The sequence below is a fragment of the Choloepus didactylus genome, chromosome 7 (assembly GCF_015220235.1).
Source record: "Choloepus didactylus isolate mChoDid1 chromosome 7, mChoDid1.pri, whole genome shotgun sequence".
Lineage (NCBI taxonomy): Eukaryota > Metazoa > Chordata > Mammalia > Pilosa > Megalonychidae > Choloepus > Choloepus didactylus.
Genome location: NC_051313.1, coordinates 126,374,692 through 126,446,780, shown reverse-complemented (window position 1 = coordinate 126,446,780; position 72,089 = coordinate 126,374,692). Strand labels below are relative to the sequence as shown.

The following is a 72,089-nucleotide window of genomic DNA, read 5'->3' as shown; positions in this document are numbered from 1 at the left end:
CCAGAAACACGCCCCACATACAGGGCAGGCAACACCAACTACACACGCAAGCTTGGTACACCAATTGGGCCCCACAAGACTCACTCCCCCACTCACCAAAAAGGCTAAGCAGGGGAGAACTGGCTTGTGGAGAACAGGTGGCTCGTGGACGCCACCTGCTGGTTAGTTAGAGAAAGTGTACTCCACGAAGCTGTAGATCTGATAAATTAGAGATAAGGACTTCAATAGGTCTACAAACCCTAAAAGAACCCTATCAAGTTCAGCAAATGCCACGAGGCCAAAAACAACAGAAAATTATAAAGCATATGAAAAAACCAGACGATATGGATAACCCAAGCCCAAGCACCCAAATCAAAAGACCAGAAGAGACACAGCACCTAGAGCAGCTACTCAAAGAACTAAAGATGAACAATGACACCACAGTACGGGATATGAAGGAAATCAAGAAGACTCTAGAAGAGCATAAAGAAGACATTGCAAGACTAAATAAAAAAATGGATGATCTTATGGAAATTAAAGAAACTGTTGACCAAATTAAAAAGATTCTGGACACTCATAGTACAAGACTAGAGGAAGTTGAACAATGAATCAGTGACCTGGAAGATGACAGAATGGAAAATGAAAGCATAAAAGAAAGAATGGGGAAAAAATTTGAAAAAATCGAAATGGACCTCAGGGATATGATACATAATATGAAACGTCCAAATATAAGACTCATTGGTGTCCCAGAAGGGGAAGAAAAGGGTAAAGGTCTAGGAAGAGTATTCAAAGAAATTGTTGGGGAAAACTTCCCAAATCTTCTAAACAACATACATACACAAATCATAAATGCTCAGCGAACTCCAAATAGAATAAATCCAAATAAACCCACTCCAAGACATATACTGATCACACTGTCAAACACAGAAGAGAAGGAGCAAGTTCTGAAAGCAGCAAGACAAAAGCAATTCACCACATACAAAGGAAACAGCATAAGACTAAGTAGTGACTACTCAGCAGCCACCATGGAGGCAAGAAGACAGTGGCACGATAGATTTAAAATTCTGAGTGAGAAAAATTTCCAGCCAAGAATACTTTATCCAGCAAAACTCTCCTTCAAATTTGAGGGAGAGCTTAAATTTTTCACAGACAAACAAATGCTGAGAAGAATTTGCTAACAAGAGACCTGCCCTACTGGAGATACTAAAGGGAGCCCTACAGACAGAGAAACAAAGAGAGGACAGAGAGACTTGGAGAAAGGTTCAGTACTAAAGAGATTCGGTATGGGTACAATAAAGGATATTAATAGAGAGAGGGAAAAATATGACAAACATAAACCAAAGGATAAGATGGCCGATTCAAGAAATGCCTTCACGGTTTTAACGTTGAATGTAAATGGATTAAACTCCCCAATTAAAAGATATAGATTCGCAGAATGGATCAAAAAAAATGAACCATCAATATGTTGCATACAAGAGACTCATCTTAGACACAGGGACACAAAGAAACTGAAAGTGAAAGGATGGAAAAAAATATTTCATGCAAGCTACAGCCAAAAGAAAGCAGGTGTAGCAATATTAATCTCAGATAAAATAGACTTCAAATGCAGGGATGTTTTGAGAGACAAAGAAGGCCACTACGTACTAATAAAAGGGGCAATTCAGCAAGAAGAAATAACAATCGTAAATGTCTATGCACCCAATCAAGGTGCCACAAAATACATGAGAGAAACACTGGCAAAACTAAAGGAAGCAATTGATGTTTCCACAATAATTGTGGGAGACTTCAACACATCACTCTCTCCTATAGATAGATCAACCAGACAGAAGACCAATAAGGAAATTGAAAACCTAAACAATCTGATAAATGAATTAGATTTAACAGACATATACAGGACATTACATCCCAAATCACCAGGATACACATACTTTTCTAGTGCTCACGGAACTTTCTCCAGAATAGATCATATGCTGGGACATAAAACAAGCCTCAATAAATTTAAAAAGATTGAAAGTATTCAAAGCACATAATCTGACCACAATGGAATACAATTAGAAGTCAATAACCATCAGAGACTTAGAAAATTCACAAATACCTGGAGGTTAAACAACACACTCCTAAACAATCAGTGGGTTAAAGAAGAAATAGCAAGAGAAATTGCTAAATATATAGAGACGAACGAAAATGAGAACACAACATACCAAAACCTATGGGATGCAGCAAAAGCAGTGCTAAGGGGGAAATTTATAGCACTAAACGTATATATTAAAAAGGAAGAAAGAGCCAAAATCAAAGAACTAATGGATCAACTGAAGAAGCTAGAAAATGAACAGCAAACCAATCCTAAACCAAGTAGAAGAAAAGAAATAACAAGGATTAAAGCAGAAATAAATGACATAGAGAACAAAAAAACAATAGAGAGGATAAATATCACCAAAAGTTGGTTCTTTGAGAAGATCAACAAGATTGACAAGCCCCTAGCTACACTGACAAAATCAAAAAGAGAGAAGACCCATATAAACAAAATAATGAATGAAAAAGGTGACATAACTGCAGATCCTGAAGAAATTAAAAAAATTATAAGAGGATATTATGAACAACTGTATGGCAATAAACTGGACAATGTAGAAGAAATGGACAATTTCCTGGAAACATATGAACAACCTAGACTGACCAGAGAAGAAATAGAAGAACTCAACCAACCCATCACAAGCAAAGAGATCCAATCAGTCATCAAAAATCTTCCCACAAATAAATGCCCAGGGCCAGATGGCTTCACAGGGGAATTCTACCAAACTTTCCAGAAAGAACTGACACCAATCTTACTCAAACTCTTTCAAAACATTGAAGAAAATGGAACACTACCTAACTCATTTTATGAAGCTAACATCAATCTAATACCAAAACCAGGCAAAGATGCTACAAAAAAGGAAAACTACTGGCCAATCTCCCTAATGAATATAGATGCAAAAATCCTCAACAAAATACTTGCAATTCGAATCCAAAGACACATTAAAAAAATCATACACCATGACCAAGTGGGGTTCATTCCAGGCATGCAAGGATGGTTCAACATAAGAAAAACAATCAATGTATTACAATACATTAAAAACTCAAAAGGGAAAAATCAATTGATCATCTCAATAGATGCTGAAAAAGCATTTGACAAAATCCAACATCCCTTTTTGATAAAAACACTTCAAAAGGTAGGAATTGAAGGAAACTTCCTCAACATGATAAAGAGCATATATGAAAAACCCACAGCCAGCATAGTACTCAATGGTGAGAGACTGAAAGCCTTCCCTCTAAGATCAGGAACAAGACAAGGATGCCCGCTGTCACCACTGTTATTCAACATTGTGCTGGAAGTGCTAGCCAGGGCAATCCGGCAAGACAAAGAAATAAAAGGCATCCAAATTGGAAAAGAAGAAGTAAAACTGTCATTGTTTGCAGACGATATGATCTTATATCTAGAAAACCCTGAGAAATCGACGATACAGCTACTAGAGCTAATAAACAAATTTAGCAAAGTAGCGGGATACAAGGTTAATGCACATAAGTCAGTAATGTTTCTATATGCTAGAAATGAACAAACTGAAGAGACACTCAAGAAAAAGATACCATTTTCAATAGCAACTAAAAAAATCAAGTACCTAGGAATAAACTTAACCAAGATGTAAAAGACCTATACAAAGAAAACTACATAACTCTACTAAAAGAAATAGAAGGGGACCTTAAAAGATGGAAAAATATTCCATGTTCATGGATAGGAAGGCTAAATGTCATTAAGATGTCAATTCTACCCAAACTCATCTACAGATTCAATGCAATCCCAATCAAAATTCCAACAACCTACTTTGCAGACTTGGAAAAGCTAGTTATCAAATTTATTTGGAAAGGGAAGATGCCTCGAATTGCTAAAGACACTCTAAAAAAGAAAAACGAAGTGGGAGGACTTACACTCCCTGACTTTGAAGCTTATTATAAAGCCACAGTTGCCAAAACAGCATGGTACTGGCACAAAGATAGACATATAGATCAATGGAATCGAATTGAGAATTCGGAGACAGACCCTCAGATCTATGGCCGACTGATCTTTGATAAGGCCCCCAAAGTCACCGAACTGAGCCATAATGGTCTTTTCAACAAATGGGGCTGGGAGAGTTGGATATCCATATCCAAAAGAATGAAAGAGGACCCCTACCTCACCCCCTACACAAAAATTAACTCAAAATGGACCAAAGATCTCAATATAAAAGAAAGTACCATAAAACTCCTAGAAGATAATGTAGGAAAACATCTTCAAGACCTTGTATTAGGCGGCCACTTCCTAGACTTTACACCCAAAGCACAAGCAACAAAAGAGAAAATAGATAAATGGGAACTCCTCAAGCTTAGAAGTTTCTGCACCTCAAAGGAATTTCTCAAAAAGGTAAAGAGGCAGCCAACTCAATGGGAAAAAATTTTTGGAAACCATGTATCTGACAAAAGACTGATATCTTGCATATACAAAGAAATCCTACAACTCAATGACAATAGTATAGACAGCCCAATTATAAAATGGGCAAAAGATATGAAAAGACAGTTCTCTGAAGAGGAAATACAAATGGCCAAGAAACACATGAAAAAATGTTCAGCTTCACTAGCTATTAGAGAGATGCAAATTAAAACCACAATGAGATACCATCTAACACCGGTTAGAATGGCTGCCATTAAACAAACAGGAAACTACAAATGCTGGAAGGGATGTGGAGAAATTGGAACTCTTATTCACTGTTGGTGGGACTGTATAATGGTTCAGCCACTCTGGAAGTCAGTCTGGCAGTTCCTTAGAAAACTAGATATAGAGCTACCATTCGATCCGGCGATTGCACTTCTCGGTATATACCCAGAAGATCGGAAAGCAGTGACACGAACAGATATCTGCACGCCAATGTTTATAGCAGCATTATTCACAATTGCCAAGAGATGGAAACAACCCAAATGTCCTTCAACAGATGAGTGGATAAATAAAATGTGGTATATACACACCATGGAATACTACGCGGCAGTAAGAAGGAACGATCTCGTGAAACATATGACAACATGGATGAACCTTGAAGACATAATGCTGAGTGAAATAAGCCAGGCACAAAAAGAGAAATATTATATGCTACCACTAATGTGAACTTTCAAAAATGTAAAACAAATGGTTTATAATGTAGAATGTAAGGGAACTAGCAGTAGAGAGTAATTAAGGAAGGGGGAACAATAATCCAAGAAGAACAGATAAACTTTTTAACGTTCTGGGGATGCCCAGAAATGACTATGTTCTGTTAATTTCTGATGGATATAGTAGGAACAAGTTCACAGAAAGGTTGCTATATTATGTAACTTTCTTGGGGTAAAGTAGGAACATGTTGGAAGTTAAGCAGTTATCTTAGGTTAGTTGTCTTTTTCTTACTCCCTCGTTATGGTCTCTTTGAAATGTTCTTTTATTGTATGTTTGTTTTCTTTTTAACTTTTTTTTTCATACAGTTGATTTAAAAAAGAAGGGAAAGTTAAAAAAAAAAAAAGAAAGAAAGAAAAACAAGGAAAAAAAAAATGATGTAGTGCCCCCTTGAGGAGCCTGTGGAGAATGCAGGGGTATTCGCCTACCCCACCTCCATGGTTGCTAACATGACCACAGACATAGGGGACTGGTGGTTTGATGGGTTGAGCCCTCTACCATAAGTTTTACCCTTGGGAAGACGGTTGCTGCAAAGGAGAGGCTAGACCTCCCTATATTTGTGCCTAAGAGTCTCCTCCTGAATGCCTCTTTGTTGCTCAGATGTGGCCCTCTCTCTCTGGCTAAGCCAACTTGAAAGGTGAAATCACTGCCCTCCCCCCTACGTGGGATCAGACACCCAGGGGAGTGAATCTCCCTGGCAACGTGGAATATGACTCCCGGGGAGGAATGTAGACCCGGCATCGTGGGACGGAGAACATCTTCTTGACCAAAAGGGGGATGTGAAAGGAAATGAAATAAGCTTCAGTGGCAGAGAGATTCCAAAACGAGCCGAGAGGTCACTCTGGTGGGCACTCTTACGCACACTTTAGACAACCCTTTTTAGGTTCTAAAGAATTGGGGTAACTGGTGGTGGATACCTGAAACTATCAAACTACAACCCAGAACCCATGAATCTCGAAGACAGATGTATAAAAATGTAGCTTATGAGGGGTGACAATGGTATTGGGAAAGCCATAAGGACCACACTCCACTTTGTCTAGTTTATGGATGGATGAGTAGAAAAATAGGGGAAGGAAACAAACAGACAAAGGTACCCAGTGTTCTTTTTTACTTCAATTGCTCTTTTTCACTCTAATTATTATTCTTGTTATTTTTGTGTGTGTGTGCTAATGAAGGTGTCAGGGATTGATTTAGGTGATGAATGTACAACTATGTAATGGTACTGTAAACAATCGAAAGTACGATTTGTTTTGTATGACTGCATGGTATGTGAATATATCTCAATAAAATGATTAAAAAAAAAAAAAAAAAGACTGTAACTGTGTAACCAAATAAATTCCCTTTTATAAAAGCCAATCCATCTCTGGTGTTTTGCATTCCAGCAGCATTAGCAAACTAGAACACCCCCTTTAAGCAAGAATAAAATCCTAAACAAAAAAGAAATCTTAGCTATTAGAAATGGTAACTTCACACAAACTACACTTTCATCACAAAGAGTATTACTTCAAGGCATTTGTAATGACATGCACTTATTTATGTTCTAATCTCACCACAGTACCTGTAGAAGTACCTAATATGGGAGTGTTGACAATGCCTCTAAGGGCACAGATACCCCTATGCTCTAGGAAATATCTCCAGCTTCCATTTTTCCTGCATTCACCGTCTCATCATTGGACAGACAAGCCTGGGCCTAGGAAATCAGGCCCTCTGTGAAGCCAGAAGACACCTGGGGTTTTGAACACCACATTTGTCCAGGGAAGAGTTGTTAGGTCTGGGGACTGGAAGCCTTGGTTTACTGAGAACACCTGTGCACCCCAGGTAACTGGGGCTCTAGACCTTTCTCTAAAAGGCAGAGAAAGCTTAAGATCCTAACCCTTCCCGCTAGAACAGCACAGATACCACAGCTGTTTTCACTTCTTCTCATGATGCCATCTTCTTATAGAATGCTCAGTAATTTTTCCCACTTCAGTAGCCCAGGGAAATATTAAGGAAAATGTCCTCAAATACTCTTTTTTAGGTTCAAGAGTTGGCCCTTCAATCAATGACTAGTTTTAAAAGAGGGGATGAGATACTGTCTTCTCAACTTGCACCTGAACGACATCACAAGATGTAAGTGTAATCAAGTGCAGGCCTAGGGAGAGAATGCAAAGTCATAAGAATTAATTATCTAGTTTACAAAAACTGCCTATTCTACAGCACTCTTTTTGGCAGGGAACAATAACCCTTTAATTTATTAACGAATTACTAATATTTTGCCTCACCATTTTAGTCATCCATCCTCTAGTTATCCTGAGGAACCCAGGAAAAGTGTGATCTTTGCAGAGATGTTTCAAAACTCCTGCTGCTTTGTGAGTAAGTAACCTTGGGGTTAGAAAATAGTGTGTAGCTTCAACTAAAAGTACAGTGCTAAAAAAAAAAAAAAAGCATTCTCTTCCTTGGAATATCCCTTCCAATAAATGTCCTCAAGTCAGTCAATCATATTCTTCTTTCTAAATATACCATATTTGAATAATTCTGTTGGCAGTTTCTACAGGAACCATGTAAAAACCAAAAAAAAAAAAAAAGAAAGAAATGGTAATTTCACAATACTTGCCCTAAGTATTCAATGCAAATGAATCAGTAAAATATCACACTTAGCTAATCCTTCTCCACAAGGCCCTCCTAATCTTCTTAAGCCTACAATGATTCTCAAAGACCTTACTACTCAAAATGTGGTCCATAAATCAGCAAGCACTGGCAGCTCCGGGGAGCTTGTTAGAAATGCAGAATCCCAGGTTCCACCTCAGACCTGTTACATCAGAATCTGCCCTTTAACAAGATCCCCAGGTGATCCGTATGCACATTAAAGTTTGAGGACTTCTCCAAGAGAAGAACTAGGGAAAAGGTGGAGATAATTTTCCTGACTGGAAAAGCACAGTCATGGAAAAATTATATGCTTTTTTTTACAGAGGAGAAAATTGAAGTCCAGAGATGTTAAGGGACTTTCTTCAAAGTCATCTGGTTTTATTATGGCGGACCCAGATTTAGAATTCCAATCTTTTAACCTACTTGTAATTTATTTCTGCACTTAGTGTGGTAGGGATCTGATTTATTTTTTCCAAGCTTTTACCCTACTGACCTAACACCATTTACTGAGCAAAGCATCCTTTTACCACTGATTTAAAATAAAACCTTTGAAATATATTAAATTCCTGGATAAAGTACCGGTCTTTATGTCTATTGTTTCTGAAGGAGAAATAACCCTTGATCTCTTGGGTGTATGGCAGTGAACACTTTTCCAGTGTTTTTTCCTTTATCTGTACACTGCTACACACAAAAAATGCAAAAGTTTTCAAAGACACATATCATATGAACATACAATTACGTAAAAACATATGACATTTTATATATGTAAATAATTGAACCATTCTCCATCTCGTGGGTTCTCATCAGAAGCAGAGCTCAGCTCAGGGCCGGCTCCAGAGACACTCATCCTCAAGAACACACATTCAAATGCAAACACAAACAGGAACTCACACCGACGTAACGCAGCCCAACGAGCGGACCCCGGCGGGATCTGGAGGGGTAGGGGTGCGGGGAGCGCGGGGATGGAAAAGGGAGAGGGGAGAGAGAGCCAAACTAGAAGCCCTGGTTTGCTGTGGCAGCAGAAAGCCTGTAACTCACTCTCTAGAGGAAGACCTGGACGAGTCGGCGCTCTCTTCTTTCAGGTCCCAGAGCGAATCCAGCCACTCGGTGCCGGGTGCCGTGAGCCGGAGCTCCGGGGCGCACTACCGACGGGGGCGCATGATCTGGGGAACGGATGACCCCGAGGGCGTAGGGCAGCGAACTAGATGCAGTGGGTGGGAGGCAGGAGAGGGAAGGAGTCAGAGAAATAAGGGGTCAGAGAAATGAGAGCTGACCCAGGCAGACAGGACTCTAGGAGCGAGGAGCGCGGGAGCGAAGCATGGAGGGTGCTGGGCGGGGCGCGGAAGGCCTAGACCTCCTCCAGCTGCTATTCGGCAAGTTAATGCCTACGCCAGAACCTGGCCTTTCCTCCGAGAGCGAGTTTCAGATAAGAATAATCAACGTACCACCACCGTCTAGTTAGGAAAAAGCTGTATTTGCACGAAGCTGAAAGGGTTAGGACCAGTTTTAGTCTTCGAGTTTTACAGATACAAAAAATTCACTTTTCTGAACTATGGTGCCCAGAATTTCAAGTTGGCCCCTTGCTGAGCTCCAACGAGGACAGGCGCGTGGCGGGAAGGGGTCGGCGGCTCTAGGGTGCGCCCTCCCAGCGCTAGGTAGCCTCAGTTGTTGGTCTTAATCGCTACAAAGCTGAACTGGATGGCCTCGCGGCCCGTCGCACCTTTCTCCAGCCTTTCACCCCTCGCACAGTTTGCTTTATTATGTGGTCGTGGTAGTTGTGCGTATTTTTTGTCTCTGTAAGTCTAAGACCTTCCTTCCCCAATAGAGTGGCACTGAGCAAACCTGAATCACAAAGGTGGAGGTGGGATATGGGAAGACGGCATAGTCCTTTTGAGGTTATAGCCTGCATTATCTGCTTCCTCTACCCACTCACCACCCCCCCCCCGCCGTCCTCCTTGTCCTCCCCGTCCTACCTGCGCGCGCAGAGAACTTCCTTGATTCCTGTGCCTAGGGATCCCCCTTCACTCCTCACCACAATCGGGGTTGGGGTGGGGGTCAGCATGTTAATGTATATGGTGTTTATTGTCGCCTTAAAATTGCTATTATTGTCAATAAAAAATACTTATAGTATAAATTTAACTATATCTTAACTATATGTAAATATATTTGACATAATAGACAGTTTTCCAGCATTCAAATAGTTAGGTGCATATCCTGTTTCCTATCAATTCTCCTGTGACATATCCATCTTTTGTGGTTTGAACCTGAATGTACCCCAGAAAAACATGTTGTTAAATATAATCCATTCCTGTGGGTGTCAACCCATTGTAAGTAGGACCTTTTGATGAGACTACTTCAGTTAAGATGTGCCCCACCTCATTCAGGATGGGTCTTTTTTTTTTTTTCAATTCAGTTGTATTGAGATATGTTAACATATCCTACAGTCATCCACAGTGTACAATCAGTTGTTCACAGTACCATCATATATTTGTGCATTCATCACCAAAATTTTTGAACATTTTCATTACTCAAAAATAAATATAAGAACAAAAATATAAGTAAAGAACAATGAAAACCTCCCATCCCCCCCCAAGCCCCTATTAGTCATTTAATTTTTGTTTCCAGTTTTCTACCCAACTGTCCATACGATGGATAAAGGGAGTATGAGCCACAAGGTTTTCACAATCACACAGTCACACCAGGTAAGCTACATAGTTATACAATCATCTTCAAAAATCAAGGCTACTGTGTTGCAGTTCAACAGTTTCATGTATTTCCTTCTAGCTATTCCAATACACTAAAAACTAAAAAGGGATCTTTATATAGCACATAAGAAAAACCTCCAGAATGACCTCTCCACCTCATTTGAAATCTCTCAGCCACTAAAACTTTATTTAATTTCATTTTTCTTCCCCCTTTTGGTCAAGAAGTCTTTCTCAATCCCGCAATGCTGGGTCCAGGCCCAATCTCCACATTGCCAGGGAGATTTACACCTCTGGGAGTCATTTCCCACGTAAAGGGGAAGGCAGTGAGTTTACCTGGTCAAGTGGGCTTAGAGAGAGAGAGAGAAGGGCCATATCTGAGCAACAAAGAGGTTCTCTGGGGGAGACTCTTAGGCACAATTATAAGTAGGTTTAGCCTCTCCTTTACAGTAACAAGCTTCATAAGGGCAAGCCCCAAGATCAAGGGCTCAGCCTTCTAAATTGGTAGTTCCCAGTGCTTGTGAGAATGTCAGTAATTCCCCAGGTGAGGAAATTTAATACTTCCACATTTTCCCACAGTCCCTCAGGGGGCTTTGCAAATACATTTTTATTGTCTGCCCATATTACTTTGGAATGTATCAGGGTTTCACGCTAACCTGTACAAACCAAGCAGATCTCACTCCCTTTTCAAAGTTCCATGTAATTATGGTATTTAAATAAACTGTCTGTACAAGATAAATTATTTAGTTTGCTAAAGAAAATATAGATTTTACACCAAATAAACATCTCTTCCCTTGGTCTCACACAGAAGTTGAAGTTTTAAAACAGTCAGTATCATCCTTTACCTTTTAGTATGATTTGCCTTAGTCCTAACCAGATCAGTTTCATTCATATCTCTTATTGAAGTCTAAACTCTTTTTAAGCTTTTTTTTAACAGTTGCAGTATGGGGTAATACTAACATTCACAGCTGCCATACTCTGGCTCTGAGACTCAGGTGTCACATAGATACCCAGAAGTTACAGGGGCCAACCAGGTTATACACAAACAGCTCAGCAACTCAGAATTTAGAGATAACCCTTACAACTTGGGAAGAGATGTGACTGCTGTAAGAGCTTATAATCTAGGGTCCTTTACAATTAGCATTCCCCTGATAACCTAGGCTCTCAGATTCAATTCTCTGAGTTTGCACATTATATTTAGTCTGTATTAGTGAGGCATTAGAACATTTGTCTTTTCGTTTCTGGCTTGTTTCACTCAAAATGCTGTCCTCAAGATCCATTCAACTAGTTGCATGCCTCACAACCTCATTCCTTCTTGCAGCCACTCAGTATTCTACTGTATAAACACGCCACAGTTCACCATTCTGTTCATCAGTCGATGTACCCTTAGGCCACCTCCATCAAGATGGGTCTTAATCCTATTATTGGAATCTTTATAAACAGAATGAAATTCAGACAAAGAGAGAAAGGCACAAAAGCAAGAAACTGAAATCAATGTAACCCAGAAGAGAAGGGAGGGACCAGCAGAGGCCACCATGTACCTTGCCATGTGTACAGGAGCCAAGGATGCTGGCAGTCAGAGCATTGCCTTGATGATGCCTTGATTTGGAAGTTTTCCCAAACTCTAACCATAAGCGAATAAATTCCCATTGTTTAAGCCAAACCCATTTCATGGTATTGTTTTGAGCAGACTAGGAAACTAAAACACCATCCTAGAAAAATATTTGCACTTGTATAGACAAACATATTTTAAGAATTTCCTTACAGTGTTAGTAGTAATAATTTTTAAGAACAGAATAATCTAAATGCACATCAGTAGGAGACCAGTTAGATACACTGATACATTTACACTCTGAAATATTATGTAGCTGTTTGGAGATCTTTCAAGACAAGGAAAGATCTCCAAGACATATTTTTACCTAGAAAAAGTCATTCTATAAACATTCCTATTTTATGGTCAAAGAGGAAAAAACCTTATATGTTTCTGTATTTGCATGCAGAAAAATCAGTAGAAAAAGGCACAGAATACACTGAAAGTGAATTTTTATCCTCTCCACAGGGAGGCTTGGGAATTTGGAGGTCCTTGCGAAAGGGGAACTTTTTCTTTATTCATGCAAATGAAATATAGCCACTTATTTGTAATTCAAAAAATACATTATAAAGTCATCCTTATACAAAAATACAAAAGACAGAAATACATACAAGAAAATTAATAAAACCACACATATTTCAACCACACAGAGCAATCAGTGATAATATTATGGTGTATTTCCTTCCAGACTTCTCTCCATGTAAATATTTTTCCACAAACTAATTCAAGATATAAACGTAATATAGTATATCCTTTTTTAAATTTAGCATTGCATATTTATACCTGAACATGTTCCCAGATCATTAAAATGTTATTCTTTACAAAAGTTTCTTATTGAATAATATTCCTTTGAATAAATATATCATTCAAAGGAATTGTTTACAACTTGGCTAATTACAAAATAATATTGTAAGATTTTAATATTTACATACATTACAAAATGTTACTGCAATATTTTAATAATACATACATTGCAATTGTTGTAATATTTTAATGTTATATATTGTGCTGGTTTGAATGTATTATGTCTGCCAAAATGCCATTATCTTTAATGTAAACTTGTGTGGGCAGATGTATTAGTGTTATTAGGTTGCAATTTTTTGAGTGTTTCCATGGAGATGCAACCCACCCAACTGTGGGTAATAACTCTGATTGGATAGATTCCAGTGGGCCTTGATTAGTTTACTGGGGCACTATATAAGCTCAGACAGAAGCAGCAAGCTTGCTATAGCCAAGAGGGGCACTTTGAGGAATGTACAGGAGCTGAAAGAGGAGCTGTAGATGAGAGACAGTTTGAAGACGGCAGTTGAAAGCAGACTTTTGCTCTGGAGAAGCTAAGAGAGGACAAACGCCCCAAGAGCAACTGAGAGTGACATTTTGGAGAGAAGCTGAAGCCTAGAGAGGAACATCCCAGGAGAAAGCCATTTTGAAACCAGAACTCCGGATCAGATGCCAGCCATGTGCCTTCCCTGCTAACAGAGGTTTTCTAGACACCACTGGCCATCCTCCAGTGAAGCATTAGCAAACTGGAACATGTATTTTTAAAATACCGCTGTAATATTTTTAATATTACAAAATAAGCTTACAATGAAATAGATGTTTGTCCCCTTTGGTTTATTTCCTTAAACTAGATTCCTAGAAATTGAATTATTCAAAACTATATAAACTGTTTTAAGACTCTTGATATGCAGTAAAAATTAGTTTCAAGAATGGGTAAGTCAGTTTCTAATAACATAGCCTAAATGTACAGCGATGATAGAGTAATTGATACCAGACTAGTCCTTCTGCCATAAACAACTAAAAAGGATGGACAAAGTATGTGAGGCAAATATTTTCAGATATTGGATAATAAGCAGAGCAGGATATTATCCCTATGTAAAGGACATTTGGGGAGGTAAGCCTCACAACTTCCCTGGCTCTGAGCCTGGAGAAAATTTCCCAACTGCAATACAAGGAGATGGATCCCAAGCAGAGCATGGAGGTCCTGCTGAATTGAGGCAGCAGAAATCACAGTTTAGAGTTACTGAGGTAGCTGTAATCTTTCAAACGGCATCAGAAAGGAGTGAGCTGCACAGAGAGGGTCTCCAGATATCTGAGTTGGGGTTGTGTACAATCCTAGGCTGAAGGTTGGGTTCCTAGTCCATGAAGTTTACCACAGAGTGACTGCTATGAAGTTGAGAATGGATCAGAAATATCAGAGGTCAAAAAGTACTCAGAGATGGTGGAAATCAGGTCCAAGCAAAATAGAGAAACCTTATTAACACTCTGCACATCCAGCTGATACACAAGAAGGGCTAAGCATTAACAGTAAGAGTCATGCGCTATAGTAAGCCCTTCTCAAGATCTGCCATAGCAAAGCCTAAAACAAGATCTGTATAGGAGACAGAGTTTGGAGGTTAAGTCCTACCAAGTAAGAGGGCCTTGAGAAACACCTTGACCTTTCCCCAGATTCTCTGTAACAGAGAGTAGAACCAAGTTTACATCAATTTAAGGTGATAGGCAGTAATTAAACTGCAAAAAAAAAGAAGAAAATGAACCCAAAACCTTTATCACATTGTTCCAGTTTGCTAAATCTGCCATTATACAAAAAAACAGAAATGGATTGACTTTTTTAAAGGGGATTTATTAGGTTACAAATTTATAGTTCTAAGGACATAAAAATGACCAAATTAAGGCATCAACAAGAGGATACCTTCACTGAAGAAACACCAATGGCATCCAGAACACCTCTGTCAGCTGGGAAGACACATGGCTGGTGTCTGCTTGTCCTTTGCTCCTGGGTTCTGGTTTCAAAATGGCTTTCTCCAAAATGTCTTTAGGCTTCTGTCTGTCTTAGCTTCTCTCTCTCAGCTCCTGTGCATCCTTGCTTGTTCACCCAGGGCATTTCTAAGCACCCAGGGGTCCTCTCTTGGCTTCTCTGAGGCAAACTCTGGGTTTCATCTTTTAGCTTAGCATCTCCAAAGGTCTTTCTGTCTGCATCTCCAAGCATCTGGGTCTGTGTCAGCCTGTGAGCTCTCTTAAGGACTCCAGTAAACTAATCAAGACCATCCTTGAATGGACAGGGTCACACCTCCATGGAAATAATCTAATCAAAAGGGCTCACTGACAGTTGGATGGGTCACATCTCCATGGGAAAAACTTAATCAAAAGATCTTACCCATAATAAGTCTGTGTCCACAAGATTGGATGAAAAAAAAACATGGCTTTTGAGAGTGAAGAGCAAAATGGCAACACAGAGAGGTGTGGAATTTAGTTAGTCCTCTAGAGCAAATAATAAACAACCAGAAACAACTGGTAAATAGTCTGGAACAACTGCTGGGGGACAACTGCGACTGTCCACACATTGTACACCAGCCTGGATGGGGTGGAATAGCTAAGATCGCAGCATAAAAACTGTAAGTAAAAACTGTGGAAATGTGCTGGGAGCCCCCTCTCCCCATGGCAGGCTGAGCTGCAAGATCTCACAGTGGGAGAAAGCAGCAGTCCCGGAGCAAGCAAATATAGCTCAGCCTGTCTCCAACTGGGGTTTTAATTAACAAATGTGGACTGCTGAATACAAGATATAAACATAGAAAAAAAACCCTAACAAGCAGAAAAATACCCTGAGGTCACTCCTAGGGGAGAGGAAGTGGGGCTGACAGAAAAAAAAAAAAAATACAGAAGCTTTGGGATACCATTGACCTTAGAGAGCCAGAAGGTGCTGTGTCCTGGAAAGGGAGCCCAGGAGACTGGTTGCTGTCTCTGGCTGATGGGCAAAACTGGGGGGCTGGGGACTGGCTCTGAAAAGGGGATTTCTTTCCCTTTTTTCTTCCCTCTCAATGTGAGTGGCTTGGTGGAGATAGCCCCAGCCATTTTCAGTTTGCAGTGCCCTGACCCAGACAGGGGTGGAGTTAACAGAGTCAGAGAGACAAAAGAGTAATTTAAATGCAGAAGATAAATCCGTAGAGGGTGTATCTTCCCTAAAAGGAGGGAGGTGGAGCCCAGCTTAAGTGCCTACCTTCCCTTCAGAACTCAGACCCCAGGGCCTGAGGGGAAACAATCAAACTAGGAACAACCTAAGCTGAGAACTAAAGGGAACACACCTCTCTGCACCAGTGGGGAGTGAAAGGCTGACAGGCACCACCTGTTGGGCAGGTTAGGAAAAGCACAGTGGCTAGAGGCCTCACAGGAAAGTCTGTCAATCTTCTAAGACACACCCTCAGGGAAACCTGAAATGGAATATAGCCCCATTTTGAGACCTGAGCCCGTTCTGGCCTAGGAAAATCAGATTGGGGTAATCAAAGAAACCAGATGCCTAGACAACAGAGAACCACAAATCACACAAGGAAAAATGAAGATATGGCCCAGTCAAAGGAACAAACTTACACATCAACTGAGATACAGGAATTGAAACAACTAATGCTAAATCAATTCAACAGGTTTAGGGAAGATATGGCAAAAGAGATGAAGGATATAAGGAAAACACTGGGCAAATAAAAGAAAGAAATTGAAAGTTTGAAAAAACAACTGGCAGAATCAATGGAAATGACAGGAACAACACAAGGGATGAGGAACACAATGGAGGCATACAACAGCAGATCTCAAGAGGCAGAAGAAAACATTCAGGAACTGGATAAAAAGACACTTGAAATCCTACACACAAAGAAACAAATAGGGAAAAGAATGGAAAAATATGAGCAACATCTCAGGGACTTGAATGACAACATGAAGCTCATGAATGTATGTGTCATGGGGGTCCTGGAAGGAGAAGAGAAGGGAAAAGGGGCAGAAGTAATAATGGAGGAAATAATCAGGGAAAATTTCCCATCTCTTATGAAAGACGTAGAATTACAGATCCAAGAAGTGCAGCATACCCCAAATACAATAGATCTGAATAGACCTACACCAAAACACTTAATAATCAGATTATCAAACATCAAAGACAAAGAGAATCCTGAAAGCAGCAAGAGAAAAGCAATCCATCGAATACAAGGTGTTCTAGTTTACTAATGCTACCGGAATGCAAAACACCAGAAATGGACTGGCTTTTATAAAAGGGGGTTTATTTGGTTACACAGTTACAGTCTTAAGGCCATAAAATGTCCAAGATAATGCATCAATAATTGGGTACCTTCACTGGAGGATGGCCAATGGCATCCAGAAAACCTCTGTTAGCTGGGAAGGCAGATGGCTGGCATCTGCTCCAAGTTCTGGTTTCCAAATGGCTTTCTCCCAGGATGTTCCTCTCTAGGCTGCAGCTCCTCTTTAAAATGTCACTCTCAGTTGCTCTTGGGGTGTTTGTTCTCTTTTAGCTTCTCCGGAGCAAGAGTCTGCCTTCAACGGCCATCTTCAAACTGTCTTTCATCGCAGCTCCTCTCTCAGCTCCTGGGTATTCTTCAGAGTGTCCCTCTAGGCTGTAGCAAACTTGCTCCTTCTGTCTGAGCTTATATAGTGCTCCAGTAAACTAATCAAGGCCCATGATGAATGGGTGGGCCCAGACCTCCATGTAAATTATCCAATGAAATATCTCACCCTCAATTGAGTGATCACATCTCCATGGAAACATCCAATCAAAAGTCTCCAACCCAATCAACACCAATATGTTTCCTGCCCATACAAGACTTCATCAAACATAATGGCATTTTGGGGGACATAACACATCCAAACCAGCACACAAGGGAAACTTGATAAGACTATGTTCAAATTTCTCAGTAAAAACCATGCAGGCAAGAAGACAGTGGTGTGATACATTTAAGATACTGAAAGAGAAAAACTGCCAACCAAGAATTTTATATCCAGCAAATCTGTCCTTCAGGTATGAGGGAGAATTTAAAATATTCTCTGACAAACAGACAATGAGAGTGTGAACAAGATACCTGCTCTACAGGAAAGACTAAATGGAGCACTACAGACAGATAGGAAAAGACAGTAGTGAGAGGTTTGGAGCACAATTTTGGGTGATGGTAGCACAATAATGTAAGTACACTGAGCAAAGATGACTGTGAGTGTGGTTGAAAGAGGAAGGTTAGGGGCATGTGAGACAACAGAAGGAAAGGGGAAAATAAAGACTGGGACTGTATAACTTAGTGAAACCTAGAGTGCTCAGCAATTGTGATAAAATGTACAAATATTCTGAGGGAGAACAAATGAATGTCAACCTTGCAAGGTGTTAAAAATGGCGTGGTACTGGGGAAAAAATACAATCAATGCAAACTAGAGACTATAGTTAACAGAAATATTGTATTATGCTTCCTTTAAGGTAACAAAGGCAGTATACCAAAGCTAAGTGCCTATAAGAGGGGGATATAAGAGAGGAGTATGGAACTTTTGGCATTGGTGATGTTGCCTGACTCTTTTATTGTACTTCATTTTAATTTTATCTTTCCTTTTGTTGCTTCCCAGCTGTCATTTTTTTCTCTTTCTTTTTTCTTTTTCTTTTGTCTCTCTACCTTCTTTGACTCTTCTTCCTCCTTTGTGGAAGAAATGGAGATGTCCTTATATAGATAGTGGTGATGGTAGTGAATACATAAATATGTGACTATACAGGGAACCATCAATTGTTTACTAAGGATGGAATTATGATGTGTGAACAAAACTGTCTTTAAAAAATGGGTTGATGAAGAAACCTTGAGGGCACTATACTGATTGAAATAAGTCAGACACAAAAGGACAAATATTACAGGGTCTCACTGATATGAACTAATTACAATATGTAAACTTATAGACATGAAATATGTTACCAGGGTATAGAACGAGGCTAAAGAATGAGGAGTGATTGCTTATTATGAGCAGAATGTTTAACTAGGTTGAACTTAAATGTTTGGAAATGAACAGAGGGACAGTAGCACATTGTTAGAATAACTTAAGTGCTGAATTGTGTGTGAATGTGGTGGAAAGGGATAGCTCAGAGTCATGTATGTCACCAGAAGGAAAGTTGGAGGTTAAAAGATGGGAATATATAAAACAGTGAACCTTGTGGTGGGCAATGTCCATGATTAACTGTACAAATATTAGAGATCCCTTTCATGAACCAGAACAAATGTATGACACTATAACTAGAAGTTAATAATAGAGGGTCATATAGGGAAAAATATGTACCTATTGCAAACTATTTACTACAGACAGTATTTTAATGTTGTTTCAACAGTAACAAATGTACTATATCAAAACTATGAGTCAACAATGGAGGGGGGGTGGTTAGGGGTATGGGAGGATTTGAGTTTCCTTTTTTGCCTTTATTTCTTTTCTGGAGTAATGAAAATGTTCTAAAAAAATTAATTGTGGTGATGGATGCACAGATCTATGATGGTACCAGGGGCAACTGATTGTACACTTTGGAACTTTGGATAATTGTATGGTATGTGAACAATCTCAATTTTTAAACTAAGGGAATTGGATCCATTTTTAGGCAGAGAGACAGAGATGTCAAAGGCCTTTTGTAGCATACCTAAGCAGAGAACTGTAGTGTCATGGGTTGAATAGTGACCCCAAAAAAGGTATGTCCAAGTGCTAACTCCCAGTACCTGTGAATGTAGCCTTATTTGGGAAAAAGGTCTTTGCAGATGTAATTAAATGAAGGATATTGAGATAAGATCATGTTGGATTAACCAGTGACAAGTGTTCTTAGGAGAAACAGAGAGACACAGAGCAGAAGGCCATGTGAAGACACAGGCAGAGGTTGGAGTTATGCTGCTACAAGCTAAGGAATGCTTAGGGCCACCAGGTAGCTGGAAGAGGCAAGGAAAGATTCTCTAAAACCTTTGGAGGGAGTGTGGCCCTGCTGACACCTTAATTTCAGACTTCTGGCCTCCAGAAATGTAAGAGAATAAATTTCTCTAGTTTTAAGCAATCCAGTTGTGGAAATTTGTTATGGCAGCTCTAGGAAACTAATACACATGAATAACCATAAAACCTAGTGCTAGGATAGCAATGAAACAGGAAATAGGCACTGTCTCCAAGTCCTTGTCCCTGCTACCAAAGCTTTATGAAAGATAAACATTCAATCCTCAGCCAAATGAACATCTATATTCACAGAACATGTTAGCTATCACTTCTGTCAGTGCTCAATGACTTGCAGAGACTATCAAAAGGACACAGGAACTGGACAGTAGGAAGGATCCCTACTTACCATGTTTGGCACAATAGTAGTATCAAAAAGAACAATAATGGTCATGGTTTATAACACACCAAAATAAGAATCCATAAATCCATAGTGATACTCAAAACAAAATGGGGACGGTATTATAAGTTGTTTTGTTTTTTTTTTTACAGAAGACTAATAAATATACAAGAAATGGTAGATATAGGAAATATCCATTTTGCAACTACCAAAATAGTAATCAATTCAAGCAAGGATTATTATGAATACTAAAAACATTCACACATTCTTAAAGTATAATACCACATATCATGTATTAATTACAAAGGTGAAAAGTTATCTTTACCATGGAAATACCTGGTGTACACCCCGTAAGCAAGTGCTTAAACTTAGCATTATAAATAATGGGTCAAACTGGCATTATGTGTCTTCTGATGTGATCCTATAGGAAGTGCACAACATTCCCTACCTTAGATGCAGTGATGTGAAGTACCCTATTTCTTAGGAGATATATGTTGAAGTATTTAAGGATGAACTGTTTTGATGACTGCAAACTGCTTCTAATAATTCATAGATAAAGCAAATGTGAAAAAATATTTATAATTAGCGGTCTAAGTGAAGGATATGTAGGCATTATACTATACCTTCAACTTCTGTGTATGTTCGAAAATTTTTAAATAAAAAAATTGGGGAAAGATAAAAAAATAAAACTAAGTGAATGAATGAAGGAGTGAATGAGTAGTATAGAGATATGTCACTTTCTCTTCTAGGTGTCCTGACATACTTAAGGAGAAGACAGGAAATTTTGGGGCATTCTATTCCCATGAGGGAAGCAGCAAAAACACAGAGGAGTTTTTGTTCATTCTGTCAATGTGCTTTCTATTGCTGCATAACAAATTACCACAAATTTAACTGCTCAAAACAAATGTATCATCTCAGTTTCCCTGGGTCAGAAGTCTGAGTTATTTGGGTCCTCTGCTCTGTGTCTAACCAGGCTGAAGTCCAGGTGTCCTCTGAGGCTGCGATCTCATCTGTGGCTTTGAAACTTTTTCCAAACTCACTGGTTGTTAATACAGTTCAGTGCCTCCTGACCATGGCATTGAAGGTCCCATTTTTTTGCAGGCTGTTGACCCAAAACTGCTCTCAGCAACTAGAGGTTGCCTTCAGGTCCTTTCCACATGGGCCCCTCTATATGTCCTTTCACAACAGCATGGAAGCTTTCATCTTCAAGGCCAGGAGAAATCTCTCCCGGCCTACCAGGGTGGGGTCTTATAATGGAATCATGGGAGTGACTATTCCAGCAACTTTTCATATAATGTAACCTAGTCAAGGGACTGAATATCCTGTCATAGTCACTGGTCCTTCCCACACTCAAGGGAAGGGGATTACCCAGGGTATGTATACCAGTGGATGAGAATCTTGTGGGCCATCTTAGAATTCTGCCTATCACAGTCAATAAATGTACAGTAGGTGCCTACTGTGTTCCAGCCACTATCCTAGGTGCTGGGGATGAGCTCCACCCTCATGGAATATAAATTTTAGAGGTGGTGGAAGAAAATAAATGTAAAATATATAAGCTGGTAATAAGTAAGCACTATGAAAAGAAGTAAAGTTGTGTAATGTGGTAGAGATTAAACAATTATTTTAAATGTCTGGAAAGGTCTCTCCAAGAAGGTTTAAGTTGAGACCCAAATATAAGAGAACATTCTAGGCAGTGGCAACAATTAGTGTAAAGGCAAAAACAATCTTACTTGAGTGTTAGAAGGAATAGAAAGGCCAGTGTGACCAAAGCATGGTAGAAAGCAGGGAATAGTACAAGTGGTAGCAGAGGGCAGCAGGAATCAAATTATGTAGGACAGTATACACCAGGGTTGGACTCTGGATTGTATTCTACAACATTGGGATGTCCCCCAGAAGACAAGAAACTTGTTATTCTTAACCATGTCTAGATTTTTCCATTTATTCAAACATATAGGTCCAATGATTTTTAAAACTTTGTGAACCCATTACAAATTTTCAGGCCACAAAATCCAGGTATACAAGGAACATAACTTAATTTCTTTTCATTTACATTAATCTCTTCTGCATTCATTGGTTGAAATACTTTCATGTAGATATGGTTTCTCTTCTCAACTATTTTGATTCTTAGTGGTACAATGGTATAGAAAAGGTAGGATAAATGCTTGACTGTTTCCTCTATTTACTGATTTTCAAAATAATGTTTTGGTTTCCTAACATCCACCAAATGTCCCCAATTAGTTTGATTGTTTCTCATTATGAACACATGATTTTAAACATGTTTAATGTGTGTATTAGTTAGGGTTCTCTAGGGAACAGAATCAACAAGAGATATCTATAAATATAAGATTTTATAAAAGTGTCTCATGTAAATGCGGGTATGCAAAAGTACAAATTTTGTAGAGCAGGCAGCAAACTGGCAACTCCAATGAAGATGTTTGATGAACTCCTCAGGCAGTGAGCTGGCAACTTCAATGAACTCCTCAGGGAAATGCTTTGCTGGTCAACTGAAGAAGTGAAGAGCCTCTATCTGGCTCGCTTAAAAGTCAACTGATTGGATTAAGTCCAGCTGATTGCATTCTCTCATTGTGAGAGACATGCCCTTTGTTGATGTAATCAGTCACAGCTGCAGCCAATTGACTGATGACTTAATAAATCAACCATCTGGTTTATTAACCAGCCACGAATATCCTTGCAGTAACAGTTAGGCCAGTGCTTGCTTGACCAGACACCGGGGTACTATCACCTCGCCAAGTTGACACATGAACTTAACCATCACAGTCCACCCTTTATCAACTTGACAGTTATACATATTGCCTTAAACCATACTTTATCTCTAAGTGGAGAACAATAACAGATATATATTTCACCTGACAATACTCTGCTGTCCTGCGTACAACTGGAAATGCACTAAATTTTTCCAGAATAGGGTGCAGTTCCTTGGGTGATATTAACTCTTAAAATTGATTTCCTTTAACTTAAATATCATAACAAAACAAGGAGGAAATATTCATGCTATCATAGTCTTCATTTCTGTAACTGGTCACATGGTTGTAGTTCATATTTATCACTACCTTCTTCCACTACCCATTCCATGTTCCCTTTACCATTAGCAAGCACTTCAGCTGGCCATGGTTTTTTGCCTGGTGGGGTGACCCAAACCTTCATTCCTGAAGTTTCTTGGCCATTGGTAGTCCTGCCTGCATTGGGTTGTTGCAGTTTTCCATTGACTTTAACCACAGGGCATGGTAGTACAGAGATGCCCTAGGGGATCTCCTGTATGCCAGGAATACTCTTCTTTACCTCCATTGTGTAATTGCAGTGCTACTTCCCTTTGATAGTCAGGATAAATCACCCTAGCCAGTACAGTAATCCCCTTCCTTGCCTGTTGATTCAGAAACATAAGAAGCCCAAGTGGCCAGGTGGCAGTATTAGGTTCCAGTTCAAAGGAATTATTGTTGCGTTTCCTGGTGGAAGCACTCCTCCTTTTGGAACTAAGACTTGTAGACCAGCAGAACTTAAGCTTGCAGGGAGAGGAAGGAAAAATTTTCCTAGTGGATCACTAGGAGTGATAGTGAGTGCCACTACTCTTGTTTCCACCCCTTGATTCCAGGACCCAGGAATCCTGGCTATGGGAGAAACAGCACCATAGAGTGGATGCTGATTCAGAGCATACACAGCCTCCTGGAGAACACTGCCCCAGCACTGCATGGTATTGCCACCTAGTTTGCACCACAATTGAGTCTTAAACAGACCATTCCACAATTCTATCAACCCAACTGCCTCTGGATGATGAGGAACATGGTAAGACCAGAGAATTCCATGAGCATGTGCACATTCCCTCACTTCGTTTGCTGTGAAGTGGGTTCCTTGGTCAGAAGCAATGCTGTGTGGAATACCATGACAGTGAATAAGGCATTCAGTAAGTTCATGGATGGTAGTTTTGGCAGAAGCATGTCATGCAGGGAAGGCAAGCCCATATCTGGAGGATGTGTCTATTCCAGTAAGAACAAATCGCTGCCCCTTCCATGATGGAAGTCGTCCAATGTAATCAACCTGCCACCAAGTAGCAGGCTGATCACCTTGGGGAATGGTGCCATATCAGGGACTGAGTGTGGGTCTCTGCTGCTGGCAGATTGGGCATGCAGCAGTGGCTGTGGCAAGGTCAGCCTTGGTGAGTGGAAGTCCATGTTGCTGAGCCCATGCATAACCTCCTTGCCTACCATCATGACCACTTTGTTCATGAGCCCATTGAGCAATGACAAGAGTTGCTGGGGAAAGAGGCTGATTGGCATCCACCAAACAGGTCATATTGTCCACTTGTTTATTAAAATCTTTTTCTGCTGAAGTCACTCTCTGGTGAACATTCACTTGGGACACAAATATCTTCATGTTTTTTGCCCATTCAGAAAGGTCTATCCACATACCTCTTCCCCAGACTTCTTTGTCACCAATTTTCCAATCATGTTCCTTCCAAGTCCCTGACCATTCAGCCAAACCATTAGCAACAGCCCATGAATCAGTATACGAATGCACCTCTGGCCAGTTCTCCTTCCAAGCAAAGTGAACAATCAGGTGCACTGCTCAAAGTTCTGCCCACTGGGAAGATTTCCCCTCACCACTGTCCTTCAGGGACATCCCAGAAGGAGCTGCAGTGCTGCAGCTGTCCACTTTCAGTTGGTGCCTGCATATTGTGCAGAACCATCTGTAAACCTGGCCCGAGTTTTCTCTTCCTCAGTCAACTGATTGTAAGGAACTCCCCAAGATGCCATAGCTGTGGGCTGGGAAAGAGAAGGTAAGGTGGGAGGATGGGAGCCATGGGCATTTGGGCCACTTCCTCATGTAACTTGCTTGTACCTTCGGGACCTGCTCGAGCTCTATCTCATATATACCATTTCCATTTTATGATGGAGTGCTGCTGTGCAAGCCCAATTTTATGGCTTGATGGGTCAGACAACACCCAGCTCATGATAGGTAACTCCATGGTTAAGTGTTCTGTCTCTACTAAGGCCCAACAGTGGGCCAAAAGTTGTTTCTCAAATGGAGAGTAGATATCTGCAGAGGATGATAAGACTTTACTCCAAAATCTTAAGGGCCTGCATTGTGATTCTCCTATAGGAGCCTGCCAAAGGCTCCAAATAGCATCTCTATTTGCCACTGACACTTCCAGCACCATTGGATCAGCTGGATCATATGGTCCAAGTGGCAGAGCAGCTTGCACAGCAGACGGAACCTGTTGCAGAGCCTCATCTTGTTCTGGTCCCCACTCAAAACTAGAAGCTTTTCTGGTCACTCAGTAAATGGGCCAGAATAGCCCAGCCAAATGAGGGATATGTTGTCTTCAAAATCCAAAAAGGCCAACTAAATGTTGTACCTCTTTTTTTGGTCATAGGAGGGACCAGATGCAACAGCTTTTCCTTCACCTTAGAAGGGATATCTCAACATACCCCACACCACTGGACACCTAGAAGTTTTACTAAGGTGGAAGGCCCTGTATTTTTGTTGGATTTATCTCCCATCCTCTGCCATGCAAATACCTTACCAACAAATCTAGAGTAGTTGCTACTTCTTGCTCACTAGGTCCAATCAACATGATATCATCAATATAATGGACCAGTGTGATGTCTTGTGGGAGGGAGAAATGATCAAGTACCTTGCAGATAATGTTATGACATATGACTGGAGAGTTGATATACCCCTGAGTTAGCACAGTGAATGTATACTGCTGGCCTTGCCAGCTGAATGCAAACTGTTCTGGTGGTCCTTACTAACAGCTATTGAGAAAAAAGCATTTGCCAGATCAATAGCTGCATAGCAGGTATCAGGGGGTGTGTTGATTTGCTCAAGCAATAATGCCACACCTGGAACAGCAGCTGCAATTGGAGTCACCACCTGGTTAAGCTTACAATAATCCACTGTCATCCTCCAAGACCCATCTGTTTTCTGCACAGGCCAAATAGGAGAGTTGAATGGGGATGTGGTGGGAATCACCATCCCTGCATTCTTCAAGTCCTTAAGAGTGGCATTAATCTCTGCAATCCCTCTAGGAATCTGGTATTGCTTCTGGTTTATATTTTGCAAAGCAGAGGCAATTCTAGCAGCTTCCACTTGGCCTTTTCCACCATAATAGCCCTCACTCCATGAGTCCTCCAATGTGAGGATTCTGCCAGTTGTGGAGTATGTGTATTCCAATCATGCATTCCGGAACTGGGGAAATAACCATAGAATGGGCCCAGGGCCCACTGGGCACACTGTGAGATGGACCTGAGCTAAGACTCCATCAATCATCTGACCACCATAAGCCCCAACTCTGACTGGTGAACCAGAGTGACATTTAGGGTCTCCTGGAATTAATGTCACTTCTGAACCAGTGTCTAATAATCACTGAAATATCTGATCATTTCCTTTTCCCCAATGCACAGTTTCCCTGGTAAAAGACTGTAGATCCCCCTGGGGAAAGCTGGGAGGAAGATTAACAGTATAAATTTTTGGCAGTGTAACAGGGTGCTTCTCCAAGTGTACCTGGCCTTCCCCTCATTCAAGGGGCTCTGGATCTGTAAACTGTCTCAAGTCTGAGAATTAAGGGGCCATGACTCTGTTTTTGTAATTCAAAGTAGACTTTTGTTCACTTGACCTAGAATTCCTCTGCTTATACAGCTCAAACAAGAATTTGGTAGACTGCCCATCTAATTTACTGCTAGGTACTCCATGGTTTACTAGCCAATGCCATAAATCTCTGTGAGTCAGATTATTTTGACTGCCACTTTGAGCCTGTTTTCCATTATGGTAGCCACGCCCACCTTGTCTTTTATAATTAACTGCTGCCACATGGCTTCTGCTGACTCAGGATCTGATTATCCCCATTGTGTTTAAGGATTCCAGCTCAGTGACAGCAGTTCCCATAATAATATCTGACCTACAGAGAAGGGCAACTACAAAGCTCTCAGGATGATGAAGCTAGTCTCACAAATTTATTCCTCACAGTCCTGGTAAAAGGTGTGTCCTCTGGACATTTCTGGGGTGTGCGGGCATGTCTTCCATGATAAAAGCACTCTAACATTCCAATCTCTCTGAGCCCTTGAATCCCCTCCTATACATTATACCAGAGCAGTTCTGGCATTTCAACCTCTGGTAATGTCGGCCACCTTTTGATCCATGTTTCAGCCAACCATCCAAACTGTTAATGCCCTTTCCAGCCCCTCAAGCTACAACATTGAAGGCAGAATCTCTGCTTAGTGGGCCCATATCAGTAAATTCAGCTTGATCCAACTTTATATTCCTTCCACCATTATTCCACACCCTTAATATCCATTCCCATACATATTCCCCTGATTTCTTTCTGTATAAGTTGGAAAACTCATACACTTCTTTTGGAGTATAGCGTACTTCCTCATGGGTCATGCTTTGTACCTCACCCTTCAGAGCCTGTTGGGACTTTAGTTATAGGTCTTGAAGCAAAGACTGGTGGTTGGGGTGGGTCATGAAAAGAATTAGAAGTATTGATACCCTCAAGCCATTTACCTCCAGACATTCTGTTGCAGTTTCATCCCCTGAAACAGGATTAATCTCTCCAGACAGAGGAGTGATGGCTGTTTCATCAGGGGAGGTGATTACAGGTTTAGCAGGCACTGAAGGGTTAATCTGTTTAGGTGGAGGTTGGGTAGCTATCTCCTCAGAGCAGACTGGAGCAGGGGGTGGGGGGGGCTGTTTTCTCAGGACAAACCACTACAGGTATATTTAACAGACTCAGCAGAATCCAGGGTTCCAATGTCCTCACTGCCATTATTATCAATCCATATGTCCCCATCCCAAGTTTCAGGATCCCATTCTTTTCCAATCAATACATTTACTTTAACAGCAGACACCTTGCAGGGTTGAGATTTTAGTTTGTGTTGCAAATCTGCTACTTGCACAATGAGACTCTGGGTCTGGTTTTCAGAAATCTCAACTCTGCAGCCACAGGAAATAAGATTTTCTGTCAGGGCACACATAGTAACTTTTACATCTGTCATATTGTGCTTAAGTTTCAAATCTGAAAACTTCAGCTCATCCCTTTCTCTTATACTTCATCCAGCATATCTAAGAGCAACCAGCTAACATCATTATGCCTCTTAACTCCGCAAAACTCTGTGAAGGTGTCAAAAACACAGAGCCTTGCTTCATACAAGAGTATGATCAGGAGACTCAAGTGGTGATATTTTGCATATCTCCATTGCCAACTCATGCCATGGAATGTCAGTGCCATTTTGATTATTGGAAATGGAGTCATTAGTGCCTTTGAATCTAAACAGAGTAGAAAACCAATTGTAAAAGCCCATTTTAAGATTCCATTTCTCAAGAACCACTCCCGGTACCAAGGTGTATTATTTAGGTTTCTCTAGGGAAAAAGAATCAACAAGAAATATCTATAAATATAATTTTATAAAAGTGTCTCATGTAACTGTGGGTATGCATGAATTGAAATTCTGTAGGACAGGCAGCAGGCTGGCAACTCCTCAGGCAGCGAACTGGCAACTTTGATGAACTCCTCAGGGAGGAGTTCAGCTGGTTAGCTGAAGAAGTGAAGGTCCTTTATCTGTGTCACTTAAAAGTCTTCAACTGATTGGATTAAGTCCAGCTGATTGCATTCTCTTATTGTGAGAGACATGCCCTTTGTTAATGTAATCAGTCACAGCTGCAGCAAACTGATTGATGATTTAATAAATCAGCCTTCTGATTTATTAACCAGCCACAAATGTCCTTGCAGTAACAGTTAGGCCAGTGCTTGCTTGACCAGACACCTGGGTACTATCACCTGGCCAAGTTGACACATGAATCTAACCATCACAATGTGTTTCAATCCATTGTAGTTACTATCCTTGTAGGTGCATAAACTATTTCCTCTGGCCAGTGGGATCCTCTTCACGTTAGCTTCTGAGTACTTTTAACACATCCTAAAATTTTGATAGCTTTCTGGTTACCTGTATAATAAGATGTTCCCGAATTTTCAGTTTGCTAAGACTGCCAAAATGCAATATACCTGAAATGGATTGGCTTTTTCAAAGGGAATTTATTAGGTTGGAAATTTACAATTCTAAGGCCATGAAAATGTCCAAATTAAGGCATCAAGAGGTAGATACAATCTCTGAGGAAATGCCGATGGCAATTGGGTTTCTTCTGTCACATGGAAAGGCACATGGCTGGCTCTCCTGAACCTTCTCTCCCAGGTTTAGCTTCTTGTTTCAGTGGTTTTCTCCAAAATGTCTCTGGGTTTCTGTCTCAGCTCCTGTAGGTCCTTGCTTGCTTCTCCTGGGGGCAAACTCTGGATTACGTATCTTAGCTTCTCTCCAAAATGTATGTCTCTCAGCTTCTCCAGGCGCCTGGGTCTGCATCAGTTCTGAGCTCTCTCCCTCAGCTCTCTTAAGGATTCCAATAAACTAATTAAGACCCACTTTGAATGAACAGGGTCACATCTTCATGGAAATAATCTAATCAAAAGTTCCCACCCACAATTGGATGGGACACATCTCCATGGAAACAACCGAATCAAAAGATCCTGCCCACAATAAGACTGCACTCACAAAATTAAAAGAACATAGTCTTTCATGGGGTACACAACAGATTCAACCAGCACACAGACTCATTTTGAACAGTTCCTGTTCCAAATTTGTACCAGTCATTTCTCCAAAGAGCTCTGGTTCCTTTAGTGGGAGATGCGTTTCAGTATCAAATGTTACTGCAATGGGATTTTTTGCTCCTGGGTTGGTCATTTTAGGTCATTTCAGTGGATAAATATATGTTAAGAAAATTATAGAACAGTCCAAAGGAGACTTTTTTAGAGGATCTTCAACTTGAAATGGGATTTAAAGTAGTACATCTTAATCTTTAGGGGGCCAGTCCAGCTCTTTGGGAGTCTGGTAAAGCTGTGGAACTTCTTCCTACAAAAACCGTGGCATAGAATCTCAGGCAATTCATTGACCAACCATGTGTGCATTTGCCACACAAATTTATTTTCTATTATATTTATATCAGATATTTATATTTGAATAGTGGGAAGCAAAATTAAGCACAATCCAGTACTGAAAGCAGAATAAGCAAAAAACACATATGTATAGAGGGTAGCAAAGAAAACTGCCTGGCTAGATAAGAAATGAATTTTGAAGATACGTCAGATGTTTTCAGTTACAAGTAATAGAAACCCAATTCAAGAAGGTACAAATAAAAAGGAATTTTATTGGCTCATTTAACTAGAAGGCTCAATTCAGGCATGCTTCTTGACCCATCTCTTGGCAATTCTTTCATCTCTGTCTTCTTTCACTCCAAATAACTGGGGATTTTATACAAGATTTTCCTTCAGTCTAATTTTGCCAATTTAGTTCACTGGTCCACCCCTAAGCCAACGCTAGTCAGGGTAATGGTATGTGCTAAATTAGCTTAAGCCTGGGCCCCCAAACCATCCTTAACAAGGGAAATATTTCATGCTTGGAGCTATGCTTAAATTCACCAAACCACACTCCTGACACACAATAGGTAAGGGTGAAATGTCCACTCTAGAGTAATTATGGGAAATGCAGCTAAAGGAGGATCCAACTTAAGCCCCTTAAACACTGAGTTAGAAAACATTGAGGACTGATGGTTTGATGTACTGAGCCCTCTATCATGGGACTTGCCCTTATGAGGCTCATTACTGCAAAGGAGAGGCTAAATCTGCTTATAATTGTGCCTAAGACTCTCCCCCTGAGTACTTCTTTGTTGCTCAGATGTGGCCCTCTCTAGCTAAGCCAACTCAGTGGGTGAACTCACTGCCCTCCCCCCCTACATGGGATCTGACTCCCAGGGGTGTAAATCTACCTGTCAATGTGGGATACGACTCCAAGGGATGAATCTGGACCCGCCATTGTGGAATTGAGAACATCTTCTTAACCAAAAGGGGGATGAGAAATGAAACAAAGTTTCAGCGGCTGAGACATTCCAAATGGAGCTGAGAGGTCACTCTGGTGGGCATACTTACGCACTATATAGATAACCCTTTTTAGGTTTTAATGCATTGGAATAGCTAGAAGTAAATACCTGAAACTATCAAACTGCAACCCAGTAGACTTGACTTTTGAAGATGATTGTATAGCAATGTAGCATACAAAAGGTGACTGGGTGATTGTGAAAGCCTTATGGATCACACTCCCTTTATCCAGTGTATGAATGGATGAGTAGAAAAATGGTGACAAAAAACTAAGTGAAAAATAGGGTGAGGGGTGTTTCAGGTGTTCGTTAATTTTTTATTCTTCTTTTCACTTTTTCTAGTACAAGGAAAATGTTCAAAAAATAGATTGGGGTGATGAATGCACAACTATATGATAGTACTGAGAACAACTGACTGTACACTTTGGATGATTGTATGGTATGTGAATATATCTCATTAAAATGATTTTTTTTAAAAAAAAAGCTGGGTTAGAAAACTTATAACTGGTGCTATAAACAATGGAAATAAATTTATTTAAGGTTGAGTGAGGCTGTGGTAAAAGGTGGTAAATCTGAATTGAATGGGATTGAGAGAAAAAAAATAAGAGAAAATTGAGATTATTGCAAAAATCATGGCAAATTATCAAGGTTCTGGACCAGAGTGGTTATGAGAATGAAAATGAAGGTACATGTGTGAGACACATAAAGAAAATTTTGTCCTGGTGACAGTACATGGGAGAGAAAGGGAGGAGTCAAAGGTGATTCTTGGTTCAGCAAAGGTAGTGCTATCAATCCTAAAGGAGAAATTGGAACATGAGCCAGTGGTTGGCAGGGGCCAGAGAAAATAGAAATAGAGTTGGATTTTTACATAGTTTGAGCCTCTAGGTGAAGTTTCAAGAGTATGATGTAAAATTAATACTAGTACTTTAGGGAGCCGGTGTTTGGGGGTTATTTAGATTTGAGTAGAAGAAATAAAATACAGATGGGTGAGTTTTCTGAGGAAGAGAACACAAGTATCATGTCCTATGTTTTATGAGATAAGAAAAGAGGAACCAATATAGGAGTTAAGGAAAAGAGATTTCAGAAAGACAAGGAGAATCAGTACCATATTATGTCATTAAGGACAAAAAAAGAAAAAAGGAAAAAAGAAGCAGGCAGATGTACAACACTGGAGAGCTTATTTTCCACTTTTGCTCAAAGGTCAGCGGTTATCCTTGAGACGGCAGCTAGGTTAAGAATTAAGTAGAGAAACCAGACTGCAGCATGATAGGAAATGAATGGAGGCAGAAAATATATTAAGCTGGTGAATTCTGGAAGAGGAAGAAGGATGAGAAACACTAGCATATTAAGGGCAATCTGAAATTTTAAGTATTTTGTTATTGTTCTTAAAAGGGAATGAAAGGGGAGGAGGGCAAGATGGCTGCATAGAGAGGAGTGGAAGCTAAGTAGTCCCCCTGGAACAACTACAAAAAAACAGAAACAACTAGTAAATAATCCAGAATAACTAAAGGGGGACAAACGAGACCATCCACTCATCATACACAAACCTGAATTGGGAGGAATGCCCGAGATCACAGCATAAAATCTGTAAGTAAAACCTGCGGAACCAAGTCGTGAGATCCCCTCCCCCATAGCCCGAGCTGCAAAGCCTCATGGTGCCAGAGAGAAGCTCTCTCCCAGCAAGCGAATATAGCTCAGCTGAGCTCCAACTGGGGTTTTAAGTAGTGAGTGTGAACTGCTCACTACAGGTACGAATCCCCAAAAAACAGACAGAGGTTTTGGGTGATGACTGACCTGGGAGAGCCGGAGGGTCACCTTGGACTGGGTCTGAAGGGGACTATCTGTTTGTTTTTTGGCTCAGTGGAGAAAGCCCCAGTCATTTCCAGTTCCCAGGACTGTGACTTAGAGAAGGGTGGGGCTAGCACAAGCAGAGAGAAAGAGAGAGACCATTGAAATGCTAATAACCTCCCCCAGGGGGTCTACCTTCTCTAAGAGGAAAGGGGTAGGGCCCTTTCCATTCAGAACCAGACCCCAGAGCCTGGGGGAACATGGCCATACCTCCTCACACCAGTCAAGAATTATAGGCTAACAGGCGTCACCTGCTGGGCAGAAAAGCACAGTGACCTGAGGCATCAAAGGTGGAGCAATTTTCTAAGGCACACCCGCAGGGAAACCAGATCCTGAATATTTCTTCCCTCTGGGACCTGAGCCTGTTCTGGTCTGGGAAAACCTGAGTTGGATAACCAAGGAAACCATGCCTAGACAACAGAAAATTACAACCTACACTAAGAAAAACAAAGTTATGGCCCAGTCAAAGGAACAAAAGTACACTTCAACTGAGATACAGGAATTTAAACAACTAATGCTAAATCAATTCAAAAAGTTTAGAGAAGATATTGCAAAAGAGATAGAGGCTGTAAAGGAAGCACTGGGCATGTATATGGCAGAAATCAAAAGTTCAAAAAAACTACTAGTAGAATCTATGGAAATGAAAGGCACAACACAGGAGATGAAAGACACAATGGAAACATACAACAGCAGATCTCAAGAGGCAGAAGAAAACACTCAGGAACTGGAGAACAAAACACCTGAAAGCCTACACGCAAAGGAACAGATGGAGAAAAGAATGAAAAAATATGAGCAACGTCTCCGGGAACTCAAGGATGAAATAAAGTACAATAATGTATGTATGATTGGTGCCCCAGAAGAAGAAGAGAAGGGAAAGGGGGCAGAAGCAATAATAGAGGCAATAATTAATGAAAATTTCCCATCTCTTATGAAAGACATAAAATTACAGATCCAAGAAGCGCAGCGTACTCCAAACAGAAGAGATATGAATAGGCCTACACCAAGACACTTAATAATCAGATTATCAAATGTCAAAGACAAAGAGAGAATCCTGAAAGCAGCAAGAGAAAAGCGATCCATTACATACAAAGGAAGCTTAATAAGACTATGTGCAGATCTCTCCGCAGAAACCATGGAGGCAAGAAGGAAGTGGTGTGATATATTTAAGATACTGAAAGAGAAAAACCGCCAACCAAGAATCCTGTATCCAGCAAAGCTGTCCTTCAAATATGAGGGAGAGCTCAAAATATTTTCTGACAAACAGACAATGAGAGACTTTGTGAACAAGACACCTGTCCTACAGGAAATACTAAAGGGAGCACTACAGGGTGATAGAAGACAGGAGTGCGTGGTTTGGAACACAACTTTGGGAGATGGTAGCACAACAATGTAAGTACACTGAACAAAGGTAACTATGAATACAGTTGAGAGAGGAAGGTGGGGAGCATGTGAGATACCAGAAGAAAGGAGGAAAGATAAAGACTGGGACTGTGTAACTTGGTGAAATCTAGAGTATTCAACAATTGTGATAAAATGTACAAATAAGGTCTTTTACGAGGGAGAACAAGCAAATGTCAACCTTGCAAGGTGTTAAAAATGGGGAGGCATTGGGGGAGGGATGCAATCAGCATAAACTAGAGACTGTAACTAATAGAATCATTGTATTATGCTTCCTTTAATGTAACAAAGGTGATATACCAAGGTGAATGCAGATAAGAGGGGGGGGATAGGGGAGGCATGTTAGACACTTGACATTGGTGGTATTGTCTGATTCTTTATTCTACTTTGACTGAAGGTTATTTTCCTTTGGCTTTTTCCTAGCTGTCATTTTTTTTTCCCTCTTTCTTTTGCCTCTCTACCTTCTTTGACTCTCCCTCCTGCCTTGTGGAAGAAATGTAGATGCTCTTATATAGATAATGGTGAAGGTGGTGAACACATAAATGTATGACCATGCAGAGAACCATCGATTATTTACTTGGGATGGAATGTATGGTGAGTGAACAAAACCATATTACAAAAAAAAATGGGTTGATGACAAAACCTCGAGGGCAATATACTGAGTGAAATAAGCCAGACACATTAGGACAATTATTGCAGGGTCTCACTGATAGGAACTAATTATAATATGTAAACTCATAGGCATGAAATATAAGGTACCAAGATATAGGACGAGGCTTAAGAATGGGGAGTGGTTGCTTAGTATGAGCAGAATGTTCAATTAGGATGAACTTAAATGTTTGGAAATGAACAGGGGTTTTGGTAGCAAGATGTGAGAATAACTAACAGTGCCGAATGGTGTGTGAATGAGGTGGAAAGGGGAAGCTCAGAGTCATATATGAAACCAGAAGGAAAGTTGGAGGTCAAAAGATGGGAATATATAAAACTGAATCCTATGGTGGGCAATGTCCATGATCAACTGCACAAATACTAGAAATCACTTCCATGAACCAGAACAAATGTATGACAATACAATTAGAAGTTAGTAATAGAGGGGCGTGTAGGGAAGAACTATATACCTATTACAAACTATATACTACAGTTAGTAGTATTTCAATATTTTTTCATAAACAGTAACAAATGTATTATATCAATACTAAGAGTCAACAATTGAGGGGGGTTGGTTAGGGATGGGGAGGATTAGAGTTTCCTTTTCTTTTTTTCTTTTTTCATCTTTCACTTTATTTCTTGTCTGGAGTAATGAAAAGTTTCTAAAAATTGAACAAAAATTAAGTGTGATGGATGCACAGTTGTATGAGGGTACCCAGGGGCAAGTGATTGTACACTTTGGATCTTTGGATAATTGTATGGTATCTGAACAATCTCAATAAAAATGAAAAAAAAAGATAATAAAAGGACATCTACACATATCTGAAGACATGAGGGAAAATCTCAGCAAAAGAAATGATTGAAAAAATCTACAGAAGAGACAAATAAAAAAAATAATATTCCAGAAATGGTTGAAGAAAATGTGGTTGAAAGAAAAGAAGGTGGGTTTGGCATGTAAAGGAGTCAGGACATACTTCTTTGGGAGAAGAAAAGCAGGATATAAAGATACTTGTTTTGAAGTGGTCAGGAGGGCTCAGACTGCCAGAGATTATTCTCAGTAGAGGGAGGGGCAAAGCAGAAGGGAACTGAAGAATTAGGGGTGAGAGTATAGGTTTAGGGCATTGACAGAGAAGACAACAGAGAGAAATAGTCAATATAGCATGAATTTTCCATACAATTCCCTTATCTGTCCCCTGCCCAGTCTGAGCTGCCAGGCAGAAACAACTAGCCTGGTTTAAACTACCCATTGATAAGCCATGACAAGGATCTACTGCACCTGTACCACCCTCATGTCTCACAAAAACAGCCCCAACCTCTCCTATCTGCACTTAGAAGAGGGAGAGGATTAAAAAATGAGGCAACACTGGATTCAATAAGGATCTGCTTAGAATTCCATTTGAAAGGTTCCTCCTTATTTTTAGATACATTAATGCAACTTTTCAAACCAGGCAATAAAAATCGAGAGTACTAAGAACAAGGTTACAGAGAATTTGAAAATAAGTAGAAAAATGACAGAAGTTATTCCAAAAGTTTCCTTTCTGTCCCCATTAGGCTCAAACTAACAGTTATTTGATGTTTTCAGTCACTACCCCTGGAACCTTACACCCCCAATGCCAAATGGTAAAAGGATTACCTCTGTAAGGGTTGCCTTTGGCCTTCCTCACCCCTTTAAAGTCCAAACCTTTGCCTGAGTAGAGATGATACAAGATAATGTTTTGGGCATGAGACAAGGAAGCTTTAATTTTACTGAGTTTGAATTTTTTCCAAATGAGGCGTATGTGTGCACTGGGGTGAATCTTTCCCTTTCTACTGCCCCAGAGACACTGTTGCACTATTTCTCTTACAGTTATTTCTAGGGGACAGTACTGGTGTTTCTCACAGAAATATTTCTCACTGCTGTCCACCTCAATGTTGGAATATAACATCATTTTACATGGGGAAATAAAGCATGAAGGCCTTGGTCTAGCCATATGTGCCAGTTTGAATGTGTTATGTACCCCAGAAAAAGCCATATTCTTTGACGCAATTTTGTGGGACAGACATATTAGTGGGGATTAAGTTGGAACATTTGGATTAGGTTGTTTGCATGGAAATGTGCCCCACCCAACTGTAGGTGATAACTCTGATGAGATATTTCCATGGAGGCATGGCCTTGATCAGTGGAGCCATATAAATGAGCTGACAAACAGAAGAAACTCAGTGCAGCTGTGAGTGACATTTTGAAGAGGAGCTACAGCCAAGAGGGACACTTTGAAGAAAGCACAGGAACTACAGATAAGAGACAGTTTGAAGATGGCTATTGAAAGCAGACTCTTGCTCCGGAGAAGCTAAGAGAGGACAAAAATCCCAAATGCAACTAAGAGTGACATTTTTGAAGAATGGCAGCCTAAAGAGGAACATCCTGGGAGAATGCCATTTTGAAACCAGAACTTTGGAGCAGATGCCAGCCACATGCTCTCGCAGCTAACAGAGGTTTTCCGGACACCATTGGCCATCCTCCAGTGAAGGTACCTGATTGCTGATGTGTTACTTTGGACACTTTATGGCCTTAAGACTGTAACTGTGTAACCAAATAAACCCCCTTTTATAAAGGCCAGTCCATCCCTGGTGCTTTGCATTCCGGCAGCATTAGCAAACTAGAACAGATTTTGGTACCAGGAGTGGGGTGCTTTTGCTGCTGAGTTTGTAAAAACCAAACATGTTGGAGTGGCTTTTTAAATGGATAAGGGGAAGATTCTGGAAGAATTGTGAAGAGCTTGATAGAAAAGGCCAAAACTGTTTTGAAGAGACTGTGGAAATACAGACTCTTTAGATATCTTGAAGTATCCTTAGATTTTTAGATACTTCTGTTGAGGCCTTGAACAGAAACGATGAATGTGTTGTCATGAACTGGAAAGGCGATCCTTGTTTTAAAGTGGCAGGGAATTTGGCAAAATTGAGTCCTGGTGTCAGATGGAAGGAAGAATTTGAAAGCGATAACCTGGAATACTTAGCTGAGGAGATCTCCAGACTATGCGTGGAGGATGTACCCTGGCTTCTCCTTGCAACTTATAGTAAAATGTGAGCAGAGAGAGATAAACTTAGAAATGAACTCTTGGGTTCAAAGAAACCAGAAGCTGACGGCTTGGAAAATTACGAGCTTCCGGGGGTAGAATCCCAGAAGCTACAGCCCAATGTGAGGATGTAACCAAACATGGAACCCAGCTGCCATTTCAGTACAAGCCAAGATTGGAAAAGGAGTTAAGCAGAAAGGATTTGTGGAAAGTCCTATTGTCTGACGGCTTTGACCCCTGTGCGCTTCATGTGAAGCCAACAGAATTTTTATGAGATCTTTATAGACAGAGCCATTGCCATTCTGGACTGGAGGAGACAGACAAGGAAAAAATTGAAGGAAAAATTTCTTCAAAGGCACAGCCACAGAGGTTGAGGTCTGGAGTCGAGAGGTCTCAGGCTGGGAGAGCGGAGCAGCCCACACACATGGAAAGGGTGAGTTTGCCCTGGAGGTCGAGGGCGGGCCTTCCACCTCGATGCTCAGGAAATGTTCTGCCACCCCAAGCCCCAAAGAGGGTGGAGCACATTCCCAGGGGAATGAGAGTCTGTCCGCCACCCCACTGTTTTGAAGGGGTTGAGTGTGTGCCCTGGAGATGGAAGAGAATCTGGGTGATGCCCCAATGTTTGAGGAGGGTGGGGCCGAGAAGGTGGTCTCCCCAATGTGTGGATATGTTGGAGCACTCACCCAAGCGTTTGGAGAGGAAAGCGCTACCACAAAGGCCCTTAGGAAGGGTTAGACTCCCACTCTCTCAAGCCCCAAGGATGCAACACCGTTCTGTAAATGACTCTCAGACTGAAATCTAATGGAGTTTGTCCTGCGGGTTTTAGGAACTGTTTTGGTCCTATGAACCCTGTTTTCCTTACTCTTTCTCCCTATGGTAATGGGAATGTTTATCCTATGAATGTCCCTTTGTTTATTGGGAGCACATAACTTGTTCTAAGTTCACAGATCCACAGTTAAAGGAGAATTTTGCTTTAGGAGAGACCATGCCTATAATTGATTTTGATAGGATCTTGTACTTAACTATTGTTACTGAAATGATTTAAGTTTTTGTGATGTTGTGATGGCATGAATGTATTTTGTATTTGGAAAGAATATGTTTTTCTGGGGTCCAGGGGGTGGAATGTGCTGGTTTGAATGTATTATGTCCCCCAGAAAAAGCCATATTCTTTGATGCAATTTTGTGGTGCAGACATATTAGTGGGGATTAAGTTGGAACATTTGGATTAGGTTGTTTGCATGGAAATGTGCCCCACCCAACTGTAGGTGATAACTCTGATGAGATACTTCCATGGAGGCATGGCCCCACCCATTCAGGGTGGGCCTTGATCAGTGGAGCCATATAAAATGGCTGACAAACAGAAGGAACTCAGTGCAGCCGCAGCTGTGAGTGATATTTTAAAGAGGAGTTACAGCCAAGAGGGACACTTTGAAGAAAGCACAGGAGCTGCAGATGAGAGACATTTTGAAGACGGCCATTGAAAGCAGACTCTTGTTCCAGAGAAGCTAAGAGAGAACAAATATCCCAAGTGCAACTAAGAGTGATATTTTTGAGGAACTGCAGCCTAGAGAGGAACATCCTGGGAGAAAGCCATTTTGAAACCAGAACTTTGGAGCAGACGCAAGCCACATGCCCTCCCAGCTAACAGGTTTTCCGGACACCATTGGCCATCCTCCAGTAAAGGTACCTGACTGCTGATGTGTTACTTTGGACACTTTATGGCCTTAAGACTGTAACTGTGTAACCAAATAAACCCCCTTTTATAAAGGCCAATCCATCTCTGGTGTTTTGCATTCTGGCAGCATTAGCAAACTAGAATACCGTACCACTCCATAAGAGGAGCAAAATCGAAACATGAAGCAGTACCATTTCCCTGTCTGCTTTTCATCTATCTATCTGTCATCCCTCCCTCTTATACGTTTCTCACACTGAAAGCCACTTAAAAAAAAACCCTGGAACCCATTCTTTCAAATGGCCGTTGTGTCAGTTTGAATGTATTGTGTCCCCCAAATGCCATTATCTTTGTGGTCTTGTGGGACAGACGTTTTGGTGCTGGTTAGATTTGCTTGGAATGTGCCCCACCCAGCTGTGGGTGGTGACTTCGGTGGGATACTCCCATGGAGGTGTGACCCCACCCATTCAGGGTGGGCCTTGATCAGTGGAGCCATATAAAACATGCTGACTCAAAGAGACAGAACGGAGTGCAGCTGTGAGTGACATTTTGAAGAGGAGCAAGCCTGCTGGAGAGGAACGTACTAGGAGAAAGCCATTTTGAAACCAGAACTTTGAAGCAGATGCCAGCCACATGCCTTCCCAGCTAACAGAAGTTTTCCAGACGCCATTGACCATCCTCCAGTGAAGGTACCCGATTACTTATGTGTTACCTTGGACACTTTATGGCCTTAAGACTGTAACTGTGTAGCCAAATAAACCCCCTTTTTATAAAAGCCAATCCATCTCTGGTGTTTTGCATTCTGCAGCTTTAGCAAACTAAGACAGCCGTCTTCAAAATGTCTCTCATCTGCAGCTCCTGTGCTTTCTTCAAAGTGTCCCTCTTGGCTGTAACTCCTCTTCAAAACATCACTGACATAAGTCAGTGCAACCATTTTTACACCACCTCCCTCACCCCAAACTGATTCAAAGAGCATGTCAAGGAGGAAAGAAGTGGAATGGGAGCTGAAAGTAGATTAGACTGGGAATTGAAAATTCAGTCTTCCTTCTTAATTCTGAAGATACTGATAAATAAAGTTTTGCTGGTAATGAATTTTAGCAATGTCCCAAATACAGTCAATTTAATCTAGTGCCCCACCCTCTGCTATTTATACTAAGGCTCTGAAATCCATAGCAGAGCAGAGCCAATCTTCGTCTCAGGTTTTCATTCACTCTGCCTCAGCAACAAAAACTCCTGGAATTATAGAGATGGCCTAATGGCTATCACCACTGCCAGGTCTAAAGGTAACACGAATATCCACTCTATGCTAATGTAAGTGTAGGGGGAAAATGCTTATTCTTTTATTTCAGTTGAGACACAAATGGAATTTTTCAGAACAAATTTTTATTTGAGAATTAAGGGAAAACAAAAACATTAAAGCAAAGGAATACATTGAATGAATGAATAAAGTGTCTCATTTGGTCTGAAATCTTGAAAAAGTTACTCTAACTACTTACCTGAGGTAGATTTAGGTTGGCACTGCTTCAAGAGAACCTCCATCCATTCCAGAAGTTACCTTCTAGTTTTGGTTACAGGCTCCCCAAGTGGTCCTCTCCAACCTCAGGTTATGCTATATGAATAATACTAACACCTTTTTTTCTCCATGGTTAAAAGCCCTCAGATCTGTTTCATATCTTCAAGGTTTTCTCTTTGAGGGATAGTCCTTCCTTAACTTACTTACAGACTAGAGATGATCACCACTAAGATTAGCTGAAAGAAGGGGCAAGTCATTGCCCTACTAATGATACCAAGATTTGTCCCCTTCTCCAGGTTCCCTATAATGTCTAACAATTAGCCATATGGACTAATTTCCATCACCACCATGCTAGATCCCCAATACTATTTTAAGTATTACAATTGTCATACATACACAAGTGATAGGCAAGATTTTCACCAAAGAGAAACAAATATATCTTGTGTGTTTTATCACACTGGGCAATTTTTCATGGTACAAGAGCTATTTATGAAAATTACCAAAACACATCAGATCAAATAAACTTCCATGATCTGTTTTCTAAAAGAAAAAAAGAAAACCAAAACATCTTAGTATCAGATTATCACTATGAGCTACAGCCACTGGCTCTAAGATCATGATCATCATGGCTCAAGAGTCACAAAAAGAATCAGAACAACCAATCATTAGGATCAAAGCTTAGAGCCATACACAAAGCAGAGTGTAGCAGCTGGCCAATTCCAAGAATCCAAATGCCAAAGCTCTTTCGAGCTCTGGGATCTGCAAAGATAAGTAAATCGAGATCAGAGGACTCAGAATAGCAACAAATACTTATTCATCAGTCTACAGAGTACCCAATCTACAGGAATCTGAAGTATTTGTATTAAATGTCTTTTAATCTGAGGGAAGAAAACAACCCAAATGTGTCCATTTATAGATTCTTGAATTAATTACAGTATTTCTGGACAATGTTAAATGCAATCATAGTTATCCTGTTAAGTTGGAGATAGGTACTTAACCTTAAACCACCAATTAATCTGTCAACTTCTTTTCCCTTCTAGCATTTAGAATCATGTATTCCAAGCCAAATATATGCCCTACATCATGGTGATGGCAATCCTTTCCCTGGGAATAAAAGATATTCTCTTTCCTTGGCAGAACTGAAATAAATGCAAGGCATATCATTATGGGATTAGAATTGCTATGAACAGGATAATGGAGTGGAAAGAATACCAGTTTTGGAGTCAGGATACTTAAAAATCAAAAAGTCTGGCTCTCCATTAATTCTCTATCATTGTGTGGCCTTTACTCTGTGCCCACTCAGGCTTATGCTTTACTTTCAGTCTTCCTCTAAACATTTTGCAAGAAGCTGACTGAAGGTAACTATAATTAAAGTAGACATGATAAGTGAAGTCATAAAAGTACAGACAGCAGCATCATTAACTATTACACTAGAATTTGCATTTCTCGGTTGAAATGACTCTCCAAGGCTGAAATGTCAAACACCAGGGATGGTCTGAAAGATATTTTAGGGAAAAGGAAAGTTTTTGAGGGAAGGCCTCAACTCACACTACATAAAAGCTGAGTATTCTGCGTTTTTATGAGGTTGGCCCTGCAAAGGGGAAACTATTGGGAGAGTTCTGATCTAGGATGACTACACCCTAGCTTCTTAGGTCTTTCACTGCCTGCAAAAAATCCCCAAGCTACTATCAACACACTAGTCTCCATCATAGTCAAGAGTTAAAAAAAAACAACAGAAGCAAAGTCAATATACTCCTTTGCCCCAACAGTAACACATGCCACACCTTCTATCACATGGTTATAGTCCTTGCCTTTATTGGATTTCTGAATTCAAAAAAAAAAAAAAAAATGAAAGTAAAGCAATCATTAAGTAGTTCAGATAAAAAAAAGCATCTTTACCTGAGTTACCCATCAGGCCTACTCTGACCTGCCCTAACAACTCCCAGAAAGAGCTTCCAGGTACCTAAAAAAGTGTTTCCATATTGACTCTATTTAAAGTCATCTTTACCATATGGGTCAACTATGAGAACAGTTCTTCTCATACATATTATATGTACACAGATTCTCACCGACAATTAGATCTCTCATTAGAGCACAATCCTCTGCAGAGTGAGTTCTTTAGGGCCCAATAAGGTAGAAACTTCTAACAAAATTTTTTTCAGCCTCAAGGTATTTATGTTTATAGGGTTTTTCACTTATGTGAGTTCCCTGGTGTACCACAAGAGCTGATCATTGACAGAAGCTTTATCCATTCCAATACTTGTAAGGTTTTTTCCTCCGTCTAGATTCTTTTGTGGGTGTGCAAATGCAAGGGGGCTCTTCAACTGACGCTCTGATGCTTTTGCCACACACAAGACACATATAGAATTTTGAAAGTCAGAGTTCTGTTAGATACTTTCATCACACTTGAGGCTTCTCCCCAGTGTGAGTTTTCTGAAGTCCAACGAGAAATGCACACAGCCTGAAGCACTGCTGACACTGAGGGCATTTACATGGTTGTTTTCCTGTGTGGACTCTCTCAAAACAAGGAGAACTGAGCATTGCTAGAAAGCTCTCACACACTCACTACATTTGTGAGGTTTTCCACCTGTGTAAATCCTCTTGTGTGTGATCAGATTCGAGCTTGGACTAAAGGTTTTCCAAAACTTAGGGAATTTGTAGGGTGTCTCAGTAGAAAAACCGATGAGGTCTTGCCAGGACAGCTCTCTGGGCAAAATGTTTCTCACACTTCTTACAAGTGCAGGTTCTCTGGTCCCCAGTGAAGTCTGAGCTATGGGGAAAGTCTGAGATTTTCCTATGGTTTCTCTTCTTAGTAAGTCCTCTGACATGTAAATACATTTTTTATGGTATTATAACTTCTCAGCTAGTGAAGACATTTGTGAGGATTCTGATGCATGGGGAGGGCTGAGGTCAAGGCCTTTCTCACCCACATTACAGGTATATGGTTTTTCACCAATGTGGATTGTCTGGTGTTGAAGAAGGGCTGAGGTCTGGTGAAAGTTTTTATCACACAAACTGTATTTATAATGTAGCTCCTCTGTTTGAGTTCTCATTTTCTGCTGTGTAACAAAGTCCATGCCTAGGAGGAAGCCATTCTCACATGTAGACCACTGATGTGGCTTCTCTTCCATATGAATTCTCTGATGCACAATAAGGTCTGAGTTACAGTTGAAACTCTTCTCAAATTCAAGGCATTTAAAAGTGTGAGTGTGAGTTGCTTGGTGCCTGATTAAGTTGGCACTCCGGGTAAAACTTCTCATACATTCTAAGCATTTATACGGCTTCTCACCTGTGTGGACTCTCTGATGCACAATAAGGTCTGATTTCTGGCCAAAGCATTTCTCACAGGCACCACACTTATAGGGCTTCTCCCCAGTATGAACTCTTTTATGTACAATGAAGGCTGAACGGTGTCGGTAACTCTTCTCACACTTATTACATTTGTAGGGCCTTTCACCCGTATGAGTTCTCTGGTGGCTAATAAGATCTGATTTCCCACTAAAAGCTTTTTCACATTCTAGACATTTAAATGGTTTCTCCCCTGTGTGAGTTCTTCGGTGCCTTATGAGGTTTGTACTTCGACTAAAGCATTTATCACATTCACTACATAGATAAGGTTTCTCGCCTGTATGGCTTCTCTGGTGGACAAGCAGATCAGAGCTCTGACCAAAATTCTTGTCACAAATGTCACACGTATAAAATTTTTTACCTGCATGTGTTCTCTGGTGTCCTGATAGGGCTAAGTGGTGCCAAAAGCTCTTTTCACATTTGCTACATTTGTAAGGTTTCTCATAAGTGTGGATCCTCTGGTGTGATATAAGATCTGAGCTTTGGATGAAGGTTTTCTCACACATATCACATCTATAAGGTTTCTCCCCAGTATAGATTCTCTCACACATAATAAGAGCTAAGTTTTCACAGAAGCTTTGCTCGCATTCAAGGCACTGGTATATTTGATCATCTATTTGAGTGATCTTATGCACATGAATAAAAATCTTTTTAGCCTTCTGAGGGCATACATGATATATTTTTCTTTTCTGAGTTCTCTGATTACATCTCTCGTCTGAAGTGTACATTTTCTATGGCTCTCTCCTAGGGAGTTTTCCACTGGTCTTCTTGACCCATCATTGTCTTACTAGTCATTGTCTTGATGCGAACTTGGAAGATACATCTGTTTCAGGCCTTTCAGTCAGGAGCAGTTCACCTCTACAAGTTTCCAGCATCATATACACTAATTTCTCACTTAGTATTTCCAACCCTGTAAGACAAAGAAGAAAAATTATTTACAGTCCTATAACTAAGAATCTTCAAAATCAAAATCATCACAGAAAAGAAATTCAAGATCTTTAAAGATGAAGAGAAATTTAAAAAAGAAACATAATCTTTCCCCCAACTATCCTCCAAAAAATGCTATTAATAACAAAACACTACACCACAATGACAAAAGGGTGCTATTTAATTAGAAAGTCTTGTTAAATGTAATATAATCTCATAAAATAGGAAGAATTCAACCAAAAAATGGGAAAGAGGGAAAAACAAAGTAAAATAACCTCACTGATTATTGCATTTGTGACAAGTGTGAGTTAAAAGATACTATTAAAAACTGACGAACCAGATAATTAAAGGTTAAAAAGAAAATGAGGTTATATGCATTTTAAAAGGTCTAAGTATAAAGGGAGCCATTAAAACAAAAATCAAACCTTCCAGACTCCCCCTCACAATTTTTTTTAATGAAAGAGCAATGAAAACATATCATGTGGAAAACAACAGGGCAAATAAAACATAATGAAATTATAATTATAACGTAAGTAATATGACAATGGTGAGACCAAACTCGTATTAATAAGTGTGAATGAGTTTTCTCACCTAATAAAAGGAAAAGATTTTCACCTTAGCTCATGAAACAAGACCCAACTATATGCCAAATACAAGAGACACCTAAAACAAAATGATTCAGAAAGGAATACCAGGCAAACAGAAATAATAAAGCCAGGCAAACATAAAGAATAAAAGCAGCAATTGGTATCCTGATATCAGACAAAGTAAAATTCCAGCCAAAAAGGACAAGTAAACACAGTAAAGGACACATCTTAATTCTAAAAGCCATAATTGCAATGAAGCTTATGACAGTACGTCATGTACCAAATAACACAGCAGCCACCTTTATACAGCAAAAGCCACAAGAGATGCAAAGAAACAGAGTAAAAACACATTAATAATAGACAACCTTAATATATGACTCTAATAAAAGATATACAAAGTGAACAAAAAGTAAAGATGCAGAAGGCCTAAATAAATTAATTGATTATTACATCTTATAGATACAGATTGAACCTTACTTCCTGACTATAGGGAATAAACTACCTTCTTGAATATAGATGAAACATTCACAAAAATCTATCAGAAAGGATCAGTGGGGAGATCCAAGATGGTGGATTAGGAGAGACAAAGCAAAATTCTCCTCCATGAAAAACACTAGATATAGGAAAGAGAGTCCTCCAGAACAGCAGTTCCAGAGTGCCACTGTCTAGGCAGGGACTTCTATATCCATAGTGAGTGTGTACTTGGAGAAACCAAGAGGCTGCGTTCAAAATGGGTGAGTGTTCAGCCAGGAACACCACCAAGGAGCAGGCGGCTGGAGCTGGCAGATGGCGTAGAGGGGAGTAGCCTTCTATGCCCTGGACACCTTCCTCAGTACCTGGCATTGGTGATAACCCTTCACAGACCTGCGGCCAAGAGTCCACGTGCCAGGAACTAGAGGTTGGAGCAGGCAGACAAGCGTGGAAAGGGCTGCTTTCCGCACCCCATGCAGCCATCTTCGCAGCTGGCTGGGAGACAACCCTTCAAAGCCCTGCGACTGAGGGCTTCCTTGAAGGAATTTGGAATACAGTGGACTTCTGACAGCATCCACCCTTCCTCCATGGAAGCCTGCTGTATGCACAGGCTAGAGGCAGGGGTGCCACACGGAAGTCCCAGGAGCACCCCCCCCCCCAATCCCAGGGACTCGTGGGACCAGGGCAGAGAGGGACTTGGGGCATGTGAGCTGAAAGGTGAGACGCACAGCTCTGCAGCCCCAGAGTACTCCACCCGCAGCCCTGGGAACAGCTGGGACCACTGTGTCCTGGAGCAGACTCCCTGCCAAACTGCGCAGGGCACATCCCCCACCCACAAGGCTGGCAGTCCCCTGTGCACATGGAGAATTGGTGCACTGATTGGACTTCCACAGGGGTTGAACACCCCACTCAGTGCAGAGACAAAGTTGGGGAGAACTGGCTTGAGCATAAGAGTTGGCTTAGGAGTGCCACCTGCTAGTAGGTCCAGGAAATTGCACTCCACCAAGCTGTAGCTCTACCAAATTATAGATAAATGTTCAAATAATCCTGCATAGCCAAAAGAACCCTATCAAGGTAAGCAAATGCCAAGAGGCCAAAAACACCAGAAAATTATAAAGCATATGAAGAAACCAGAAGATACGGATAACCCAAATGTCTGAATTAAAAAGCCAGAGGAGACAAAGAACTTGGAGCAATTAATTGAAGCACACACAAACATCAATATCATGGCTCAGGATATAAAGGACATGAAAAAGACCCAAGTAGAGCATAAAGAAGAATTTGCAAGAGTCAGTAAAAATTGCAGATCTTACGGAAATAAAAGATACTGTTGATCAAGTTAAAAATATTCTGGAGACACAAAACAGCAGATTTGAAGAGGCAGAAGAATGAATTAGTGAACTCAAAGATACAGTGATGGAAAGTGAAAAAGAACGAATGATGAAAAATATTGAAAAATTTGAAATGGATCTCAGGGAAATTATGGAAACATGAAAAACACAAATATAAGAATCACTGGTGTAGTACAAACAGCCCAATTATAAAATGGGCAAAAAATATGAAAAGACATTTCACTGAAGAGGAAATACAAAGGGCTAAAATTCACATGAAAAATGTTCATCTTCACTAGCTATTAAGGAGATGCAAATTAAGACCACAATGAGATATCATCTCACACCAATTAGAAAGGCTGCCATTAAAGAAATAAGAAACTACAAATGCTGGAGATGATGTGGAAAAACTGGAACTCATTCATTGCTGGTGGGACTGTACAGCCACTCTGGAGGACAGTCTGGCGGTTCCTTAGGAAACTAGATATCGAGTTACCCTTCGATCCAACAATTTCACTTCTTGGTATATACCCAGAAGATCTGAAAGCAGTGACATGAACAGATATTTGCACACCGATGTCCATAGTGGCGTTATTCACAATTGCCAAGAAATGGAAACAATCCAAATGTCCTTCAACAGATGAGTGGATAAACAAAATGTGGTATATACACATGATGGAATACTATGCGGAAGTAAGAAGGAACGAGGTCATGAAATATATGACAACGTGGATGAACCTTGAAGACATAATGCTGACTGAAATAATCCAGACACAAAAGGAGAGACATTGTATGTTATCACTAATGAGAACTCTGTGAAAAATGTAAAATAAATATTTTATATTATAGAATGTACAGGACCTAGAGATAGACAGCAACTAGTGAAGGGGGAACGATAATCTAATAAGAACAGATAAGCTATTGAGGGTAATTACAATGTTATGGGAATGCTCAGGAATGGTTACGGTTTGCAAATTTTCTTGGGTATGGTAGGAACATGTTGGAAGCAATGTAGGTATTTCAGGTTACTTGTTTTTCTTATTCCTTTGTTTTGTTAGGGTCTGTTAATTTTCTTGGGGTATGGCAGGGACATATTGGACGCAATGCAGTTATTTTGGGTTTTTTTGTTTTCCTTATTCCTATGTTTTGTTTTGCTTGAATTGTTTTTGTTTTTTAATTTTTTGATAAAGTAAAAAAAAACTGTTGCATTTCAAAAATTAGCTTCAATGTAGTTATTTTAGGTTAATTGGTTTTTCTTACACTTTTGTTTGATTACGGTTTGTTATGGTAGGAACATGTTGGAAGCAACATAGTTATTTTAGGTTATTTGTTTTTCTTAATCCATTGATTTGTTTTGTTTGAAATGTTGTGGGGTTTTTTTGTTTTTTTTTTTTTAATTTTTCGATAAATAAAGTGAAAAAAAAAAAAAAAAAGATCATTAGTATTCCAGAAGGGGAAGAGAAGAGCAAAGGGCTAGGAAGAGTATTTGAAGACGTTGTTGGGAAAAACTTCTCAACCCTGCTAAATGACATAAATATGCAAATAAAAGTTACCCAATGAACTCCAAATAGAATAAATCCAAATAAACCCACTCCAAGACATTCTGATCAGATTGTCAAATGTTGAAGAGAAGGAGAAAGTTCTGAAAGCAGCAAGAGAGAAGCAATTCACCACATACAAGGGAAACAACGTAAGAGTAAGTACTGACCACTCAGCAGGCACATAGAGGCAAGAAGGCAGTGGTATGACATATTTAAAATTCTGCAAAATTCCTGCCAAGAATTCTTTATCTAGCCAAGCTCTCTTTCAAAATTGAGGGAGAGCTACAAATTTTCACAGACAAACAAATGCTGAGAGAATTTAACAAGAGACCTGCCCTATAAGAAATACTAAAGGGGGGGGGGTTACTGGCTTAGAAAAAAAGAGAGGAGAGAAAGGTCTGGAGAAGGGCATGGAACTGAACAGTTTTAGTAAGGGTACCTTAAAAGAAATAAAGAGAGGGGAAAAATACATCTGACATATAAAAACCGAAAGATAAGATGGCAGATTCAAGAAATGCCTTCACAGAAATAACACTGAATGTGAATGGATTAAACTCCCCAATTAAAAGATATAGATTGGCAGAATGGATTAAAAAATATGAACCATCAATATGTCACTTACAAGAGACTCATCTTAGACAGAGAGACACAAAGAAATTGATAGTTAAAGGATGGAAAAAAATATTCCACGCAAGCTACAATCAAAAAAAAGCAGGGATAGCAATACTAATTTCAGATAAAGTAGGCTTTAAATGTAAGAATGTCAGAAGAGACAAAGGACATTATATACTAATAAAAGGGACAATTCACCAAGAAGAAATAATCATAAATGTTTATGCACCCAACCAAGTTTCTCCAAATTACATGAGACAAACATTGGCAAAACTGAAGGAAGCAATACGTTTCCAAAATAATTGTGGGAGACTTCAATATGCCACTCTCTCCTATAGATAGATGAACCAGACAGAGGACCAATTAAGGAAACTGAGAACCTAAACAACATGAAAACGTATTAGACTTAACAGACATATCTAGAACATTACATCCCAAATTATCAGGATATACATTTTTCTCTAGAGACCATGGACCTTTCTCCAAGATAGGTCATATGCTGGGGCATAAAACAAGCCTCAATAAATTTAAAAAGATTGAAATTATTCAAAGCACTTTCTCTGACCATAATGGAATGCAACTAGAAGTCAATAACCATCAAAGATCTAGAACATTCACAAATATCTGGAGATTAAACACTCCTAAACAATCAGTGGGTCAAAGGAGAAATTGCTAAATATCTAGAGACTAATGAAATTGAGAACACAACGTATCAAAACTTATGGGATGCAGCGAAGGCAGTACTGAGGGGGAAATTTATAGCTCTATATGCATACATTAAAAAAGAAGAAAGAGATAAACTCAAAGAACTAATGGAACAACTGTAGAAGCTAGAAAATGATCAACAAGCTAATCCAAAACAAGGAGAAGAAAAGAAACAACAAGGATTAAAGCAGAACTAAATGATACGGGAAAAAAAAACCAACAGAGACAATAAATAAAACCAAATTGGTTCTGTGAGAAAATCAACAGGATTGACAAACCCTTATCTAGACTGACTAAGTCAAAAAGAGAAAAGACCCAAATAAACAAAACAATAAATGAGAGGGGGGCATTACTGCAGATCCCGAAGACATTTAAAAGATCATAAGAGGATACTATGAACAACTGTATGCCAACAAACTAGAGAATTAGAGGAAATGGATAATTTCCTGGAAACACATGAACAACCCAGAATGACCAGAGAAGACACAGAAGACCTCAACAAACCAATCACAAGCAAAGAGATCCAATCAGTCATGGAAAACGCTTCCCACAAATAAAAGCCCAGGGCCAGAAAGCTTCACAGGGGAATTCTACCAAACTTTCCAAAAAGAATTGACACCATTCCTACTTAAACTCTTTCAAAAAATTGAAGAAAACAGAACACTATCTAACTCATTTTATGAAACCAACGTCACTCTAATACCAAAACCAGATAAAGATGCTACAAGAAAGGAAAAGTACAGGCCAATCTCCCTAATGAATAAAGATGCGAAAATTCTCAACAAAATACTTGCAAATCGAATCCAAAGGCACATTAAAAAAATTATACAACATGACCAAGTGGGGTTCATCCTAGGCATGCAAGGGTGGTTCAACTAAGAAAATCAATATAACACAATACATTAACAAATCAAAAGGGAAAAATCAAATGATGTCAACAGATGCTGAAAAAGCATTTGACAAAATTCAGCACCCTTTTTTGATAAAAACACTTCAAAAGGTAGGAATTGAAGGAAACTTCCTCAATATGACAAAGGGCATATATGAAAACCCCACAGCCAGCACAGTACTCAATGGTGAAAGACTGAAAGCCTTCCCTCTAAGATGAGGAACAAGACAAGGATGCCCACTGTCACCACTATTATTCAACATTGTGCTAGAAGTTCTAGCCAGAGCAATTGGGCAAGACAAAGAAATAAAAGGCATCCAGATTGGAAAGAAAGAACTAAAACTGTCATTGTTTGCAGATGATATGGTCTTATATTTTTGAAAACCCTAAGAAATCAATGACATAGCTACTTGAGCTAACAAACAAATTCAGCAAAGTGGCAGGATACAAGATTAATGCACATAAGTCAGTAATGTTCCTGTACACTAAAAATCATCTAACTGAAGAGACACTCAAGAAAAAGATTCCATTCTCAATAGCAACTAATCAAGAAAAAGATTCTATTCTCAATAGCAACTAAAAGAATCAAATACCAAGGAACAAACTTAACCAAGGATGTAAAAGACCTCTACACAGAAAATTAATTAACTTTACTAAGCGAAATAAAAGGGGACCTAGAGAGATGGAAAGATATTCCGTGTTCATGGATAGGAAGGCTAAATGTCATTACGATGTCAATTCTATTGAAACAGATCTACAGATGCAACACAATTCCAATCAAAATTTCAGCAACCTACTTTGCAGACTTGGAAAAGCTAGTTATCAGGTTTATTTGGAAGGGAAAGATGCCTCCAATTGCTAAAAACATTCTTAAAAAGAAAAATGAAGTGGGAGGACTTACACTTCCTGACTTTGAAGCTTACTACAAAGCCACAGTAGTCAAAACAGCATGATATTGGCACAAAGATAGACAAACTGATCAATGGAATCAAACTGAGATTTTGGAAACAGACCCCCAGATCTATGGTCGACTGATTTTTGATAAGGCTCCCAAATCCACTGCACTGGGACATAACTGTCTCCTCAAGAAATGGGGCTGGGAGTCCTAGATATCCATATCCAAAAGAATGAAAGAGGACCCCTACCTCACACCCTATACAAAAATTAACTCCAAGTGGATCAAAGACCCCAATTTGAAACAGTACCATGAAACTCCTAGAAGATAATGTAGCGAAACATCTTTAAGACCTAGTATTAGGAGGCTGCTTCTTAGACCTTACACCCAAAGCATAAGCAGTGAAAGAAAAAAACAGATAAATGTGAACTCCTCAAAATCAAAAGCTTCTGTATCTCAAGGGAATTTGTCAAAAGGGTGAAGAGGCAGCCAACTCAATGGGACAAAATATTTGGAAACCATGTATCTGATAAGAGACTAGTATCTTGCACATATAAAGAAATCCTACAACTCAATGACAATAGTACAAACAGCCCAATTACAAAATGGGCAAAAGATACGAAAAGACATTTCTCTGAAGAGGAAATACAAATGCCTAAAAAAATGCATGACAAAAAGGTCCATCTTCACCAGGTAGTAGGGAGATGAAAATCAAGACCACAATGAGATATCATCTCATACCAATAAGAATGGCTGCCATTAACCAAACAGGAAGCTACAAATGCTAGAGAGGATGTGGAAAAATTGGAACTCTTATACATTGCTGGTGGGAGTGTGTAAAGGTACAACCACTCTGGAAGACAGTTTGGCAGTTCCTCAGAAAACTAGATATCGAGTTACCCTATAATCCAGCAATTTCACTTCTCAGTATATACCCAGATCTGAAAGCAATGACATGAACAGATATTTGCACATCAATGTTCAAAGCGGCATTACTCACAACTGTCAAGAGATGGCAAGAATCCTAATGTCCTTCAACAGGTGAGTGGATAAACAAAATGTGGTATATACACATGATGGAATACTACGAGGCAGTAAGAAGGAAAGAGGTCATGAAACATATGACAACATGGATGAACCTTGAAGACATAATGCTGAGCGAAATAAGCCAGACACAAAGGAGAGATATTATATGTTACCACCAATATGAACTCTGTGAAAAATGTAAAATAAGTGTCTCACAACATAGAATATAGGGGACCTAGAGATAGACGGAAGGTAGTGAAGGGGGAATGATAATCTATTATGTATGGATATGGTAATAAGGGAGATCTTAATGGTATGGGAATGGACACATGTGACCATGGTTTGTTAATGGGATTATAAGTATCAGTGACACATTGAATGTGATGTTTGTAAGCGGTTGTTTAAAGGCATGAAACCCACAAGTAGCACCACAAACCTAAATAAGTATTAGCATGATATACTTATATGGTATGACACTGGTGCAGAGGATTAAAAACAGAGTGGTATGGAAAAACTACCCATTTCATATTAAAGACTGTATTTAATAGGAATACCTTACCAACTCTACACTAATACTAGAGATGAATAATTGACAGCTGATAAGAGCTCTGGGATGTATTATGTTATGATAATTGTTTAAAGTTGAGAATGATGATGACTGTGTAATTAAGTGAAGATAATTTAAGAAACTGACCATTTATCTTGGGATAGAATATATATTAAATGAAACTAGGAATCCACTACTTAATAAATCAAGCCCTCGACTTGAGGCTCGCTCTTGTGAAATTTAGTGTTGTAAATAGGAGGCTGAGCCCTCCTATAATTTTGCCTAAGAGGCACCTCCAGGGAACCTCTTTTGTTGCTCAGATGTGGCCTTTCTTTCTCTAAGCCCAACTCAGCAAATACATTCATTAATCCCACCCCACCCCCACCCCACAAGGAACATGACTCCCAAGGGAATGAATCTCCCTGGCAACAATGGACATGACTCCTAGGGGTGAGCCTGGACCTGGCAGCAAGGGACTGAAAAATGCCTACTTGACCAAAAAGGGGAAAAAGAAAGGTAACAAGCTGAAGTCACAGTGGCTGAGAAATCCCAAATAGAGTCGAGAGGCTCCCCTGGAGGTTTCTCTTATGCAAGCTCCAGCTAGACATCCTAAATGCCTACAGTATGCCATGCCCTAAACAAAAGCAGTTCCCAAATATCTAGGTCCCTACCTGAGATTCTATAAAAGATTCACTCTCAGATACTTAAATCCACCCTTCTTATGCCAGACAAGTCCTAAAACCCAGAGGCAACGACCTCTTTAAGATCAACAATCAGATGCAGCCCCCTTCCCCATACTGTCAACACCCTCTATATTATGATCAAGTTAGGGTGTTCACTGCCTAGACACCCCTGAAGATGAAGAAAGAGATTAAATGACAGGGGGTGGCAACAAACAAAATAAGATTTAACAAAGGTCTATGAATGCTGAAACTTTATATAATTATTTCTATATTTTTGGATGCTGGGGTGCTGGAAGGGGTGGAAGGAGGTAAATGACATGGTGGAACTGTAGCATATAGCATCCTTTGGGATTTGCTCTATAGCTGTGCACTGAATTGTGCCTTGAAGATCTTCACCTTTCTGTATAAAACTTGTATTGCATAACAGAGAAGAGACTGAGACTGTGGAACTGTAACCCATAACAATTTTTGAAATTACCCATATAACTGCTTGTTGAGCTGTACATCGAGAGTTGACATCTTTCTGTATGTATATTTTACAATAATGGAAATGGCTGAAGTTGTGGAACTGTGACCCATCAAAGTCTTTGAAATTTACTCTCTAACAACTTGTGAAATCATACTTTGAAAGTTATCACTGTTACGTATATATGTTAAAGCTCACAATAAAAAAAAAAAGGATCAGTAAGTTCCATAAAGTACTCTATATAGTAAAACAAGAAATTTGGTATAATAGTCCTTACAAAATGGTGAAAACAACAAACTATAAAACAACTCTCCAGTGAAAAGACAAATAAAAAATACAAAATACAGAATTTCTAAAAAATATTGCTAATTAAAACGTATTAAAATATACGGATTAAATTTAAAGCAGTGATCAAGAGAATATTCACAACTTTTTGTAATCAACAAATTACTTTATCAATAAAAATAAAAGAATTAAGTAAATGAACTGAATTCTCAGATCAAATAGCTAAGAAAAAATAAATCAAAAGAATAAAAGGAAGAAAATAAAAATGAAAGTGGAAATTGATGAACTATACAACAGAAAAATAAACTTAGAGATCAAAGTCCTACTTATTTTGAAAAACAAACAAGTAGTCAAACTACTACTTAATTTAATTAAAGATAAAAAGGAAGAAGGGAAGAGAACCTAAGATGGCGGCTAGGTGAGACAGGGCAAAAAGACACCTCCGGAAAAATACTAGATAAAAACCAGAAAGTGACCCAGGACACCAGTTCCAGTGATGCACCAGCCAGACAAGGTCTGCTAAATCCACAGGGACCGTGTATTTGGTGAAACCGGAAGTCTGCATTCTGAAACAAGTGAGTGAGCCAGCTGAAAGTCCAGCGGCCGCGCTGCGGTGTGGGGAAACAGTGGGCTGGCATTTGGAGAGGGACTAGTTCTTTAAAAAAAAACAAAAAAAGAAAAAAAAAAGCACAGCAGCGGCTGCAGATACGACGGGGAGATCCGCGCAGTGAAGCACGGCGGAAGCGGACTGGGTCAACGCCTCGGTATCTGGCGCGGAGGATACCCCTTCCCACACCAGCTGTTGATTGTCTCGGGACCAGGGGAGCAGAGGGGAGTCAAAAGGAGAAAAAAGCCACACCCCTTGCAGACATCTCCCTGGTGGGCTGGGGACACTCCTGCCCAGGGCCGGACCCACAGCCCAGAGCTGAGCCAAGAAACCCAGTGTGACAGGCAGTCTTTCCCACAGCACCGTGCACAAGCCACAATATTGGCCATGGACAGTGGCCTTTAGTGCACCCATGGCTGATTGTCCTGGAGCTAGGAGGGCGGAGCTGTGTGAAAAGGGGGAAGTAACGCGTCCCATTCAACCATCTTTGAAGCAGGCTGGGAGCACCCCTGCACGGCCCGGCGACTCAGGGCTTCCCTGGAGGCCAGTGCACACTTGTGACATGGCGGCCCTCCCTCAGCAGAGGTCCTGGAAGAGCACGGCTGGGAAGGGGGACCCGCTTGGAAATCCCAGGAACCCTATGCCAATACCAAGGTCTTGTGGGTCAGTGGCAGAGTCAATCTGTGGCAAGACTGAAATGAAGGCTTAGACTCTGGCAACAGGCTTAAAACTCTGGGAACACCTGGGAGGTTTGATTATTAAAGCTGCCCTGCCTCCCTAACCACCCAGACACACGCCCCACATTCAGGGCGGACAGCACCAACAACACACCCAAATTTACTGCACCAGTTGAACCCCACAAGAATCAGATCCCCACACACCACAAAGACAAAGTTAGGGAGAACTGACTTGAGGGGAATAGGTGACTCACAGACACCATCTGCTGGTCAGTTAGAGAAAGTATACGCCAGAAAACTGTAGTTCTGACAAATTACAGATCAAGTAAAGCAAATGCCAAGAGGCCAAAAACAAAAGAAAATCTTAAAGCATACGATAAAACCAGACGATATGGAGAACCCAAACCCAAACACCCAAATCAAAAGATCAGAAGACACACAGTACTTGGCGCAATTAATCAAAGAACTAAAGACAGACAGCGAGAGCATGGCACAGGATATAAAGGACATGAAGAGCATGGCACAGGATATTAAGGACATAAAGAAGACCCTAGAAGAGCATAAAGAAGAAATTGCAAGAGCAAATAAAAAAACAGAAGATCTTATGGAAATAAAAGAAACTGTAGGCCAAATTAAAAAGACTCTGGAGACTCATAATACAAGATTAGAGGAAGCTGAACAACAACCCAGCCTCCTCGAAGACCACAGAACAGAAAATGAAAGAACAAAAGAAAGAATGGGGAAAAAAATTGAAAAAATCAAAATGGATCTCAGGGATATGATAGGTAAAATAAAATGTCCAAATTTAAGACTCATTGGTGTCCCAGAAGGGGAAGAGAAGGGTAAAAAGGGAGAAGGCACACATTTACAAAATAAGAAAGGACAAGGGAGAAATAATCACTGAAATAGGGAAAAAAAAAAAACCTAAAAGAGATAATTTTGCAGACCTCTACACAAATAAATGTGGTAACGTATTTGAAATAATTTCCTCAAGAAGTAAAATGTACCAAAATGAACTCCATTAGAGATTCAAAGTTTAAAAGCAATTTGCACAAAAGAAATAGAGTTATCAAGGAACTATCCCACACACAAAAAGCACTAGCTCCAGATCATTTCACAAAAACCAAATAAAACCCAATGCCTCATAAATATTTTCCAGAACACTGGAAATAAAGAAAAAAATTCTTAATTCTTTTCATGAAACAAGTATATCATTGATACCTAAATCTGATGAGCAGAGTTCAAAAATTATTTCCAGTCAGTATTAGCTATGAATACTAATGTAAAAAGTATTAACAAAAGTCTGATACCACATTAAGAAAGAATTCACCATGAACAAGCAGGATTTATTCAAGGAATGCAAGGTTGATTCAATATTAGGAAATCCATTAATATAATACCCCATATTAAAAGATCTATGGAGAAAAATTATGATAACTACATAGGTACTGAAGGAACTCTCAACAAAAATCAACATTCATCCCTGATGAAAACACTCAAGAAAATAGGGATTAATGGATTCTTTAAAAACTATAATAAAATACGCATACCTTAGTCCTAAAGCCAGCACCTTAAATGAGAAAAACTAGAGTCATTTTCATTAAAAGCAGGAACAGAGCAAGGAAGACCACTAACTCTTTTCACTATCAAACATTAACCTGGAAATATCAACCAATGTAATTAGAGAAAGAGAAATCAACCAGAGTTGCAAGAACTGAAAAAGAAGTAAAACTATCTCTATTTGGAAATGAGATTGTATTATACCTGGAAAACTCAAGAGAAAACAAATGCTAAAACTGACTCAAATAATAAAGTGAAGTGGCAGGATATAAAATTCACATAGAGAGATCAATAGCCATCTTATTTAACATAAGTGAGAGCACAGAATGATAGAAAAAGAAAACCATTGTATACCAACAATATAAAATACTTAAAAAATAAATAAAATTGTGCAAAAATGTCAAACTTTCAAATATTCCCAAGAAACCCAAAAGTAGACCTGAACAAATGGAATGACATCTTTGTTTGTTTGTTTGATAAATGACTCAACATTATGAAGATGTCAGTTCTTCCTAAGAAAATTTATGAATTTAACAAAGTCCCAATAAAAATAACAAGCTTCTTTATGGAGCAAGACCAGGGCTCCAAAAACTATGTCATGGATCAGTTCTAGGCTACCTCCTGTTTTTTATAAAATTTTATTGAAAAAAAGTCATATTCATTCATTAATATATTATATATGTAGTATTTCACATGACAAGAAAGAGTTGAGAAGTTGCAACAGAGACCACGTGGCCCAGATACTTACTTTCTGGCCTTTTACAGAAGTTTACCAATACCTGAGCCAGACAGTTGTTAGTCAAATTCACTTGGAAAAACCAACATGCAAGTACAGTCAGGAAACAATGAAAAGAAAAGCTATTAGGCACGATTAACCAGCAGACATTAGAATGTACCAGAAAACCTCTAATATTAAAACAATGTGGTTTTGGTACATGAATAGACAAAAAAGACCAGTAGAACAGAATAGAAAATCCAGAAATATACACGAGTACCTAGGGAAATTTAGTATATGATAAAAGTGACCTCTTGAGTGTGAGAAAAGTGACATCTCAAATCACAAGGGCAAAAATGGATTTTTAATAAATTGTGCTAGAACATCAAGGTAGCCATTTGAAAACATAAAATTTTATCTCATAGCTTAACCAAAATTAACTCCAAAGTGATCAGGGATATGAATGTACAAATTGAAACCAGGTAGATATTACAAGAAATCAAAGGCGAATGAATTCTACTTTAACCTCAGTGTACAGAAAGGTTTTCTAACTATGATACAAAATCCAGATGCAATAAAAGATTGATAATTTTGACTAAAAACATTTTTCATATAAAAATAAAGTCAAAAGTCAATGGACAAGCTGAGAGAAAGTATATATAACACATATTTGAGATAAAGAAATAATTTACCTAATATTAAAAGTTCCCTTAAAAATTGAGGGAAAAGACCAAAAGCTTAATAGAAAATAGGCAAAGACAAAAACAGATCAAACACATAAAAGATACAAAAATCTCCCTTATCATTTTGAAAAGATGCTCAATATCTCACTCAGAATTAGAGAAATGCAAATTCCAAGTACACTGAAATACCATTCATGCCTATAAAACTCGCAAAAATTAAAAGGTCTAACAATGCATTCTGCTTTCAAGGCTGTGAGGTAACAGGCCCTCTCATACCCTGCTGGAGGGAATGAAAGCAGGTATGTTCTAGTTTGCTAATGCTGCCAGAATGCAAAACACCAGAAATGGATTGGCTTTTATAAAAGGGGGTTTATTTGGTTACACAATTACAGTCTTAAGGCCATAGAGTGTCCGAGGTAAGTCATCAACAATCAGGTACCTTCACTGGAGGATGGCCAATGGCGTCCGGAAAACCTCTGTTAGTTGGGAAGGCACCTAGCTGGTGCCTGCTCCAAAGTTCTGGTTTCAAAATGGCTTTCTCCCAGGACGTTCCTCTTTAGGCTTCAGCTTCTCTCCAAAACGTCACTCTCAGTTGCTCTTGGGGCGTTTTTCCTCTTAGCTTCTCCGGAGCATAAGTCTGCTTTCACAAGCTATCTCCAAAATGTCTCTGTAAACTGCAGTTCCTCTCAGCTCCTGTGCATTCTTCAAAGTGTCCCTCTTGGCTGTAGCTCCTCTTCAAAACGTCACTCACAGCTGCACTGAGTTCCCTCTGCCCGTCAGCTCATTTATATGGCTCCACTGATCAAGATCCACCCTAAATGGGTGGGGCCATGCCTCGATGGAAATATCCAATCAGAGTCATCACCCACAGCTGGGTGGGGCGCATCTCCAAAGAAACACTCAAAGAAATCTCATCAAAACTGATAATGTCTGCCCACACAAGATTACATCAAAGATAATGGCGTTTGGGGGACAAAATACATTCAAACTGGCACAACCCCGTTGGAAGGAAATGTGGCAATATCTAACAAAAGTAGACATGAATTTACATTTGACCCAGCAATCCTATTTCTAAAAAATTAACTTTGAAGACATAATACTAAAGATACAATATTAAAGATACATATTAAAGTATCCAATGATACGAAAACGCATGCATAAAGTTATTCATTCTAGCAATAGTTGTAACTGGAAAACATCTGAAACAACCTAAATGCCCATATGTAAGAAAGTGATTGAATAAACTATGATACAGCCATATAATGGAGTACAATACAGCTGAAAAAGGACTAAGAAAAATCTTCAGGAACTTATGTGAAGTGATTTCCAGGTAAATGATAAATTTTTTTTAAATGCATGAGAAATCTGTGAGAAAGAAGTAGGGGAAAAAAAGTGTATCTACTCAATTAGCCAAAAAGAAAAAAAGAAATTAATCTTTGATTATTAACAGACAGTAGGTGAAAATGGGATTGAAAGAACAGGAAAATGGAATTGGTATAAAAAGGTAGAGGGAGAGGAAATGACACTTCTTTGAATATAGCTTTTTGTATACACACAAATTTTTACTTTTAGAACCATGTTACGTTTTCACATGCTCAATTTAAAAATAAATAAATAAACAAGCAAACAAACTATCAGACAGTCAAGGATGGGGAAGAAAAATGTAAAATGAAATACAAACAAAAACAAAGCCTGTGTTTCAAATGAGTAACACAACCACCCAGAATGGGGAAAAAATAATTAAAATAACTCTTTAACACAGTATTGGGACTATATAACCTCAAGCTAAAGATAAACAGAACAACAGACAAACACTGAACTTTAATTAGTAGGGTTTTCTACACATGGTGGTATGGGTACACTACTAATTTGTATGCTAAGATTGAACAAATAAGGAAATATACTGTGGACAAAGGCAGCCAGATTTCTCAATCTCAGAGAAGAGAATTACAAATATGGAAAGAGAAAGACTAGAAAGAACTCTGTAGTATTAAACTGGAATTGGAGCTATCAGTACGAAGGCAAGGTTTTTAAACATATATAGAAAAAACAGAAATGTATGTGTGAAAGTATGTGAGTATGTATGTGTGCTGGTTTGGATGTCTTATGTCCCCCAAAACTCCATGTTCTTTGATGCAATCTTGTGTGGGCAGAGGTATTAGTGTTGATTAAACTGGAATCTTTGGATTAGGTTGTTTCCATGGAGATGTGACCCACCCAACCGTAGGTGATAACTCTGGATAATTTCCATGGAGGTGTGGCCCGGCCCATTCAGCATGGGCCTTAATTAGTTCACTGGAGTCTTATAAAGGGGCTCACACACAGAAGGATGTCAGAGCAACTGAGAGTGACATTTTGAAGAGGAGCTGCAGCTTAGAGAGGACAAAAAGCCCCAAGAGCAACGTTTTGGAGACCATCCTTTTGAAATGCAACCTGGGAACAAGCAGACGCCAGCTACATGCCTTCCCAGCTCATACGTTTTTGGGATATCATTGGCCATCCTCCAGTGAAGGTACCCAATTGTTGATGCCTTACTTTGGATACTTTATGGCATTAAGACTGTAACTGTGTAACCAAATAAACTCCCTTTATAAAAGCCAATCATTTCTGGTATTTTGCATAATGGGCAGCATTAGCAAACTGAAACAGTATGTACTTTTTTTTCTTAGTAATATCTGCTGATGGGTCACAAAATCAATGAAACTCCAGTAGTCATTAATAAGCATACTAAGCACCTAGACCTTGGTTTCTAAATACCATTCACCAGTAAAAGAAACCAACGCTCCTTGAAGAAAGAGCTGATTCCAGAACTGGAGAAGTACAAGATGAACCTAGAACATCTTGTGTCAGAAAGTAAGCAAGTACTCAAAAAATGACAAGGTGTCAAAGGGCCCCAGGAGTCAGGAAGAAGATGGTCCTACTGTACAAATCTGGAACAATTAAAACATCAAAAATAATGTTTGTTACAGATTAGTAACACAATAAAATAAGAATCTGTGAATCCATACTCATAAAAACAAATAAATGAATAAATAAAGGAAAAGGGAATGTTTTTTTGTTACACTAAAAAATCAACAATTAAATGTAGATGGAATCATGGGATCAGAATATCATTTCAGGCAAAATTCTAATGGATGAAAGTGTGATGAGAATCAGTATTTACAGTTTGAAAATATCTCCCTACTACATATTTAATAATTACAAAGAGAAAAAGAGTAACTCCACAGTATAGGAAACTGGTAGATAACAACAACCTTAACCAAGTGATGAAAATTAACATCACCAGTAATAAGACATATCAACATCATGTGTCTCCTAATACGAAAGAAAGAGAAGAATACAGCATTACTTTTATGGTATTTTGCCAAAAATAAACTGAATCTAATCATGAGGAAACATCAGACAAATCCAAATTGAGGGATATACTACCAAATAAATGGCCTAAATTCTTCAAAAAAAAATCAAGATTATGAAAGACAAAGCCTGACCATCTGTTCCAGAATAAAAAGACATGAAAACTAAATGCAATGGGTGACCCTATTGGATCTTGGACCAGAAAACAAACAAACAAACAAAAAACTTTATTTCTTTTGATTATAAAGGACATTAGGGGGACAATTGGCTAAATTTGATTAACGTCTGGAGATTAAATAATAAATTGTATCAATGCTAATTTCCTCATTTTGACAACTGTAATAGTAATGTATGAGAATATCCTTGTATTTAGGAAATAAAAAATTGAGTATTTAGGCTTTCTAAATTTTCTTGTAAAGAACTATGCCCTTCAGATAATCATTTGAGTAACAATTTTCTCAATTCTCCCAAGGATGGCATGTGTAGCTAGTAACATTCTATATGCATAGCAGAGAAATTCACTCATTACATACCTTGGGATTTTAGGGATTAATTCTTTTAGGTCTTTAGGGTTTACGATATCTTAGGACTTTTAGGACTTAATTTCTCTCTGTTTCAGAATTGGCATTATGTCTGTAATTTACTCCCAAATGGTTCAGAAAAAAAAAAATGTACATATATGCACACACGTGTGTATAGGGAGATTAAGACACAGAATCATAAAGCAAATGTGGTAAAATGTTAACATTTAAGGAGACTGCATAAAGAATACATAGCCATGCTTTCTACTATTTTGCAACTTTTCTGTCAGTTTGAAATGATTTTAAAATTTTTGATTTTTAAAGAACATGGTAGCTGAGAATTGGTATATTGTGGTAGCTAAAATTAAAATCTGGAATCAGATTTTGGCTCAAATTTCCACTCTGCTTCTTTGTAGCTGTGAGACTTTGGGTAAGGTACTTAACCTCCCTCAGCTTCAATTTCCCTTTTGATAAAATAGGTTTGACACTATCACATGCCTCATGGAGCTGCTATGAGGACTAGCTGAGATACTGCCAGTAAAGTACTCAGCTAAGGCCTGGGTCTCAGTAGGTGCTCAATAAATGGTAGGTTCTGTTATTTCCTTAATTCTACCTTCACATGTACAACAACACTAACATTTATTGAGCTCATCCTGTGCCTACCTCTTCTGTAATGAACTCTTGTCCAGAATCCATTTAAAATAATTAACTAAGTAATAAATAAAGAAACAATTCAGCCAGTTAATGATTACTAAGAAGCTTATGCAAGAACTAGAAAAAAAATTATGGAAAAATGTTAAAAGGAAAAGGAAGAATTCCAAATCAGAACCACAACTAAGTAAAGATATGTAGGCATATGGACAAATAGCTGGTATAAGATAACAGGCTTTATGGAAGTTTTGTCTTTTAAAATGTGTATTATTATTAAGGTCAAAAGGAGAGTAGAGTGGAAATAAAGGATTCTCAGCTTAGCCATAGCCTGATAAATCAATCAGATTTTTCCCTAAATTTATCAGTCCAAGATACATATTTGCCAAAATCCACCAATAAAGTGTCGGATACCAAGAAATTTTTTTTTTTTTTCAAAATAATGGAAACCATTTAAATATTCATATATGTCTTTGGAACGTATTATAATACAAATTATAGTTCTGGCTATCAAACCTCAAAATAGGCAACACTTCTCTACTTCAAGATACTGTGTTTCCCATCACACGCAGAATAAAACCCAAAGTTTTTACAGTGCTCTCTTCTGCCCTATATAATATGGCACCTCTATCTTCAGCCTCACAGGCCACTTTAGATCCTTTGTACTTGTTCATTCCACCCAGGATGCTTTTCTCCCACATAGTTTGCTATTTCATTTGATTGAAGTCTCTGCCTAAAAATTACTTCCTCAAAGAGAGGCACACCGTAATACCTTATCTGAAATATAAAAGAGTCCCTGTGTCCCTTTATCCTGCTTTATTTTTCTACCAGTTATCGTCATCCAACTTTGTGGTATATATTTTACATTTGTGAATTTATTTGTCTCTCCTACTAGAATATATATTCCAGTAGGGATAGAACTTTGTTCATTGTCTTTGTTCATTTGTCTTTGTTCACTGCCATATTCCGAACATTTACAATACAATGTTGAATGAACGAAAAAAAAAAGAATGAATAAATACTAGAACAACAAAGAGCAGTCACCATCCCTGAATCCCAATAAGAATAGAACAATCTAGACCTATAGTCCATCTAATAAACCTAAATATATCCTTAGCTCCAGGGTTTTGTCCACTAGGAAGCTTCTCTTACCCCAATCTAGAAAGAGACTTGGACTCTCTCCCAGGCCTGGGATCAGAAAACAAAGAATAAGCAGGCAGGTAACAAAAATCCAAGCAGACTGGCTGACTCTTAGAACTTCAGAGTTCAATAACACGGGTTATTTTATTAAATCCTTCCAAGAATCCTGTAAGACAGATAGGTATTAATGCCACTGTTTCCACCTTACAGATAGAAAACCTGATGCTTAGGGCACTTAAATAATCACCAAGAACTCACAACTAGTAAGTAGTACAGTCAGGATTTAAATCTACCTCATCTGACTCCAGAGTCTGCCTAAGTATTAGGCATGCTGCCTTCTTTGGGCTACAAATCAATCAAGAAGCAATTACTGCAAGCCCACTGTGACTATGCATGTTGAAAAGGAGCAGAAATTGGACTTAAATTGGTAGGATAGGGCCCAGCTTTGTCACTGTGCTATTTTAGGAGCTAAGAAAGGATCATTCTCTTTTTCCTATATCTTCTCCCATTCCCTTCTCCTCCCCCACCTCAAAAATCCACATCATTTATACAGATAAACATATAGCCTGGTATGCCACTTACCATAAAAAGAAAGACTCAAGACTGTTTTCCTTTTGGCTCCAAAAGGTAATGAGTCTAGAACCATTCACAGCACTCAATTTTTCCCTCTCCTAGAGAAAAAAATTCAATATGAAAGATTACTTTGTAAAATGTGTAATTTTATAAAGGTGAACATCTAAATATTGGTCCCATTTACTCCCCAGTCTGGTCAACCACATTTTACCCCTTCCCACCTTTGTTTACATTCTGTTTCTCCTGCAAGAATTATCCCTTGGAAACCATTAGTTCCTTCCCGACCCAGCTCTTAGCAAAACATCAAAAATCCTTCTGAATAATGACTAAGTTTAACTTTAACAGAGACCAGAACCCTGAGCCGTGTTTTTCTCGTTTGTTTTCATTTTTCCACTTCTGCTAATTGTTGTTGTTTTGCATTATCTCAACTTCTAAGGTCAAGGATCCATCCCTCTACCACCGTGTACCCGTAAGAATATATAATACAAGACTACATAATTCAGGTTTCCAAAAAGAAATGGTTACGGAATAACTAAACAAACCAGGTTCTTCTGCATATAGATTCAGTTGGAGACTAATCTCTATATTAAAAATGGAAAAAAATAAAACTCCATTCAACGTCCCTGGGTTTGTACTCAGTAGGAAAGATATCGCTTAGAAAAGTACCTGGCAATGTTTACCACTATTGTCTCCAACAACGACTATACTAAGCTTATCTTCTTTCAACTTTTCATTGACGTCCTCTCAGTCCTCTGTCCACCGTCAGGAAGGCTTAGATCTGCTGGGTCGCGAGGACTGAGGCTGCTCCCACCGCTCAGGCCTGGGGTCTCCAGTCCGCCGCGCCCCCACCCCCGGTACTAGGCGGCGCCCCTGCCAGGCCCCACTGGCCGCACTTACCCCAGCAGCCGCCGGCACCGCCCCTCGGCCTCTCCTCCGGCTGGAGATGGCACTTCCGGTTACTCTGGAAATTCGGAATTGGGTTTCACTGCGGCCGCAGGCTCCGCGGCGGTGGCCCTGAGGGCCCAGCTTCCGGAAGAGGAAGGAAGCGGATCCTGGGAGGGCCGATGAGAGAGAATAGCCGCTACCTTCGCGCGGCCAGCCAAGGAGAGCTGGGGCCAGGCCGCCTACTGAGCCGAAAAGGCCGGCTACGCGAGCCCTTTCAGTCCTGCTGAGAAGCGGCCTGCGCGGCCCCGCCCCCGCGAGTCACATGACCGCCGGGCTCCTGCGACCAGAGCCCTCTGGGCCAATAGGGGCCGAGCGCGGCGGAGCCGGTAGGAAAGACAGGAGGGTGCGCCGTGACGTCGCGGAGGGCTGGGGGTGTCAAGCCGGCTTTAGCGGTTACCCTCAGAAGAATCCGTGCCCAGAGCTCCGTTGTTTATTTTACAGTTTCCGGCTTCTGTTCTCCTTCCTCAAGGCTCTTAAGAGAGGACTCGAGCCGGGAGTAGTAACAGAGATGGATGCCGCCAACTCTGAGAAAAACACCTCCGGGACGGAGGATTTGCAGGAAACTGTGGATCCCAAAGCACAGCGGAAGCGCTCAGTCACTAAGATGTTGCCTACAGGATGGATGAAAAGCCTTCAAATGGGTAATGGAGGCTTTGTGTGGGTGGAGACAACTACAGCGGGAGAAAGGGCGGACCTGATTTCAGGAGTTTGCCCTGTAGTTTATGATTATGCGTTTCTGGACTGGACTCAACTACGAGTGGACGCAACTGCGGGGTGAAGCAGAACTGAGATTTCCTTTAGGGTGAACAGTTTATATATATGAGGATTTATTCTGCAAGCTTAATTGTACAATGAAGAAAAGTTGTTTTAAAGCTCCCAGACATCACAGGGGAGGGATGAATACTCGGAATATAGAGGACTAAAGCCAGCACTTGGATTGTGATCAAAGTGCTTGGGTGATTAAGTGGTGAGAGCATCATCAGGAAATCGGTCTTTCAGTCACACGTTCAAGATTAACTAAACATATTGTTATTTCTGGAATTCCTCTCCAGAGAAGTTGCAACTTATTTTAATTCCATGTTTATTTTTAATGAAAAATAATATGGCCAAAATATTCCATCCAGAGTCTTAATATTTTAAATAACTTTCTTTTGAGTGTTAGGTATGTATCAGACAGTGCTCTGACTGCTCTACATGTGTTATCTCATTCAATCATAATAAAAATTCTATGAGATGGGTATTATTATCATAGGAGGAAACTGGTGCACAGAGAGGTTGAAACTAGCAAGGCTGAAATAGGAACAGTCTGATACCAGAGCCTATGCCTTCAACCAGTACACTTATGTTTACCTCAACAGTGGTAAGTGTATTGTGGAAAAGTACTGAGCTAAAAATCATACCAATTGCGTCTGATCCCTGCACTGCGTTATAATGTCTCAGTAAGTGTGGAACTGAACTCTTGAACCTTTTCTTTCAAGAGACATTGGCCCAAGCAAAGTATTCATTTTATTCATTGTTTCATTAACTCAAACATTTATTAAGCACCTCCAAACAGCTGGCACAATGCTGGGTATTAGGAATTTAAACGCAAGTAAGACTCAGTCCCATTCCTCTAATGGTTTACATCCTAGTATGGAGAGAGCTGGTGTTACATGTGGTGTGATAGAGGTAGATGTTGCCCAAGATATTCAGGAGCACTTAGCTAAGACTTTGGTGAGAAAGGGTCCGAAAACGGCTTTCCGGAGGAGATGAGTTATGGGGTGAAGCTTGAAGGAATGGAAGGGAGGAGTTGGCTGATGGTGAGACTGGAATGGAAGACAGGAAATAAGTCCCAGAAATATTTTAATGTGACTTCAATTAGTGGACTTTATCTTGTAGGAAGTGGGAAACCCTAGAGTTGTAAGCAATGGGAATAGTTCATTTAATCCCAAGCTTAAAGTCTTTAGAAAGATCATTTTATTTTAGTTTCAAATATGGAGAAAAGTAAACAGCAAGCATAGAGACCAGAATAAGTAATAAGAAGCCAAAAAATTATGAGGAAAACAAATAAAAAATGAATCATGGCAACCAGGCAGGAGAGTTTCAACTAAAAGGTTGTTGTCACAATGTCACATGTTACAGAAAGAGCACCTGAGTTAAGCATCAGAGAATAGGGGATAAGGTTTACATGGTATTTACTATGTCCCAGGCACTGTTATCAGCACTTTTTATGTATTCGCTCATTTAATCACCCAACAACCATATGAGGTTTAATCCTCACAATAATCACATTTTATAGATGAGGAAAATGAGGTGTGGGGATGTTCAAAAATTTGGGCAAGATCATGCAGCTGGTAAGAGGTGGAGTGGGAGTTTAAACCCAGGCAGTCATGGCTTCTGAGTCTGTGCTTGTTGTCACTATCCTATACTATCTCTCTGAAGAGGATCTGTGGAGTTTAGGAATCAAGATGTTTACATTGTTGGTAACAACAACTTCTATGGAGTGTGGTGGAAAGGGAGGAGGGGGAAACAAGCAGGATCATCTGTTCTTTACAGAAGCTTGTCCATGAAGAGGAACAAAAAAAGATGATCTCTAGCATAGAACATAGGTGTCATAGAGGGAGCAGGGCCTAAGGCTTCAGGGAAGGAGAGATTTGAGTATGTTGCTAAAGGAAAAATGCCAGTAGAGAGAGAGAATGAGGGTTCAGAAAAGGGAGCATTTGATGTAGAGGCCCCTGAGGAGATAGGGGAGACTGGGGTCTGTAGTCCTGGAGAGCATTTTGCCTTGAACAGGAGAAACGATCTGAGATCAGAAGAAGGGAAATGTATCTGTATAGATTTGGTCTTGTTTAGATACCCTTACTTTTAGAATTTGGAGAGAGGAACCCCAACCACCCACAGATACCAATATGCATCAGGCTCCCAATCTGTTCTATTAGTCATTCACCAGAATCTTGATTCAGAACCTTATACTCTTCACACACACACACACACACATACACATGCACACACAAAACTTCTGTCTGATTTAATCCAAAGATAAATTAACCAATAGCATGTTAAAAAATGAACATGTTAATAGTTCAACAATTATCCAATGGGATAGTTCACCCAAGGAAGAGGAGAATGAATGAGTGTCTCAATGTGGCTTGACATGAGTGTATTAATTAGGGTTCTCTAGGGAAGCAGAATCAACAAGAGGTATCTATAAATATAAGATTTTATAAAAGTGTCTGACATAACTGTGGATATACATGAGTCCAAATTCCGTAGGGCAGGCAGCAAACTGGCAACTCCAATGAATATGTTCTACGAACTCCTCAGGAACAAACTGGCAACTTCAATGAACTCCTTAGGAAATGCTTGGTTACGGTTAGCCGAAGAAGAAGTGAAGGTCCTCTATCTGTCTCACTTAAAAGTCTTCAACTGATTGGATTAAATCCAGCTGATTGCATTCTCTCATTGTGGAAGACACACCTTTCGTTGAATGTAATCAGTCACAGCTGCAGCCAATTGACTGATGATTTAATAAATCAGCCTTCTGGTTTGTTAACCAGCCACAAATGTCCTTGCAGTAACGGTTAGGCCAGTGCATGCTTGACCAGACACCTAGGCACCATCACATGAGCAAGTTGACACATGAACCTAACCATTACAATGGGTGTAAAATTAATTGGGAAGGGGGGAAATCCCTCATATTTTATCTTAAAAATTCATGCTATTTACATTCTACCTTATCATATGGTTGAACATTGCAATTAGAAAATTTTCAAAAACATTAGTTCCTACTCTTTAGAAATCATAGTTGAAAATGTAATAGATATATGCCTAGTTCAGAGATAGCAAATCTGTGGGGTAAATTGCTAGTCTCCCCATATTCATGGTGGAGATTACCAATTGGTTGTGACTTTCTTGTCCACTCAACAAGAACTTAGTCTCAGATTCATTCTCAATACAATATCCACTGTCAGACAATCAGAGTTGGCTCTTATTTTCTATGCCTGTGCATGAGAGACAAGTTTAATTCAATAGGGTATCTACAGAGGAAAGATCTGTGCAAAACACAATAAGAACATTGGAGGAAGTGCATGATTCTGCCTGGGGGGATCAAAGAAGACTTTATACCCAGAGGTAGGCAGTCCTGGGCTGTTGTGATTGTTCTGTTCCACAATGTCTTCAGGGAACCATTTTCCTTCCAGTTCATGCTCCACCATCCCTTGGGTGAGGCCCTCATCTTTATGGCCCAAGATGATAGTTGTAACTACTATGTTCAAATTTCAAAAACAGAAAGAGGGAGGAAGAGACAAAGAAGAGAAGCCAAAGCTTCCCAGAAGCTGCTTCATTCCACCTACATCTCATTGGCTAGACCTTAGTCGCATGGCCACACCTAGCTGCAAGTTCTATTCCTATGGAAGAAGTTGAATATGGATATTACATGGGGACAAAGATGGCAAAGAAAGGAGGGTATGTGTAATGCGGTTATTTTGTCAAGTGTGGGAAATACTGGATTAAATCAAGATAAGTGGCTTATTTTTATTTCTTGCAGAACTTTTGTAACTATTATTCCCATGTGTAAAATCCATATCCATCTTCTTCCATAGGAATAGAACCACATATTTTTCTGAAAAGTATATAGACAGCAGAATGAAAATAATTCCCTGACAGCTGTGGAGGATGAGGAGACAGTGATATCCACTAATAAGAGGAGTAAGAAAAATTAAAAACAAACAAATTTGGAAAGAATCCACTTAAAGAAGTAACAAGAAATGAAGTTGGTAGTATGGAGTACCCAGCTGGTACAGAGAAGGTGGACTATGTGGAGAGGGCAGAACCTACTCTGGGAAATCTGAGGGAAAGCAACTGAAGATTTGGTCATGTCTGAAGTCTCCTTTCAAAAAGCTCAAGTGGAGGGAGCAAGCTGAAGTCTGGATGGGAGAAATATCAAAGGAATATTCCTGAATATATCTCGTCATATTGCGTTAATAACTCTGTTCCTTCTTCACCAGAACATGCCTCACTCCCAAGAAGAATTTAAGGAACTAGAGTTTGTAACTTGGCCCTCAACTTCATAGCTATCCTCCTGCTGAAGTGGACTTCTGATTT

General features: G+C 39.7%; 1 protein-coding gene across 3 annotated transcripts; it reads right to left on the bottom strand.

Moving 5' to 3' along the window:
* Nucleotides 1–41,119: 41,119 nt before the first annotated feature.
* On the bottom strand, nt 41,120–67,273 carry ZNF322 (zinc finger protein 322). Of its 3 annotated transcripts, XM_037842209.1 has the most exons (5): nt 66,960–67,273; nt 66,072–66,160; nt 65,502–65,655; nt 43,171–45,529; nt 41,120–42,030 (listed from the first exon to the last, which is right to left on the bottom strand). In XM_037842209.1, exon 4 carries the CDS (start codon nt 45,345–45,347, stop codon nt 44,121–44,123), a length of 1,227 nt encoding a protein of 408 aa, XP_037698137.1. In that variant the 5' UTR covers nt 45,348–45,529; nt 65,502–65,655; nt 66,072–66,160; nt 66,960–67,273; the 3' UTR covers nt 41,120–42,030; nt 43,171–44,120. The 3 variants fall into 3 exon arrangements, with proteins under 3 accessions (XP_037698137.1, XP_037698136.1, XP_037698138.1); XM_037842208.1 differs by lacking the exon at nt 65,502–65,655; XM_037842210.1 differs by lacking the exon at nt 65,502–65,655 and having other exon boundaries at nt 43,341–45,529.
* Between the last annotated feature and the right edge of the window lie 4,816 nt (nt 67,274–72,089).

Coding starts and splice junctions, on each gene's coding strand:
- ZNF322 (XM_037842209.1), bottom strand. CDS start 45,347: ATGTACACTTCAGACGAGAGATGTAATCAGAGAACTCAGAAAAGAAAA.